The 72,089-nt window shown below is 38.1% G+C and overlaps 3 protein-coding genes across 6 annotated transcripts; 2 read left to right on the top strand and 1 right to left on the bottom strand.

Annotated features, from left to right (window-relative positions):
• Positions 1–45,933: 45,933 nt before the first annotated feature.
• Positions 45,934–48,448, bottom strand: LOC111895263 (zinc finger CCCH domain-containing protein 11). The gene is made up of 8 exons (XM_023891353.3): positions 48,122–48,448; positions 47,941–48,025; positions 47,698–47,838; positions 47,510–47,598; positions 46,868–47,056; positions 46,607–46,737; positions 46,308–46,398; positions 45,934–46,219 (listed from the first exon to the last, which is right to left on the bottom strand). The coding sequence occupies exons 1-8, from the start codon at positions 48,287–48,289 to the stop codon at positions 46,064–46,066; spliced, it is 1,050 nt and encodes a 349-aa protein (XP_023747121.1). The 5' UTR covers positions 48,290–48,448; the 3' UTR covers positions 45,934–46,063.
• Positions 48,449–48,955: 507 nt separating this feature from the next.
• On the top strand, positions 48,956–53,336 carry LOC111895241 (50S ribosomal protein L10, chloroplastic). Of its 4 annotated transcripts, none has more exons than XR_008226328.1 (3): positions 48,956–49,722; positions 52,783–53,065; positions 53,161–53,336. XR_008226328.1 is itself a non-coding variant. In XM_042898048.2 (2 exons), the coding sequence occupies exon 1, from the start codon at positions 48,998–49,000 to the stop codon at positions 49,697–49,699; it is 702 nt and encodes a 233-aa protein (XP_042753982.1). In that variant the 5' UTR covers positions 48,956–48,997; the 3' UTR covers positions 49,700–49,722; positions 53,161–53,336. The 4 variants fall into 4 exon arrangements, 2 of the variants coding, with proteins under 2 accessions (XP_042753982.1, XP_023747100.1); XR_008226327.1 differs by having other exon boundaries at positions 52,783–53,088; XM_042898048.2 differs by lacking the exon at positions 52,783–53,065.
• An 8,317-nt stretch (positions 53,337–61,653) lies between these two features.
• LOC111895276 (probable adenylate kinase 6, chloroplastic) lies at positions 61,654–63,185 on the top strand. The gene is made up of 4 exons (XM_023891368.3): positions 61,654–62,051; positions 62,168–62,311; positions 62,396–62,668; positions 62,781–63,185. The coding sequence occupies exons 1-4, from the start codon at positions 61,758–61,760 to the stop codon at positions 62,922–62,924; spliced, it is 855 nt and encodes a 284-aa protein (XP_023747136.1). The 5' UTR covers positions 61,654–61,757; the 3' UTR covers positions 62,925–63,185.
• The last annotated feature ends 8,904 nt before the right edge of the window (positions 63,186–72,089 follow it).

Here is a 72,089-nt window from a genome sequence, read left to right as displayed (position 1 = left end):
ACAAGAAAATAATAAATTCACGATAAGAGCTAAATTCATGACGTGGCGATGAAGCCCACGACGTGGCACGGGTGTTCCAGAAGATAAACATCGCGACGCGGAGGATTTCCTTGAAGGATACGGATTGCTTGAAGCCCACGACGTGGCGCAACTTGGCCACAACGTGGCGTGGGTTTTTGAGGATTATATAAGTCCTCCTGATTATTACGAAAAGGGAGACTTTTGGCAGAAGAAAAAGAGTTCCAGGAGACGAATAAGAACGAAAGAGAGGTTCTGGAAGAGGGTTTTCAACACCAAAAGAAGTAACGGTTTATTTTTAGAACATGTCTTTTATTAGTTTTAGCTGTGTTAGTTTAATTACTATGATGAGCAGCTGAATCTAGCTACTCTTGTTTAGCTAGATGAAGCTTTAAACTTATAAATAGTTATATGATTATGGATTGAGCTTAGTTGGTAAAAATTTACTTGTGTTTGATTTGTATAACCTAGCATGTTAATATTTGTTTATCTAATTGCTTAATTGCATGTTCTGTGTAGCTTAGTGACCATTAAACTGCATGAACCTGTTTACCTAATAATGTAGTGAACATTGAATTGTTAGAGCTAGGATTGACCAATCTTAGTTAGTAATTAGAATAAATAAAGTTTAGCCGTGCTAGAGAACGTGAATTGTGATCATAATTGCGTTTATACAACAAATCTTACATAACATATTTACATCTATAATTAGTTATGTGTTTAATTATGTGTGAACATACATGGTTTGACATGAATTAGTTAAGTATTGGTAAGATAGAACTAAATTACTAATATAATTAAAAACCAACTTAGTAATCCGTAATCGTTAGCTAGTCATAAGGGAGAAGTGGATTCAAACTAAACAAGAGTGTGTTTTTATTTATTGAATTTGATTTAAGTTCATCTGATCTTGTAAAACCAGATAAACCCCCTTATTAAACTTGTTAAATAAATTAGGTTAATTTAATAGTAAGTAAATTAATTAGAACACCGTTCCCTGTGATCGACACCCAACTTACCTAAGCGATACTGTAATCTGACTAGATACACTGCCTATAAGTGCATAGATAGTTAAGTTTGTTAGGTTATAAATATTAAAATTAGTGGGTACTTTTGTGCACATCACATACTCAAACCCGGCCTGATCCCAGGCCTTCCACAATCAATCACCCTTGGTCTGCATCCCGCCTCGCCTGTCTGACACTGGCTCATACCAGCCTATGCTCAGCTGACAGAACCACTGTTGAATCCCAACAGCTAAACAACCTCTCATGCTTATCGATCTTCCGGAAAATTCTCCAATTCTCCCCCACTTAGAGCAATAACTATCAACCACCGGTCGCCATCACCGACCTCCCACGACAACCCTACACAACACAAACCCTTACACGGGAACTGATTACCACCAGAACGAGCAATCTTCATAAATTTACATAACAACACTGATCATCCCGGGCTCGAAAGAAACCCGATCTTTAGCTAACCACTCCTCAGACTGTAGATGCTACCCAACATTCAGACCAAAAGCCAGATTCCTACTAATAATCCTAATGAATGTTAACCAACGAAATTCCAACACCAAACCCATAACCATACCACAACCCTCAAGGAACAACGAATACAATACCAAAAATCACACAGTGAGATTAGCAAGTAAACAATACTCCATAATAATCACCAAATAACAAGACATCAAGAAAGAAACATACCTGCAGTTGCATCCGGCACTGCTCTGACCTCCTCCGCTGTAAGCTGAAAAGCACGACCCTAAGCCCTTGGGGGATCCGCTCCACCCTGACCTCCACCCGTAATCCTCAAAGTGGTCGGTGCTGGAGCCTGCACCGGTCCTGCAGCAAGATGTGGACAGTTGACCCTCAAGTTTCCAACCTGATGGCGATGATAACAAATCCTCAAATTCCGAACCGGGGCTGTCTGCCGACAATCCCTCGCATAGTGCCCCTCCTTTCCATACTTGCAGCATGCACCACTGGACCTACAAATTCCGGTGTGACCCTTCCCACACTTCCCACAAGTGTGGCTGCTCTGATCTCCCAATCTAGAATCAACGGTCTTGGACCGTTTCGGCGCCGGCTGCGACTGCACCGGAGCCTGCCTTTGCTCTCGTAACTGCAACTCAATCTCCAACTCACGCCACCTGGCGACCTCCTGCAACTCCAACAAGGTCTCGCACCTCTGCGTAGACACAAATTTCCTGATATCCCTCTTGAGCATACTCAGATATCGGGACATCTGAGCCTGCTCCGAAGCGAACTCAGGGCAAAACATCGCCCTCTTAGTGAACATCCTGGTGATCTCCATCACAGACTTCGAATCCTGCTTCAGCTCCAGGAACTCCTGAGCCAACCTCTCTCTCTCTCTCAACCCGCGGAACATAATAAGTGATAAACATCTCCTGAAACTGATCCGAAGAAACCGCAACCCTTTGCGCATCCAAATATGACCCCGTTGTCAATCTCCACCAATCCTTCGCCCCGAGCCTCAATAGGTTCAAAGCACACCTCACCCTCTGATCAGCGGGACATGAACACGTGAAGAAACATCCCTCCACGTCCGACAACCATCTTATAGCAACAATTGGGTCCTGAACTCCATCGAAGGTAAGAGGCTTCGTATTATCGAAGTCCCGATACTGAAAACCTCAACCGGCTCCTCCCCCTGCCGCTGCTACAGCCGCTGTAGCCGCCGCGGCAGCCGCCTATGTGAGAGCCGCATAGCGCTCATCAAAATACTCAACCATGGCGGTCTTGATCGACCCAAACAGCTCCGGCAACTCGGTCCGGAACAACGCAGCAACCTCATCATGCAGGATCTCACGAATCCTAGCATCCAACTCGCCTGTGCTCATCTGACCAATAACCTCGGGCGGTACTGACCCACCCTGACCGCCCTCTCCTGCTCCCGATCCTGACCCGGATCCGCTCCCAGCATGCCTCGTAACCACCATACTGAAAAAACACCGCCAAATCTCATATACTTCCCACAAATCTGGGAACCAACCCCCAACCCAACCCTGAGGGTCATGGTTTCTTTGATACGCGTATGGGTTCTGCGCTTTCAGTAGTACGGGCCCATACTACCTTCCACACCTACCCATATTTGTATCAAGTATTACCACAACACCCTAGTGAAAAACATACATAACAAGCACTCAACCCTCACTCCTAGAGGAACACCGGAAATCTCCCACAGAGGAACCCTAGGCTAGCAGGCATCATAAATCAGGCAACATTATCATGAAATCCTGAAGATCCCTAGCCTAGTACTAGCATGCTGTTCTATTAAAGCTCAAAAACAATATCATGTATGGTATTTTGGGGTTACTTACTGGCTCCGGCTGATCTCTGCGTCCTCCTTTACTCATTCTGAAAACCATTTTAAATTCTCTTTTGAAAACTCTCCTTGGTTTGAGACTGGATTCACACGAATGTTCCTCCAATTCACTCAAACCAAGGCTCTGATACGAACTTGTAACGCTCTAAAAAATTCAACCAATTTAAACTTTTCAAAAACAACCCAGTTTCATTAAGTTATTACAAAAAGCTTTTCAATACAATTATTATCAGAGTCTTCCCAGAACCACATCATAAAACATAATCATGAGGAGCGGTACGATCACACCTTTGCCTTGCCACAGTCTCCTAAAGAACCTGAAAAACATTAAACCACAACTGTAAGCCCGAAAGCTTAGTGAGATACCACCAAAATACCAACCACATATACCATACATGCACAACATGCCATATCAAAACAGAACACAGAACAGCCATGCACTTCAGGTCTACTGTGTTACTGGTCCGCCGCACCGTCCCTCAGTCCACCTGGTCCACCCTCCAAGTCTAGCCACATACATCGAGTCTACAGTGTGATTGGTCCGCCCGCACCGGGCCTTCAATCCACCTGGTCCACTGTTTGAGTCTACAGTATGACTGGTCCGCCCGTACTGGGCCTTCAGTCGGCCGGGTCCACTCTCCGAGCCTCGGCACGTCTAGTCCGCCCTCTTGGGGCCTACAGCCTATCCAGACCGCTCGTCGGGCCTTCGGGATAACCAGTCCGCCCTGGGTATGTTGGCCTACAGCACAAAGCAGGACCCGCCTCAACCCAACCCCAGTCCAACAACCATGTGCACATAAACATTCAATCATATAACAATTCACATCCAATCAAATCGATCAAGCAGATCGCATAGCATAACATCATCCTAACCAGGATACCGACCTAACCGGTCACTAGCATAGCATCATCCTATATACCAGGATACTGACCTTAGCCAGGTTTCTAACATATACCATCCTAACTACCAAGATGCAAACCTAGCAAAGCAATAACATAACAACAATACCCGGATCACAATCCGATAAAGGGTCGGCCTTGAAGTCATAGACCCTGTCGATATAGTGAGGATAACTCACCTTGCAACTGCCGACTGAAAAGATAAGACCAAGATGCTCCGACCACTGACACGATATCCACCACTAGCCGACACCAACACTGAACTCAAAACAAAAGCCAACAGTTACCAAAATGCCCCTGGAAGTCAAGTCGTCAACCCTTGGTCAAAGTCAATCTCCTGATTGACTCTACTCGCCGAGCCAACCCGATGACTCGTCGAGTCCCCATGCTCAGAACTTCCCCAATCTGCGACTCAACTCGCCGAGTCACCCTGAGACTCGCCGAGTCCCACAACTCTGAGTCCCCTCGCACTCAACTCAACGAGTCCTCCCTTGACTCGCCAATTCATGGCTCAACCAGAAGAAGGTTAGGACCTCACGACCAGACTCGTCGAGTCCAAGAACAGACTCGCCGTGTCCAAGGCTATCTTCAACCAACTCGCCGAGTTGTTCTTCCAACTCGCCGAGTTCCTGCCCATCTTCAAGCAACTCGTCGAGTACACCCATGTGACTCGCCGAGTGCCACTAGCTCATAACCCATACAGAGGCTTTCCAAGCCATGCAGGGTCTCAAATCCGTAGATCTACTCTTACACAAGCCATCCATCACGTAAAGTGGTAAACTTTACGTGAATCCAAGTAGATCTAAGCATTTTACACTCTAGGGTTTGGGTTTGGGACAAAAGGGCTTCATCACCATTCTTGAGCAGGACCTTTATAACAAATAGGATCATTACCAGCTTGGATCTGAAGTTTCAACTTCAGATCTAGCTTCTAAACTTGCAATTGAATTCACCCAAGCCATAATCCCCAAAATAGCAACTAAGAACAAATCAAGAAGAAGGAAACTCAAGGTAACAAATTGTTACCTCAGAAATGATCCAAAGGAGGAGTAGATCCCTGATCTACAATAATATCCAGATGCTAGCCTCTTAATCTTCAACCTTCTTATTATCAAGTTCTCTTCCCAAGCTCTAATTCTTCATTAATGGAGGTTATACACGATTCCAGGGTTTCTGGACTTCAAGAGAGGGTGAAGAGGCTGGGGAGAGGGTATAATGTCCTTTAAATAGGGCTCATCCTCCGAAATTAGGGTTTTCTACACTCAGCACCAACTCGCCGAGTCCAGTCGCCGACTCGCCGAGTTGGCCACTTAACACGCGACCAGAGTCGCGATCCTACTCATCGAGTCCGCCCATGGACTCGCTGAGTTTCCCTTTCACATTTACTCTTTGAACCCTGAACTTGCACTCTTGAACTCGGGATGTTACAGAAGCTGAATTGTCTAGACTATGTGCTCAACGTGATGGTAAACACAAAGGACTAAAAGAAAGGATTGGACACTATGACAATTGAAAACACTTAACATACTTAAATGGACTTAGATACATCTAGACTGACCATACGACACTCGGGTAGATTGAGCAATGAGATAAACAAGGGAACCTGCGTGATACGCTTAAGTTACTTTTCTACTAGAAGTGTGGCTCAAAACTTTGTTAGCATATGGACTCATGTCCTTAATTCTGGTACTGATAGGGCGACTGGGGGTTCTGATAAAGTAGTTATGTAGGAAATTATTTTCTTGCTTTCTATATATCAGTCATATGTTGCCTCCTCTGCGCGATTGGAACATATCCGACCTGAAATGCAACATACGCAACTCTATCTCTATGCACCTCCTTATCTACGAAATTCTTTCTATCTGTTAGCCATATGCAGACTCCTCTGCGTGATTGGAAACGATCCGACCTGGAACACAACATATGCAATATTCTACCTCTCAATCCCTCTATCTGTGTTAGTCACATTTTGTCCCTTCTGTGTGATTGGAAGAGATCTGACATGGGGCACAACATATGCATATTTTCTCTTAATGATTGACTACTCATCTAAAGTAACGAGTTCTTTGGAAGTTCTTGATTGTCGGGGTATGTTGGGAAGTGGGGAACACGTTCTAGTACACCTAAAATTGAACTACTTAAATGGTTGTCTGTAGATCTCGCTGTTGAATTTAAGTGGACAACAATATCCTTGGTCATCTTCCGCTAAATGGTCCATTTAGGAATTTAATCTCAAATGTCTTGTCACATATAATATGTCCAAAAAATTGGCAAAAATGTTCTTTGTGTTTAAGTGGATCACAATACCGGTGGTTGACCAGATCTACTCATGCAGGTGTGTCCTGATAAACAAATTTAAGGCTGTTTTAAAACTTATGAGCCCAACATGTTTAAATTTTAGTCTTGAAGTGTGGTTAGTGTTATTTTTAATTTTCATTTTATTTTTATTTTTATTTTCTAAAAATTAAATTTTGATTGCATTTAAAATTTTAGTTTTTATTTTATTTTATTTTATTTTTTAAGTCTTCAAAACGTTCAAATATTTAAAAGAAATTGGATTTTTTTTTAGAAAGGTTTGAGTGTTGGTTGAGGCCCATCGGATTAGTGTTTTGGGCCGAAAACCCTAATTAGGGTATAAAAGGAGGGATTTCGGCCTCCCCCCTCACTTTTCACGCCTCCACCGAAATCGCTCCTTCTCTCCTTCTCGTTCAGTATCGTTTGCTTCTCAATTTCCTCTAATCGATTCATCAATTTTCCTTGTGTTTCATCAAAATTGTTCATTGATTCATCAAGGTAAATGGATTGCGAGTGCAGTGCATCAGATCTAACATGATTTTATTAAGTTTTTTTGCGGGTTTTAGGACTAATCCACGATTCTAGCAAAAGTTCTTCGTCAATGTGGGTTTAGGTTTTCGGTGACGTGTTTTTGGCCGAAAACCCAAATTTAGGGGTTTTAGGTTTTTGGTGTAAAGTTTTCGGCCGAAAACCCAAATTCAAGGGTTTTAGGTTTTCGGTGGGATTTTTTCGGCCGAAAACCCAAATTCAACCTAAAACAGACCAAATAAATTGAACCTTGACCACTTTGACCAAAATCAATTTAATTTTGACCAAATTTCAAGCCTAATTCAAGCCTGTTTGACTTTGGTTGACCGAAATCAACCTTAGTTAATCGAAATCAATGTTTTGAGAAAATTAATTTTATTTGTTTAATTTTTCCTTTCTCACTTGGCTCGTTTGGTGCATATAAATGGTTGGATTGAAATTTTCTGACACTCACAACATTGTTGGATGTCTTTATGATCCACCATAGAGCCATCAGGAGTTTAAGTCCATGGTTCATGGTCTAAACAGCTGCAGGATCACTCACACACTTTGAGCAAATCCTGTCATTTACAAAGATTTAGTGAGTGATTTTTGGGATAAGGCGTCTCTCAATAAAGCAGGAGCAGATGGCGTAGGCACTGTAGAGTCAACAGTCAAAGGGGAGAAGATAATAGTGTCAGAACAAACCTTCGATTTGGAGATCAGCCAGGATCCCCGACTGAAATTTCTGCTACTCAGATTAGGGAGGTTCTCGAAATAATGTGTTATGAAGGAACCTTTCCTCCAACCTTGAAGAAGCTACTCCCTCCCTACTGGTGCTTCCTTGCTCACACTTTTGTGATATGCATTTCAGGCAGGAGACAGGTAGCTAATGAGATCTCCCAGTCATCTACTGGTGCCATTATTGCTCTTATTATGGATTTGGACTTCAACTTTTCTAAGTTTGTGTTCAATGAGATGAAGAGCAACCTGCAATGGAAAAAGAAGGATGCATTCTTGATGTACCCAAGGTTTCTACAAATGATCTTTGATGATCAATATCCTGATTTGGAAAGGACGGGTGAAACTTTAGATATGAAATCTTTGGGTCCAAACTCCTTTGGCTTGATGAAAAAAATCGCAAGGGCTCAAAGATTGTATTCAGGGGGACAGGTCCTTTAGTAAAATTTGGAAATTTTGTTAAGATCGAAGAAGCTCCTGTACTTCAAGATATTCCAGTTGTTGAACCAGAAAATGTTTCAGAAGATGAAAGAATTTTTGTTCCTGAACCTGAGGTTGTTCCTGCTGTCAACCCTCCTGTGGCAATTGTGGCAGAGGAGCATGTGCCCGTTCTTGATGTTGATGATGATGATGAAGGAGAAGATAATGATGAAGAGGGTGATGCATCGGGTTTTAATGATGAGGATTTCATGTTTGATTTTGAGCTCAGTGATGATGACATTCATTAGTTTTTGAGTTTGATGAAGTCAATGACGTTGTGAGTTCTCCAACAGAGACTGAAGGAGATACAAGCATTTTCAAGCTGCCGTTTCAATCGCCCGCTTAGATGGCAGAAGTCATTGCTCAATTGGATTCAACTACGAGGATTTCTCCCCGAGCAGTTGTTACTCCAAACATTATTCCATCTGATAGTTATCTTGAAGAGTCTCAAGCCTCCCAGCCGCCTTTGAAATGAAAACATGTTGATCCTAGGCCGGGAGTGCTCATTAGGGAACAAACTCAACCAGCTCAACAACCAACCGCAACCACTGAACCAGCCCAACAAGCTCGATATGAAGGCCCAATTTTGCATGAGGGGACTATTTTTACTCAAACATCTTTTGAACCAGGAAGCTCTTCAACTCCTGGAAGTTCTTCAGTTCCTCAACGTGCGCATGATGTCGCTTCTGAAAGGCTTGCCAAGTTTCTTGCTCGAGAAAGTGTTGATCCTGCACCTAAAGGCAAAGGTATATATATTGGTGCAGGGAGCTCCGATGATGAAGATCAAATAATTTTTGAGCTAAAGGAAGAAATTGGGATCTTAAATCAAAAGATTATCGAGAAAGATGTCTTGATTGGAACTCTGGATGTTAGAGTTTCCGAGCTTGAAAGAGAAAATGCTCAAAAGTCAAAACAGATTTATGTTCTGCAGCTAAATCTTGGTGCTCTTACTGCCAGATATTTTTATTTGAAGAATAAATTGAACAGTGAATTTGGCAAAAAATTCAAAACATCTGTCAGTGAGCCTTATGAAGCCAATGCCTACCCAAGTGTACCTACCCAAGCACCACAAGATGTTCCTCTTCAGGCCAATGCAAATCGTATTGTTGACCGATTTGATAATGAACCTACTAATGCTGATCCTAGAGTAATCTTGAAGCGAGCTCCGAGGCAAGCCAAAACTCAAGGAAAAGGTCAATTGCTTTTCATGAAAATCTCTAATCAAAATGTTCATGGAGATCAACCTCGATTAAGTGTCACTGAGCTCGGTAAAAGGAGATTCTCAGCTAAGTATGGCGATCGGTCGGGTACAAAGGTGTGGGGATTTCACGACAAGAAGAATATATGGGCGGTCAAAAGAAATAATGGCAACGTGGAGTACTACGAGCATCAAAATGACTTTAGTTATTGGACTGAGGTTGATCTTACATAATTAGCTAGTTCTCCCTTCCACAACCCATCGAATGATCCTCATGGAACTGAATTCAAGCTCTTCTTGGAGAATCAAGTAAAGAGAAAGTTCGATGGGATCTTTCATCAAGAAAGTCAAAGGTGTATTTGATCCCAACACCAACCGAACCGTGAAGAATGTGATGTGGCCTCCCACCAAGCAGATGAAACAAATTCCTATTATTCAGCATTCACTTGACAGTTCTCTATGTAATATGGAATATTAGGTTTTTGATGAATCCACAGCCACTGCCGTCAACAAGCTTCCGACTGGTGTTATTCGCCTTCTTGAAGTGAAGATCTTTTACAGTTCGGTGAGCCTGATATCCGTACTCTTGCAGGTCATCAGATCGTGGTCAAAATGATATTTTGGAGGTTGTTGCCAAAGAGTTCACTAGTATGGTTGCTGAAATCATTAACAAGAAGATGTGGACAGGTGTTATGGGGAGCTCAGATGTGTTGATTGTTGACAAGCCTTGAGATCAAGCTAGCATCAAACCAAGGGGGAGATTCTTAGGTCTTGTTTTGTTGGTTTGCGTTAGGCATATATATTATAGGCTTTTTTATTATTTATTTAGGCCTTAATTTGGGTTTTTGGTTGGTTGGACCGAAATCAGTCTTGATTTCGGTCCTATGGTGTTTTCGGTTTTGGGTGTCCTTGTTCCCTATATAAGGAGACTTAGATGGTTGGTTCTGGGGATAGTAGTTTACGGTCATAGCATTGTGAAGGCTCCATTATACTAGACGATTTCTTAAATATATAATCATGTGCATTGGATTGATTTCGCTTCTTCTTCTTGATTAATTTGATTTGATTCATCATTTGCTTAGTGATTTCGACTGGTCACTAGTTAGTTCATGTTTTGGGACTTACATTTCTCTTTTTTATTTTATGTGAATAATCACTAGAGTGATACTTTTAAACAACCATTTTTTATTATCCTATTTTAATAAAAGAAACATGAGAAATATGATCCTCATAAGTATAATCATTACAATGTAATTTGTTAATTTTTTTTATTATAACAGTGTATGAAAATTTTTACTAAGTAATATAGAAATGTGATATTTTTATTTTTGTTTTCTATTAATCTATTTAAAATGAACGTTTTTCTGACTTTTATATTGTTTATTTTAATTGTCTAGAAAATCATGATGAAAAATATAAATATCAAAACACATCTTTCTAAGAATGTGCTCGTTAAAATTAGCCGAAAGCTCGAAAATGTAGCTTTAATTGTGTATGATTGTTCAGCAAAAAAACAATTGTCTAAATTATAATCTTAAAATTTATAAATATTTTATAATTATTTTAATTTGTTCAGATGTTTGGCTTTCTATTATTTTTATGTATACTGATATAGAAATATTGGTCCCTCAAATTGATTTTATTTTATGCAAAAGACACGATAATGGACACTTCAATGTATGAAATAAAGCTTGTATTATAGAAATCAACTACTTTACAAGGCAGCTTCTCGATGGATTCTAAAAATGAGACCTTCTTCTTATTTATAGGGACTTTACACCTCCTCAAATGGAGGTTTCTAGGTATAGTATATTCCCAACTATTCTAGACTCTTCCAATGATATCTATATAACATTTACAAGACTCTGTAATATACTACACTATTCTACGATGTCCTAGAGATATCTAGGTCATTCCAGAATTATCCAACTTGTTCTTTCATGACCTAGCATCTTCTAGGTCGTTCTAAAGTCACTACAAACTAAATGACATTTGCTAGCATACATTTTTAATGGCATATTTTATTTGTGCCACTATATTATGTATTTAGTGACATATTATATATGCCACTATAAAATTAATAGATTTAATGACACTTCACATTTTATGCCAATAATATTCATATTTATTAGTGACATAATGATTTGAAGTGTCACTAAAATTTATGGATTTTGTGACATATAAATCATTGTATGCCAATAATGTGCCACTAAATGTTTTACAATGAATTAACTAGTCTGTTATGCCACTATAGATTTTAATGTATTGCTTTTCATTTCCCTTATCTCTTCTCGCCCAAAGGTTTATAAAGGGAAAAAATAAAATTAATCCTGATTATTTGGCAGGTAAATCTTAATATACATTTACAGCACTTCAGTGGACCAGCACGTGACCTAAAAAACTCACTCAAAATCATGATTGTAAAAACGCTAACAAACATTTCATGATTTATCAAGAAAACTCGACATCTCTTTGTATAATTCTCAGGTAACTTTACAATGACGAATGCACATTCGAGTACTCTTCCTGGCGACAAGAATCATCGATGCTCACCTTCCCTCTCTTCAAAAAGATGAATTCATCTATCATGGATTCATCATCTCTTTTTCTCGACTAAATGATCGTCAATTTTAGGTACTCAAACCTCCCTAGGGCTCATAAGCTTGTAGATTTATTCGATTGATGTTCGTAATCGACGTTGATTTCAGGTGCTCTTCACGGCGACCCAAGCCCTTTCCAGCATTCTCTTGTCGACGACGACCCCGTATTGTGACCATTTAATGACCAATCAGCACATACATGCATATGAATTCGACTAAATGGCCTCAATCTGTATCTAAACAATATAATGAAAATTTTGAGCCCTAAATTCTTTGTTCTCAATCTCTATCTCAGGTATATAATTTATTTTCTCTCCACAACTTGCATGTTGATGTTTTTATTAGATTATTGATGACCGTTAGGAGAACTTTGATTGAATCGATAGCTTCAGATGAAGATAGTTTTTTAACCATTTTGAAACATTCTTGCCTGAATTGTATCATATCATCAATTGCCTATTAGTCATGGTGAGTCTTAGTCTCTTAGAGGGTTTTCTATGTTAATTTAGGTTCTTTTTACTTATTTCACTAACTATTTTCAGTAGTTTTTTCCACTGGTGACATCAACTGTTAATCAATATTGAATCACTGTTACGTGCATTTCATGCACCCATTTTGTAGCTTTATTTCATAAAAGTGCATTGCATATAGGCTTAAACTCATGCATTTTTCATGTTTTTCGGGATTTTTCATGAGGCAATTTCATTCACGCATTTTTGTGATATTTCAGGGACTTTTGGAGGTAGGATCATGTTTGAGGAGGTAAATAAGAGTTGCGGACAAAATTTTGGGACTTACGGAGCACCGAGGAGGAAGATATCAAAGAATTAAAGATTTTGGCTTTTCAGAGATTTGCACGGCCGTGTAAATGGAAGCCTTGTGTTTACACAGGCCGTATAAACAGAAACTCTTGAGCATTATACATTGAAGACCTGACCAAATTACACAATGTACTTTTGTATTTACACGGGCCGTGTAAATGGTAGTGTTAATTTACACGGGCCGTGTAAACATGGTCGTCAGTTAAAAACAGTTTTTCTTCTTTCTAAAAAGGGGTAACCGATTCCATTAGAAGTTGAGTCGATTTTAGAAGTTCTGAGGATGATTTTCTGGAAATTTTGGAAAGCAATTCATACTTGTAAACACTTGGACTTCGTTTGGATTTCATTTGTAAGACTTTAATTTCAATTTCTAGATTTGTGTTTGGTTCTAGTCATGTGTGGCTAGAAACCTAGACTCTCCAACTTCATGTATTGACTATGGTGTGTGATTTAAATCATGTGACTTGATGTTTGCTTTTAAATGTTATCTAGTGAATTTGATTTTGTTTTATTGAAAGTTTGATTTCAATTCTATTTCTTTTTGGCCATTTGGGTTAGGGTTGAATCACCCAAGTTATCTATTTTGGAAAATTCGTAATTGTTTTGTTAAATAGAACGAGTAACAAGCACTAAATTGAATTTCTTCAAGTGATTCTAGTGTAAATCAAATTCACACATTCTTACACTCGTGAGCTTATTAGGAGTATTGAATGTTGTTGGGAACATTCACATAAAGCTCAATGCAATCCTTTAATCTAATTCTAAGAGCTTGTTTAGATTCGGTTAGTAAGGTTAGGGTTAATCAAAGAGCTTGTTTTGGTTAATTAGTGTGGTGAATGGGAAGTGTTAGAGCTTGTTAACACTGTCAAGTACCAACTTAGATAGAATTGAACAAATATCATTTCATCCTTGGAATCACATTGCTAATTTGTCTTGCATGGAGTTAGAGTACTTACAAATCTTGAATTTATTTTAATTAATCAATCGTTTACTTACTACTTTAGTCTTTTGCTTAAATCAGTGCATATAACCCCCCCCCCCACCACTTTTGTAACCACATTTGTACCTTACGCAAAAAGGTATAAACATGTGTTCCGTGTCTCTATGGATCGACCCTCCTTACCTTGTTTTACATTTTTTCAGTCCAAAGTAGCAGTGCTTTTGGAGTCATTTGTACCCCCTTATTTGTTGGGTTTGATATTCCTAACAGATTGGCGTCGTTATCGGGGACACGGTGTTACTAATTGTTTATGCCTAGATCTTTCCGTACAGGTACACCACTACCAATTGATTCGGAGATAGAGAAGACTGCAAAGAAGTTAAGGTAGCAAGCCAAGCTTCCTAAGAAGCAACCGGGATCCGGGACTTCTTCATCATCTAAACCTCTAGTGATCAACATTTTGGAGTACATACCCCTCTCAAGTGTATCCGCATACGAAACAGAAAGCCTATCACTCTCATCTCAACCAACCTCACCCAAAAGTACCACTCCACCCACTTCACCTACTTACAACATTCCAAACACTACACCTATAGAAACTTCAACCACTACTCATACCATGGGAGAAAACCACGGAGGGAATCCACCTCCAAACCCACCACCCGAACAAACCCTTAACCAATAGGCAAGGTAGGAGGTTACACAACAACCTCGTTGCATCACATATCCGACAGCTACCAATCTTGAACTAAAATTCGGACTCATCCACTTACTCTCTACCTTTAGAGGCCTAGAAAACAAAGATCCTCACAATTTTCTAACTGAATTCCATGTCGTGTATGTGGGAATGAAGCCACACAATGTTACGGAGGATCAAATAAAGCTCCATGCATTCCCCTTTGCGGTGCAAGATGCAGCAAGAGACTAGCTCTATGACCTCCCATTGGGGACTGTTACTACTTGGGTAGATCTTGCACGATTGTTTTTGGATAAATACTTTCCCAAGATGAAAGTTTCATCCCTACGGAGGGAAATCATTGGAATCAAGCAACATAAGAGAGAGGCTTTTCACACATATTAGGAAAGATTCAAGAAACTTTCTGCCCGTTGTCCTAAACATGGAATTACCGAGTATCAGCTCCTCCAATACTTCATTAAAGGCATGAATCCAATGGAGAGAAGGCTTTTTAATGCCTCAAGTGGCGGGTCTTTACCCGACAAGACTCCAACCAAAATCTAATCAAAAACATAGCTGAAGATTCTAAGCATTCAAGCCATTATGAAGAATGGTACACGGATGCACCCTGAGGTGTAAAGGAAGTCCAAACTCCTCAAATTGAGGATCAATTGTCCGAGATTTCAAAAGTGGTAATGATGCTAGCTAAAGATAAAGGTGTGCAGCCCACACCCTGCCCTACTGGTATTTGCACTCAAGTAGGACACCCAACCGATATGTGCCCACAACTTCAAGAAGAAGATTATGAAGAAGCAAAATTCATGGGAGGCTATTTCGGATCAAATCAAAGAGGATACGATCAGCCATGGGGTGACCAAAGATGGAATAGCAGTCAAGGTTGGGGAGGAAGTCACCAGGGAAGCTATCAACCAAATCAACCACATCAATACCAATAAAGACCACCTTTTCCACCACAGAACTTTCAGTCAAGGCAGTCACAACACCCTCCACAAAAAGCGGGTTCATCAAGTATGTCCTTAGAAGACATAGTGAAGAGTTTGGCAACTAGTACACAAGCTTTCCAATAAGATGCAAAAGCAAGCATAAAGAACTTAGATCAATAAGTTTCACATCTTGCTACTTCCGTAAGCAAACTAGAATCTCAAGGAAAGTTGTCTGCCCAAACTGAAACGAACCCAAGGAACAACATGTGTGTCATCACATTGAGAGGCGGAAAGAGTTACAATGGTCCAAAAGAGTCGGTTGATCAAGAGGAAGAAGAAATAGTGTTCAAAGAGGCAACCAAAGAAGAGAAGAAGGAAGATAAAACAACCGAAAAGAATCCCTTCGTCACTGAATCTAAAGCCACACATGCTCCATTTCCCGAAAGATTAAGGAGCACAAAGAAAGAACGGGAGGAGAGTGAGATCATGCAAATGTTCAAAAAAGTTCAAATCAACATTCCACTCCTCGAGGCCATCAAACAAGTACCTAGATGTGCAAGATTCCTTAAGGATCTTTGTGTATCTAAAAAGAAAATAAAAGGAAACCAAACTATAACAGTCAACGAAAATGTATGCACGGTTTTGCAAAAGAGGATGCCCCCGAAGTGCAAGGATCCCGATGACTTTACCGTGCAATGAAAATTAGAGAATCGTTATGTACCTCGAGCCATGCTCGATCTAGGTGCATCCATAAATTCCCTACCATATTCTATTTTTAAATCAATTGGTGTAGGACCATTGAGCAAAACCGGTGTGATCATCCAACTTGCCGACCGGTCAATAGTACACCTAAAAGGTGTACTAGAGGACGTGTTAGTGCAAGTCAACGAACTTGTTTTCTGGGTTGATTTTTATGTTCTAGATATGGGAGATGATGACTCTCCAAGTTCAAGTTCCATACTTTTGGGTAGACCTTTTCTTAAAACTTTTAAAACTAAAATTAACGTCTACAATGGAACTTTAACTATGGAATTTGATGGTTAAGTTATCAACTTCAGTATTCATGAAAAAGGTTCCTTCCAAGGTTCAATCTGTCAATCTTGTGGATATGATCCAACCCTCAACTAAAAAAGGTTTGAACTTGTCTAACAATGAATTTCTAAAGTTAGTTTTATCACGAAAATTAGACAGGAACAAAGCTAAAGAACTTGCAAAGGAATTCATTATAAATGTACATATGATATATATATATATATATATATATATATATATATATATATATATATATATAACTAATATTTAGACGACATTCGGACGAATAACCGATGCCCTAAGGCCACATCCCAACGAGGAAAAGGAAATAAAGCGAGCTAGTTGTCCTAAGTCCTTCAAACATTATTTATATAACTATACATATATAGGCATACATTTGCCAATATAAAAATATAAAAGAAGTTTTGTAAAACCTTTCAAAAGTTTAATAAATAAGAAATGATGACTTGATGTCAGTTTATAAAATAATTTGAAAGCAGTTTGTTTGATAAGAATAGTTTTAAATATAGGAAGACCTTTGTTAGAAACATGATTCTAACAGCGTTTGAAAGGAATCATAAAGTATGTAAGACAGTTTGATAAAGACTTTTTAACATGTAAAAATGTTTGTCGTAAACTAATATAGTTTTTCCAAAAGTTTGTTTCGTTTGTATAGTAAACCCTAGTGAAATGCTCACTCGTTATGTAAAGTGTAACTTTTGTAGTGACATAAATGAACATATATACTCAAAGTATAGATAAAGTGTTTGATTCGTATATGTTTAACAACATATTTAATTTAAAAAGACAAGATGTTATCGTGATATATTTTGTGTACGAAGTTTCCATGTAGTAGTTATGAATCACATGTGGTATACTTGATAAAAAAGAGTATATAATGAAACTTTAGGTTACACACGATAATAACCGTGTGTTTACTTGTACCCCCCCCTTAAAAGTGTATAAAAGCATTAATAACACATTTGAAAATGTAGTTTATAGGGGTATGAACTCACCGAAGAAAGTGTGTGATTTGAAGAAAACGAGATATTCCCGGGCGGCACCTTGACCGGAAAGTGACGAGATTCTCGGGAATCTCGGGGCTTCGGACCTTCGTCGGGGCTTAGATATGAAACCGGGAAGTCGGGATATTGTCGGCACGAAAAACAAGGTGAAATGTGAGTGAAATGAAGAAAATGAGCATGGATGGCCGACACCCTCGCATTCTAGTTATAGGGGTGAGAGAGGCCTCGTACGCTGGGCGTACTTTGGGCTTACGCGGGGCGTACCTCGTACGTTGGGCGTACTCCGAGGTTACGGTGGGCGTTCGCTTGCATCACTTCTGACCGCATCCTCGGGCGAAGTGTTTGGTCGACGTGGACGATCCGGAGCCTAGCATCCGAGTACGATGGGCGTACGAGGGTACGTTGGGCGTAAATCGTTTCGGTGTGTGTGCCACGAACTTGTAAAATCCGTAACTTTCGCACACGGGCTCTGTTTTTGACGTTGTTTATATCCACGCGCAGGTGAGAAAATACTCTACAACTTTCATTTAGACTCCGTCGGCTAATTTTGACTTTATTTTTAATTATATTTTAATTAATAGGCCGGGACACGATAACTTCGTTAAAATCCATAACTTCTTTATCTGACGTCCGTTTTCGTTTGTCTTTTTACCATCGAACACTATTGTCGAGACCTTCAACTCTCGTTTAAGTTGTGTCGGCTAAAAATCGCTTGATCTTTATTTCGAGTTTTTAGCTGTGTACCGCTGTTACGAAACTTAGAAAATTTGTAACTTCTTCATACGAAGTCCGTTTTGGGCGTTCTTTTTATGCATGATCACGGTTTAACGTAATCTACGACTTTCGTTTAGATACCAAAGGCTAAAAATTATTGTATTGAAACTTCGTGTTTTTCGCTTAATCGGTGTTGCCTGGTTTTACCGAGAATCTTCGGTTGGTCATAACTTCTCCGTTATAACACGGATTTTAGGGTTCTTTATATGTACGGAAACCTTGATATGATTTCTACTACTTTATTTAACCCAGATAAGATTTTTAGGAAAGTTATATTTTGGCCTAAATTTGACTGGTGTTTCATTTTATTGTCTCAAAATATCGGGTTGTCACATCATCCCCCTGTTAGAGGGAATTTCGTCCCGAAATTAGAGTTTTAGCAGAATTAATAATCATGCTACGGATAGAAGTTTTATTTGCTACTCGTGTTCTTAAGTGAACTCTGGTCCTCGCTTGGCATTCCAGCGAACCTTTCACTATCGGGATACGACTTTGCTTCTTTCGTTTGACTTCACTGGTATGATAACTCTTCTTTGTCGAATGTGTGTTGAGTGTTTTTGTGGTATGTGAGAGTATTACACCTTGTACCCTACAAGTAGTGTCTCCGGATCTTCAGAGCCATTACCGCTGCTCATGACTCAAGATCACATGTTGAATAGTTAACTTCCTGTGTCTTAGGCTGTCTTGAGGTATAGGCAGTGACTTTTCCACTTGCTTAAGAGCACAACCAAGCCCTTGGTTGGATGTATCGCATTACACCATGAAATATTCTATCCCTTTTGGGAGGGATAATATTGGTGCGATGCATTCGGCTTACTTTAGCGTTTGGAATGCTCTTTCTTGTTTACAGACAAGTCCAGTGCTCCTCCAAGTGAGAAACTTGGCCTAAAGAATCCCCTTCTGAGGAGTTTGTTAAGCTCGCTAGGAGGTTCTTGCATCTCGGTTGGAGCTTGACCATAAGGTGATTTAGCTACTAGGGTAGCCCCTGGAACTAAGTCGATTCTGAATTCGACTTGACGTTGTGGTGGTAGTCTCGGTAGTCCTTCTGGAAAGGTGTCGGGAAAACCACGTACTTCTTGGATGTTCTGAATGTCATTCACTTCTCGGCACGTCTCGGCGATGTGTGCAAGGAATGCATGATATTCCTTTCATAAGCATTTCTGACCTTGCATACACGAAATGATGAAGGGGTTCGTCCTTGGTTCGTCACTGTAAATAACTAGGGACTCGTTTTTTAGGGAGGTTAGGACGAACTGTTTATCAAAGCACCTGATGTCGGCTCGATGTAGACTTAACCAACTCCTACTGATTGTGATGTCAAAACCTTGGGGTGGATTAGCTGTCGTGAAGATATAAAAGAAAGTATGACTACTCATGAATTATGTAACATCCCGAAATAGCAAGAGTAGAGTTGAAGGACTAAAAGTGTTATTTGGGAAGAGTGACTCGGCGAGTCCATGGATGGACTCGGCGAGTAGAGTCGCGACTTGGTCGCGTGTTAAGTAGCCGACTCGGCGAGTCGATGAGATGGACTCGGCGAGTAGGCGCTGGGTGGAGAAAACCCTAATTCTCGAGGTTGAGCCCTATATAAAGAACATAACAGCCCACTCTCAGCCTCTTTATTCATCTCCAAGTCCAGAAACCCCTAGCCTTCGTGTGTGAGTGATCCTATCTCAATTGGGAGCTTGAAGGAGATGATTATTAAAGGAATTTTGGGAGATTGAAGGCTTGGAGCAAGGGGCTTTGCTTGGATTTGAATTTCATTGCAGTTGGGGCGTCCATTGGAGGTATTATCTCGTTCTTGGTCTGTTGATATGTTGTTTCTTCATTTTGGGGTTTGTGGGAACTTGTCTATGGATGTAATTGGAAATCTAGAGATTAGATGTGAGGTTGCTACCTCAGATCTGGAATGAAGAAGAATCAGAAAGCATGAAAGTCCCTGTGTTGGAGTGTTTAGTGAAGCTTGCATGTCCCAAACCCTAAAACCAAAGTGAATAAGGCCTAGATCTCTTTGGATTCACGTAAAGTTTGCCACTTTACGTGATGGATGAGTTGTAGGAGGCTAGATCTATGTTTTGGATCAATTGCATGGTCTGGAATGCTTCTGTATGGATTCAGATCGGTGGTACTTGGCGAGTCACATGGGTGAACTCGACGAATTGTTTGAAGATGAGCTGGGACTCGGCGAGTCGGATGAAGATGGCCTTGGACTCAGAGAGTTGTATGAACAACTCGGCGAGTAGGTTGAAGATAGCCATAGACTCGGCGAGTCTGTTCTTGGACTCGGCGAGTCTTGTCGAAGAGTTCTGATATTCTTTGGTTGAGTCGAGAATCGGTGAGTCAAGGGATCACTCGGTGAGTTGTGTGCGAGAGGACTCATAAGTTGTGGGACTTGGCGAGTCTCGGGGTGACTCGGCGAGTTAGGTCGCGAATTGAGTGAGCTCTGAGTATGGGAACTCGGCGACTCATCAAGTTGACTCGGCGAGTAGGGTCAGTCAGGGGTTGACTTTGACCTTGTCTTTGACCAAAGGTTGACCAGTGGTTTCCAGGGGTATTTTGGTAATTGTTGTTTATGGTTTTGAGTTCAGTGCATTGGTGGATGTCCAGCGGTGGAGATCGTATCAGTGATCGGAGCAGCTTGAGTTATCTGTTCTGTCGGCAGTTTCGAGGTGAGTTATCCTCACTATATCGATAGGGTTTATGGCACCAAGGCCAACTATTTTATCGGATGGAAATCCGGATAGTTGTCTATTGCTATGATATTGCGGAATATGGGCCGGAAGGCGTTATATGTTGTGGGCCGGAAGGCATTACATGTTGTGGGCCGGAAGGCATTGCTATGTGGACCGGAAGGTCATGGCCTGGAAAGGCGTATGTGTGCATTTAGTATGTTGACTGATTCGAAGGGTGATGTTATGCTAGTGACCGGCTAGGCCGGTATCTTGATTAGAGTAATGCTATGTTATGTGATCTATTGATCGATTGCTGACTGTGAACTGTTATATGATTATGTGTTATGTGCATGATTGCTAGGTCTGGGGTGTGACCCGGTATGCAGGGTCGTTCTATGTTCTGTTATGATATGTATGCTTTTTATGCTGTGGGCCGGAAGGCAATATGTTATGGGCCGGAAGGCAATATGTTATGGGCCGGAAGGCAATATGTTAGGGGTCGGAAGGCGATATGTTTTAGATCGGAAGGTCGTGGCCTGGTAGAGCGTATATGTGGTTGGTATATTAGGGGTATCTCACTAAGCTTTCGGGCTTACAGCTGTGGTTTTATGTTTTCAGGTTCTCAGGAGTCTGTGGCAAGGCAAAGGCGTGATCGTACTGTTCCTCGCGTTGGTGTTTTATGATATGAACCTGGGAAAATGCTTTGCTAAATAATGTATTGAAAACCTTTTGTAAAGATTTTATGGAATCGAGATGTTTTTGAAAAATTTAAAATTGGTTGTATTTTTCGGTCGTTACAAGTTGGTATCAGAGCCTTGGTTTGAGTGAATTGGAGGAACACTCGTGTAACTCCAGTCTCAAATCGAGGAAGGTTTTAAAAAGAAAAAAAATTAAAATGGTTTTCAAATTAAGTAAAATGAGGACGCGGAGGTACGATCAGCCGGAGCCAGTAAGTAACCCCAAAATACCATGCATGTTATTTGTTTTGAGCTTTGATAGAGCAGCATGCTAGTGATAGGCTAGGGATCTTCAGGAATCCATGATAATGTGGCCTGATTTGTGATGCCTGTAGCCTAGGGTCCCTTATAGGAGATTCTCAGTGTTCCTTTAGGGGTGAGGGTTGATCGTTGTTATGCATGTTCTCTAGGGTATTGTGGTAGTACTTCATACAAATATGGGTAGGTGTGGAAGGTAGTATGGGCCCGTACTATTGAAAGCACAGGACCCATATGCGTATCAGGGAAACCATGATCTCTAGGGTTGGGTTGAGAGAGTTGGATCCCAGGCTTGTGGGAAGTGTCCGAGATTTGGTATGGTGTTTTTCAGTATGATGATCCTGAGGCATGCTGGGAGTGGATCCGGGTCAGGATCGGGAGTAGGAGAAAGGGGTTCAGGGCGGTTCTGTGCTGCCCGAGGTTATTGGTCAGATGAGCTCGTGCGAGTTGGATGCGAGGATTCGTGAGATCCTGCATGATGAGGTTGCTGCTTTGTTCCGGGCTGAGTTGCCGGAACTGTTTGGGTCGATCAAGACCGCCACGGTTGAGTGTTTGAATGAGCGCTATGCGGCTCTCACGGAGACGACTGTCGCGGCGGCTACAGTGGCTGTAGCAACGGCAGGGGGAGGAGCTGATAGGGATTTTCAGTATCAGGACTTCGATAATGCAGAGCCTCCCACCTTCGATGGAGTTCAGGACCCGATTGTTGCTATGAGATGGTTATCGGACGTGGAGGGGTGTTTCTTCATGTGTTCATGCCCTGCTGATCTGAGGGTGAGGTATGCTCTGAGCCTGTTGAGACTCGGGGCAAAGGATTGGTGGAGATTGACCACGGGGTCATACTCGGATGCGCAGAGGACTGCGGTTTCATGGAATCAGTTCAGAGAGATGTTTAGCACTCGATATGATCCGCAAGTTGCGAGGGAGAGATTGTCTCAGGAGTTCCTTGAGCCGAAGCAGGATTCGGAGTCCGTGACTGAGATCGCCAGGATGTTCTTTGTGAGGGCGATGTTTTGCCCTGAGTTCGCTTCGGAGTAGGCTCAAATGTCCCGATATCTGAGTATGCTCAAGGGGGGAAATCAGACAGTTCGTGTCTGCGCAGAGGTGTGAGACTTTGTTGGAGTTCCAGGAGGCCGCCAGGCGGCGTGAGTTAAAGGTTGAGTTACAGTTGCGTGAGCTGAGGTAGGCTCCGATGCAGTCGCAGCCGGCGCCGAAACGGTCCAGGACCGTTGATGTTAGAGTGGGGAATCTGAGCGGCCACACTTGTGGGAAGTGTGGGAGGGGTCATACCGGAGTTTGTTGGTCCAGTGGTGCATGCCGCAAGTGCGGAAGGGAGGAGCACTATGCGCGGGATTGTCGGCAATCAGTGCCGGTTCGGGATTTGAGGATTTGTTATCATTGTTGTCAGGTTGGACATTTGAGGGTCAACTATCCACAGCTTTCTGCAGGACCGGTGCAGGCTCCAGCACCGGCCACTTTGAGGATTCCAGGAGGAGGTCAGGATGGAGCGGAGCCCCAAGGGCTCAGGGTCGTGTTTATCAGCTTGCGGCAGAGGAGGTCACAGCAGTGCCGGAGGCAGCTGCAGGTATGTTTCTTTCTTGATGTTTTGTTATCTTGCGATTATGGTGGTGTATTGTTTGTGTTGGTATCTTTGTGTGGATTTCGATGCGGTATTCGTCGCTGTGCGGGTTGAGGTTTGGCATGGTTATGGATTTATGTTTCGGGTTTTCATCTTGGTATCCGTTGTTCCTTGAGGGTTTGGCATGGTTTTGGATTTGTGTTTCGGGTTGGTATCCGTTGTTCCCTGAGGGTTTGGTATGATCATAATTTAGTGTTTTGTGCTATCGTTGGTTATCGTTCGTGAGGGTTGTTACTGGAGATGCGGCATTGGGTTGAATGTCGGGAAGCATCCACATTCGTGGAAGGGATAATTGGAGATCGGATTCTTTCGAGCGGATTGATCACTGAGGAGATGTGTTTTGCTGAGGGTTGCTTATGCTTGTAGGAAGCAGTGAGTGTGAAAGTGTTCTCTTTGTGCGGGGTTGTTCTGGGAGGTCGTTAATGGCGACCGGTGGTTGTTAGTCAGTGCTTAAAGTGGGGGAGAATTGGGGAATTCTCCGGGAGATCGATGAGTATTTGAGGGTGCTTAGCTGTTGGGATTCAGCAGTGTTTTGTCAGCCCAGAGTATAGGCTGATAGGAGCAAGTGTCGGGCATGCGGGGCGAGATACAGACCTAGGGCATTTGATTGTGGAGGCCTGGGAACAGGCCGGGATCAAGTTTGAGTAGGTAACTGGGGTTATGTGATCAGAGTATTTGTATGCTTTATGTATGTTATGTGTTGTACTGCATTATTTCTATGTGATTTATGTTGTGCATGTTTACAGAGTTGGAACCGGAAGGTTCCTGGAGTTAGAACCGGAAGGTTCACAGAGTTAGAACCGGAAGGGTCGTAGAGTTAGAACCTGAGGGTTCATGGAGTTTGGGTGTACGGACCCACAGAGTTATAGCCTCGAGTGGCTAATATGTGCTATGTGAGTCGGTCCAGTATGCTGGAGACTCTGTTGGTATTGTCGGATCAGTTTGAGATTGCGGATTGTGTATGTTGCAGTGGGATTGCATTGGAAGGTCTGGCCCCGGGTAGTGATCTTGTTTAGTTGAGGTAGTGCAGGGGCTTGAGAGTCCCTGCGAGGAGAGTCAGAGTAAGTGTGTGGGATGGATAGCGGAGACGCTAAAGGGTGGTGTAGCGTTAGACGTGCACCGTGGCATTTGTCGGAGTGACATTGTGGCCGAGTGGATTTCTTGGTAAAGGAAGAGAGAGAGAGGTAAGAGGTGTGTAACTCCGAGAGGGAGTGCAAGTTCAGGAAGTGAAAGCGGCAAATCAGAGTTATGATTAGAGTAATTCAAGTTTGGTTACTGAGCAACGTGTTTGCGGCAGTGGAGTAGAAGCTCATCCGGTTTGGAATGTCTGCTGAGGTCGCGGAGGGAAATCCGCAAGTGTAGAGCCAAGAGGCTCGGAAGGGATGCAGGGAGAGAGAGTCTTGGACTCTCAGTGTGATTCTGATCAGGGTATGGGGTGTGTATTAGTGGTTCACCCTGGGAGATGTTCGAGGATATTATCAGTGTATCAGGTTTTCCCAACCTGAGGGTGTTAGAGCTGGTTCAGCTTGTGTGTGCGGTTGCAAGGGGAGAATTCGTGAGAGTTGCTCTGAGATTGAGAATGGGTCCCTCAGTCGTCCCGGATTGGATAGAGTGGGATTCGGATCGGGGATCCGATGGTTCATGGTTTTCTAACCCTTATGGGTCGAGGGATTATTGAGATTTGGGGCAGTGATGCATCTTGGGTAATTCTCGGTTATTGAGAGTGATGATTAGGGGTACAGTCGGTGCCCGGTTCGAGACGGTGGCCAGGACATCGTAAAGGAAGGGAAAGTGTGTTCGAGTTTCGATAAGTATGCCTTGAAGGACCTGGCCTGGTTGAGGCCAGGTGGCGCGTTGCGGGAGTATCTTTGGAGTTGAGCTGATGTAGGCTTCGAGGACGAAGCCTAATCTAAGTGGGGGAGAATTGTAACATCCCGAAATAGCAAGAGTAGATTTGAAGGACTAAAAGTGTTATTTGGGAAGAGTGACTCGGCGAGTCCATGGATGGACTCGGCGAGTAGAGTCGCGACTTGGTCGCGTGTTAAGTAGCCGACTCGGCGAGTAGGCGCTGGGTGGAGAAAACCCTAATTCTCGGGGTTTAGCCCTATATAAAGAACATAACAGCCCACTCTCAGCCTCTTTATTCATCTCCAAGTCCAGAAACCCTTAGCCTTCGTGTGTGAGTGATCCTATCTCAATTGGGAGCTTGAAGGAGATGATTATTAAAGGAATTTTGGGAGATTAAAGGCTTGGAGCAAGGGGATTTGCTTGGATTCGAATTTCATTGCAGTTGGGGCGTCCATTGGAGGTATTATCTCGTTCTTGGTCTGTTGATATGTTGTTTCTTCATTTTGGGGTTTGTGGGAACTTGTCTATGGATGTAATTGGAAATCTAGAGGTTAGATCTGAGGTTGCTACCTCAGATCTGGAATGAAGAAGAATCAGAGAGCATGAAAGTCCCTGTGTTGGAGTGTTTAGTGAAGCTTGCATGTCCCAAACCCTAAAACCAAAGTGAATAAGGCCTAGATCTCTTTGGATTCACGTAAAGTTTGCCACTTTACGTGATGGATGAGTTGTAGGAGGCTAGATCTATGTTTTGGATCAATTGCATGGTCTGGAATGCTTCTGTATGGATTCAGATCGGTGGTACTTGGCGAGTCACATGGGTGAACTCGACGAATTGTTTGAAGATGAGCTGGGACTCGGCGAGTTGGAAGAACAACTCAGCGAGTCGGATGAAGATGGCCTTGGACTCGGAGAGTTGTATGAACAACTCGGCGAGTAGGTTGAAGATAGCCATAGACTCGGCGAGTCTGTTCTTGGACTCGGCGAGTCTTGTCGAAGAGTTCCGATATTCTTTGGTTGAGTCGAGAATCGGTGAGTCAAGGGATCACTCGGTGAGTTGTGTGCGAGAGGACTCATAAGTTGTGGGACTCGGCGAGTCTCGGGGTGACTCGGCGAGTTAGGTCGCGAATTGAGTGAGCTCTGAGTATGGGAACTCGGCGAGTCATCGAGTTGAATCAGCGAGTAGGGTCAGTCAGGGGTTGACTTTGACCTTGTCTTTGACCAAAGGTTGACCAGTGGTTTCCAGGGGTATTTTGGTAATTGTTGTTTATGGTTTTGAGTTCAGTGCATTGGTGGCTGTCCAGCGGTGGAGATCGTATCAGTGATCGGAGCAGCTTGAGTTATCTGTTCTGTCGGCAGTTTCGAGGTGAGTTATCCTCACTATATCGATAGGGTTTATGGCACCAAGGCCAACTATTTTATCGGATGGAAATCCGGATAGTTGTCTATTGCTATGATATTGCGGAATATGGGCCGGAAGGCGTTATATGTTGTGGGCCGGAAGGCATTACATGTTGTGGGCCGGAAGGCATTGCTATGTGGACCGGAAGGTCATGGCCTGGAAAGGCGTATGTGTGCATTTAGTATGTTGACTGATTCGAAGGGTGATGTTATGCTAGTGACCGGCTAGGCTGGTATCTTGATTAGAGTAATGCTATGTTATGTGATCTGTTGATCGATTGCTGACTGTGAACTGTTATATGATTATGTGTTATGTGCATGATTGCTAGGTCTGGGGTGTGACCCGGTATGCCGGGTCGTTCTATGTTCTGTTATGATATGTATGCTTTTTATGCTGTGGGCCGGAAGGCAATATGTTATGGGCCGGAAGGCAATATGTTATGGGCCGGAAGGCAATATGTTAGGGGCCGGAAGGCGATATGTTTTAGATCGGAAGGTCGTGGCCTGGTAGAGCGTATATGTGGTTGGTATATTGGGGGTATCTCACTAAGCTTTCGGGCTTACAGTTGTGGTTTTATGTTTTCAGGTTCTCAGGAGTCTGTGGCAAGGCAAAGGCGTGATCGTACCGTTCCTCGCGTTGGTGTTTTATGATATGAACCTGGGAAAATGCTCTGCTAAATAATGTATTGAAAACCTTTTGTAAAGATTTTATGGAATCGAGATGTTTTTGAAAAATTTAAAATTGGTTGTATTTTTCGGTCGTTACAAATTAGGGAAAAGGATAGGTATTTCTAAGTTTATTCTCACGGAAGCACGATCACTCGCAGTCTTGGGCAGTCTCCGTCCTGAAGTTCATAATAGAATTTATACCCAGTTCATCAATCACAGTCTCGGGTATACGAGTCGTATATAATTAAGATTGAAAAGGTGGGACTTTGGATTGAGCTTAACGTATTGCACGAGTGGTACTTCGGGGAAGTTTGCTAAGGTTTTTTTGGAAAGGATAAGAAACATGAGGTACTTTATGCATGAGTTCTTCGGTGTTCTGGAATGACGGCTTCGTAGAAAGACGTTTTTGGAGAAGGAGAAGTACGCACAAAACTGGTATTGCGAGGATCGAATTGAGTCAAGTTGTATGATGATATCGGACTTACTTGGAAATAACGGTATTAGATTTGATCATAAGGGTGTTACAGACAAAACACAACAGTGCAACTTTTAACAGAGTTACAGCACTTTGGTGTTACTACAAGACTATTGTTGCGAACAAGGTATACTACAAAAGGCAAGTATAAGCAGCACGAGGGTCCCCTTTACTGACGGGATCTCTCAAAAGATAAGACTCGAGTTGCACTAGTTTTAAACATGTTTAGCAGCATACTTAATGTTGTCGATTGGAAGTGAGTCCCTATTATAGTTGGGTCCTTTATTGCCTTTTTCCATCCTTAGGTCAAACTCCTCCTGTTCCACTGTTGTTCTTCTCTGTTGGGTAATCCCTCTTGAAGTGTCCCATTAAACCACATAGATGGCATATCCGAGAAATTTCGACATTGGTGGTTGAAGTAATGTGTTGGACCCGAGTCCTGCAGAAGCGGGTAGTGTGTCTGTTGTTGTTGCAGGTCTTGCAGTGTAACAGACGACAACTACCTAGGTGGTGGAAGCTGCACTTATTGCACTTCGGTAGGTTTCCAGCATACTGTCTGGCTGGGTTAGGGATAATTGGGATACCAACAGTGTTGGTGGTAGGAGTTGCAGATGTCGTGGCTGCGAAGGCTGCCACCGCCGATGGTTTCTTGTTTGTCCCTCGAGGTGATTTGCCTTTAACTCTATCCCAGAATTTTCGTTTATTGCTCTTTGGTTTGAGGTTTGGAGTGTCGTGGTAGTTTGTTACTCGTGGGTGTACTTGGTTTTTACTTGGATTGGAATTATTGAAAACCATCCCGCTAACATTTGTGTTGTTAGCATTAAGGTGATTCAGAACAGCTGTCACGGTAGCTGAGGCTGCAGCTTGAAAGGTAGATGTATCAATCTGAAGAGTTGGTGTTTGGCTGATGGGTTGATGACTTTTCTTCGGCGACATGATTCTATAACACGAAAGAAAAAGGATTTTGTGAGCGATTTTGGTTGATCCTAAATGTATTTCGATCGCTTAAGTAAAGAGTAAGAGTATGTTCTCGAAAGTTTGACCTACATCCCTATGATGCAGTCCTAGTACGGATTGGAAGTATGTTCATGATGGTTTGACCAACATCCCTATGATGCAGTCCTAGTACAAAGTAGAAGTATGTTTGTAGAATGGTGTTAAGATGTTTTTCGTTCAAGCCAAGGTATCGTTGGTTGGTGAATAACATGATCCGACCACTAAAAGAGACTTTGAAATGTCTTCGGAGTTAAATTAATATAGTCCAATGACTTGACTAAAGCATGTTTCAGATACACTCCAACGAAGGTATGATGAGGGTTTTTGAACAAAGAGTGACACGGGAGTTAGGCGACTGTCAATATCATCGATGTTTAAGATGTAATAAGTTTAGGAAAATTTTATCTTGAAGGTCATACATCATATCCGGAGTAGAAATGTTTTGGCCGCATAAAGGCCTAACTAATAGTACTTACAGTACAAGATAGTTACATAGAAAAATGCTACATAGGACATACACAGGAAAACAATTCCTTTAAACAAGGAAGGGAAATAAAGCATTTCTTACTGGCGGCGGTCATCCTTCTGGTGAACTCTCAGTTCAGCCAATTGACGTTCCATTATCAAGAAGGTGTCTTTCGTACACTCTCTGGCGTACTCGTAGCTCTATGACTTCGGCTCGTGTTTTAGCTAACGCTTGCAGCAGGGTCTCATGGTCTCTCTCAGATCTCTCACGAGTGTTTTCATAATGATTGGTGTGGATGGTGTGCATTCTTGCATTGGCATTTAACCTCTTCGATATAATGGAGAGTCGTCATGCCCTGAATTTCGTTTCGAGCAATTCTACGGATCAGGATTGGTAGAACTTTGCTAAGCTTCCTTCGCTTAAGTTGTAGCAGCTTCGGTCTCCTTTAGACGGCATAGGTTGATCTTGCTCTTCGCTCCATGTTTCCAAGCATTCTACCCAAGGAAGCGTCGAGCCATGAAGAGTTGGACGAGGGTTAGGATTTGAATTGGGAGTTACCGGGGGTAGGTTCTCATCCTCGGGTTCGGAGTTATCATCATCCGAAAGGTCTTCAACATGGTGATCATTCAAAAGGGATTGGATTATCATTCTCTGGTTCTTCTCTGAACCATCCAGCATTGCCTTTGTTCAGGAAGTACGGGTCGTCGTAGGGATGGGGTCCCGCTATGTTATCTATGCGGTAATTGGGGTATAAGAATCTAACACATAAGTAGTTTATAGTAATACACAAAATACTCCTATAGTATTTTTAGGTTTATGTTCTATTGTTCTCATTGTGGTATTGTGGGTAAGTTTTTAGACTTGTTGCAACTCACAACCACACTTAGGCACATGCTAGTCAACCCTCGGATAACATAGTTGATCAGGCTATATCATCCCAGTTTTCACCATATGTCTTTAAGTCTACTTGTGCTGCCCAACGATCGTAATACTTTTGTTCTGTTCTAGTGACACTGATTTTAGTATTAATGCAGGCATGTATACTTAATTAAATATTTTATTATTTAAAAGTATAGACACTTTATCAGAGTATTTTAATCCCTATTGTATTTATAGTTTGTATATCTTTTATGGGTTGATATACTCAATTCACTGTAAACAATGCTCTGATACCAATCTGTCACACCCCAAAACCGAGAACGGCGGAAACGTTCTGGGGCGGAGGATGTCATGTAATGTATCACAAAATGCAAAGTAGTAAACAAGCAACAACATCATCCATTGGATTAATAGTATAATTTTAATTACATTTGAGTTCTTTCATAGTATAATTCTACAAAATGAATAATCAAAATAAAAGACGAGTCTTGACCGCTCCGTCTTCACAGAACCTGGTAATCGTACCTGTCTATCTGTGTCCTGGAAATACAAGTTATTTTGAAAGAGAGTATCAACAATAATGTTGGTGAATTCATAAGTATTTATGTGAATTTGATTTGTAAAACTGTAAAGAAAGACCTGCAATGTTTGAAAGAAAGTTTGTACCAATGAACATGTTTGTAAGTAATTGTAAACGTTTGAAAACTCTAGAAAATCCCATATTTTCTACTAGTATAAAAAGTAGCCTTCTACCAAGACCCGACCGTTTTGAATGTTTGCTTTTAGAAATCCAATATTTGCCCATAAGTGAGTGGTAGTTTAAAAGTCCCAAAAATGAACTACAATGGTGTTTTCGTGCCTAAAATAGCAGGTTTGTGTACATATAAAATCGCTAAGGTATTTGATAAACCCGTAAATCAACGTGCTTTTAATACTCCATGTGAGTTTTATAACCATGCTAATGACCCAGACTGTCTGTAACAACGTTCTTCAGGCGTTGGAATGTTATGACGTTTGTCGCCCAAGGCCTGCCGGCCTAGCTGTAGCTAACAGCTTAGGTGTAGGATTGTCAATCCCGTATAGATCTATACACAAGTATCACGCTCCCCCTACAAGGGATTATGGTATATAATACAGGACTTAATAATGCATACTCGAAAGTATGTGAAATGTCTCACCAAACCTAGTATAAAACAGATTTACGTATGAAAATGTCTATTTGTTCTTATATATGAAAATATCTCTTTGATATGGTACTTGTAGTATGTAAAATTTCATGAATATCTAGTACACTATCTTATGTAATCGTATCTCTCGTAATTGTATTTTTTGAAATTGTATGCCTTGTAATTGTATGTAATCGTATCTCCTCATATAGTATGTAATGTATTTGTATAGACTCATGAATAAACTGACTCTTGTGTGATCCCTTGTACTTGGAATGGTAAGTAGTATCTCCTAACTATACCTATTATAGTTTCCAGTATTGTATGTGTATAACCGAAATATGCCTTTGCTACTCAAAGGTACTGAACCAACTGACGGAAACTTTTATGTCTATATATGTACATATGATATATATATATATATATATATATATATATATATATATATATATATATATATATATATATATATATATATATATATATATAACTAATATTTAGACGACATTCGTACAAATAACCGATGCCCTAAGGCCACATCCCAACGAGGATAAGGAAATAAAGCGAGCTAGTCGTCCTAAGTTCTTCAAACATTACTTATATAACTATACATATATAGGCATGCATTTGCCAATATAAAAATATAAAAGAAGTTTTGTAAAACCTTTGAAAAGTTTAATAAATAAGAAATGATGACTTGATGTCAGTTTATAAAATGATTTGAAAGCAGTTTGTTTGATAAGAACAGTTTTAAATATAGGAAGACCTTTGTTAGAAACATGATTCTAACAGCGTTTGAAAGGAATCATAAAGTATGTAAGACAGTTTGATAAAGACTTTTTAACATGTAAAAATGTTTGTCGTAAACTAATATAGTTTTTCCAAAAGTTTGTTTCGTTTGTATAGTAAACCCTAGTGAAATGCTCACTCGTTATGTAAAGTGTAACTTTTGTAGTGACATAAATGAACATATATACTCAAAGTTTAGATAAAGTGTTTGATTCGTATATGTTTAACAACATATTTAATTTAAAAAGACAAGATGTTATCGTGATATATTTTGTGTACGAAAGTTTCCATGTAGTAGTTATGAATCACATATGGTATACTTGATAAAAAGAGTATATAATGAAACTTTAGGTTACACACGATAATAACCATGTGTTTACTTGTATCCCCCCCCCCCTTTAAAAGTGTATAAAAGCATTGATAACACATTTGAAAATGTAGTTTATAGGGGTATGAACTCACCGAAGAAAGTGCGTGATTTGAAGAAAACGAGATTTTCCCGAGCGGCACCTTGACCGGAAAGTGACGAGATTCTCGGGGCTTCTGACCTTCGTCGGGGCTTAGATATGAAACCGGGAAGTCGGGATATTGTCGGCACGAAAAACGAGGTGAAAATGTGAGTGAAATGAAGAAAATGAGCATGGATGGCCGACACCCTCGCATTCTATTTATAGGGGTGGGAGAGGCCTCGTACGCTGGGCGTACTTCGGGCTTATGCGGGGCGTACCTCGTACGCTGGGCGTACTCCGAGGTTATGCTGGGCATTCGCTTGCATCACTGATGACCGCATCCTCGGGCGAAGTGTTTGGTCGACGTGGACGATCCGGAGCCTAGCATCCGAGTACGCGGGGCGTAAATCGTTTCGGTGTGTGGGCCACAGTGCCACGAAGTTGTAAAATCCGAAACTTTCGCACACGGGCTCCGTTTTTGACGTTGTTTATATCCACGCGAAGGTGAGAAAATACTCTACAACTTTCATTTAGACTCCATCGGCTAATTTTGACTTTATTTTTAATTATATTTTAATTAATAGGCCGGGACAAGATAACTTCGTTAAAAATCCATAACTTCTTTATCTGACGTCCATTTTCGTTTGTCTTTTCACCATCGAACTACTATTGCCGAGACCTTCAACTCTCGTTTAAGTTGTGTCTGCTAAAAACGCTTGATCTTTATTTCGAGTTTTTAGCTGTCTACCACTATTACGAAACTTAGAAAATTTGTAACTTCTTCATACGAAGTCCGTTTTGGGCGTTCTTTTTATGCATGATCACGGTTTAACGTAATCTACGACTTTCGTTTAGATACCAAAGGCTAAAAATTATTGTATTGAAACTTCGCGTTTTTCGCTTAATCGGTGTTGCCTGGTTTTACCGAGAATCTTCGGTTGGTCATAACTTCTCCGTTATAACTCGGATTTTAGGGTTCTTTATATGTACGAAAACCTTGATATGATTTCTACTACTTTATTTAACCCAGATAAGATTTTTAGGAAAGTTATATTTTGGCCTAAATTTGACTGGTGTTTCATTTTATTGTCTCAAAATATCGGGTTGTCACACAAGCACAAGATTCGGGATCAAAAATTCCACTGGACCCTTTAAAGAATATATATATATATATATATGTCGAGAAGGAGAGCACCCAACTGGTCATCAACTCAAATAAACTATTGAAGAAGGAAGCGAAGGAGTTGATAAGCGTGTTAAATAAATACCAAAAAAGGACCGAGTGGACAATCTCTGACATTAAGGGTTTAAGTCCCTCTTGGTTTGTACGCAAAAAGAAAGCCAAAGAATGTTCCATTGAAGGAGGTGGTGAGAAGGTTAATGTGTTGGAAAGGCCCACATACTTAGAATGAAACATATTCAGAGCCAAGTCGAGCCAACGACATGAAAAAAATGGGCGGCTAATCGGGTGGCAACCCGGGGGTATTTTTTTCATTTCTTTCATTTTATCATTTTCTCATCATATTTTCTTCATTTTAAAGCTTTCAAGTTGTTTTTCATGTTCAAAGAGGTTAAAAAATCATTTTCTAGGCAATAGCGGATTAGCGGGTTGCAATTTGAAAAAATGAAAAATCGAATTTATATTGCCTTCTCAGAGATTTACACGGCCGTGTAAATTTTTGCCTATCATTTACACGGCCCGTGTAATTGTTCAGTCCAGTGCATTTCAGATCTTTCATTTACACGGCCATGTAAACTTTACTCTTCCATTTACACGGCCCGTGTAAACGCAAATACAGGGCTGTGATTTTTAAACAGCAAAGTCTGATTTTTCTTCACTTTCTCTTAACAAAAACATGTGATTCTTCTTCTCCCTACTTCCCCCTTCGAAAAAAAACCTCCAAAGCAATCCATCTTCCTCAATTTTTCTCCATAAATCAAGCTCTAAGGTATGAAATTCTTCTCTTTTCTTCACTTTCTTTGTCTTGCATCTCAATTTCACCCTCTATTGGCAGATTTTGGGGGGTTTGAGCAAACCCTAGAATTTTTGGGTTTCACAATTTCGAGCTAATTCTTGTAATTTATTGTAGGATAAGCTTTGGGAAGCATTGGACATCACCCTAACACCATTTACAAGCACAAATTTTGTATAATTGCTCCAAACTCCATTCTTTGTGCATACTATAGGAACACGTTTTTGGGGTAATTTTTGGTGGAATTGTTAGTTTTTGTTCATGCTTTAGTGTTCACACTTGTTCATTTGTTCTACATTGTGTGCACAAATTTGTTAAATTCATTAGATAATGGCATCCCGTGGCAAAAGGGCTAGAGTTGGGACCTCTAATATGGATGGTCAAGAAACTCATAATGTACAAGACCAAGGTCCCATGGAAAACCCCTATGAATTTGGCCTTATTTTTTAGTCCAATCCACAAGAAATTTTGTACTCAAGCCTTATTCGAAGGGTAAAAAGGGCTCAAAAATTTGTGGATATCCAAGCCCTTAAGGACCTTCACATCTACAAGGGAGTCCACAAACTTTTGAAGAACGTAGGTTGGGAAGGTCTCTTGAATCTCCATGCAGTGAGTTACCAAACACCCATGTTGGAACTCTTGTCCTCCATCCCCTTTTATTACCAAACACACATCCTCACCTTTCTTCTACTCAACCAATCACATCGGATTCATGCTCACATCCTTTGTGACATTATTGGTGCTCCAAAAGCAAAAAGGGATATGTATACGGCAAAGGGTAGAAAAAATGTCATATTTGAGCAAAGTTGCGAAGGATTTTGGACAAGCATCTCTTGTGAAGGCGAATTTCAATCTGGTACGGAAAAGGCTTCTAGTATCATACATCCGGTCCTTAAGGTCACACACCGGATCATTGCTTATCTCTTGTTCCCTCAAGAAGAGATTAGCAAGGCAAACAAGAAGGAATTGGAAGTCCTATGGTGCATGATCCACAAGCCCGAGGAAGTTCCTCATTTCAGGTGTTGGGTAATCCAAAAAATCTCATAAACTCCATGAGCAATGGTGGCCAGCTTCACTGTGGAGGAATAGTTACAATTATAGGTGAACATCTTGGTCTCCACCTACCCAACAACCCCACTGACATAATTCTGCGCCGCACTTGTTTATCTATTGATGTTATGGAGACTGTGCATCTCTTTCACCGCAATCCCAAAGAGGATGTTCATTGGACCATAGATGGTAAAGAGTATCTACGTATTGACAGCCGAAATAAGAAGATACTCGCTTTGGCAAATGACATCTCATATACAAATTGGCACCTCCAGTCCAATTTGGGTGTTACTGCAGCCCGTAGATCCCCAACCACCACTCCTCATCCCCTGCTCCAACTGCAGGTGCCTCCAGCTCGTCTCGCCCCATTCCCTTTCCCGAACACAACATTTACATGGGTGAGTTTGCACGATTAGATCACCATTACATGAGTCTTCAGCAGGAGGTAGGCGAGATTTATACAAGTATTGCTGATCACACCTCCGAGTTTCAGGACTATCGTAATCTTCAGGAGGAGCATTGGTCCGAGTTTGATCAACGATGGGCCGCTCAAGAGCAACACAACCGCAACATGCATTACTTGATGAGTAATCTCCATCGTGTACTTCTCCTTCCGCCGCAGCAACAACCATCATCATCCCAACCCCAGTGTCCCTCATATTATCCTACTGATTATCATCCCTCTTACCCTCCACGGTTCCCACCACATCCTCTACCGTCCGGCTCTCAATAGGCTGGTTATGCCTCTCTCCAAGCATCGAGGACAATGTTATATTTTAAGCTTGGGGAGGGGCATCCATCCATGCAAATAGATCTTGTTGCATGTAGGTTGTAGTTTTGTATTATATTGATTTTTCATTTTATTTTTTTTATTTTTCTCTCGTTTTTTGCATCTTTTTTTTTCAAAACCAAAAAAATTTTCTTTTTATTCTATTTTTAATATTTTTTTGCATTTTGCATCTCAATTTTTGCATTGCATTCATTTATATATATATATATATATATATATATATATATATATATATATATATATATATATATATATATATATATATATATATATATATATATATATATAGTTAATCTGTGACCTTTGGGATTCGAATGAGTAAACTCCGAGGGGTGTTCTACACCTAATCGCCTAAAGCTGAATTGTTTGGGACTAGTTGGGTTGAAAGTTCATTACACAGGTTCCACAGAAAGTCATGAACTTAATAATAACAAAAAAAATATAGATATGTATAAGTATCCAAATAAAGCTAATATGTGGCCTTTGAGGTTCGAGCAAGTAAACCTGAGGGATCTCTTTAAATCTAGCACACTAAGGTCATCTGGTCTGGATGTGTTGGTTGGAAGCCCGTTACATTGATTTTAAAGAAAGCCATGAGCTTTATTTGTAGGAAAATATAATTAGATAGTTTGTATATATTAAGTTTATATATATTTATGTTTATAGTTTAATTGAATAATATGTTTAGGAAAAATGCTTGAATGCCAAAAGATTCCTTTGGACTTGGACTTGAACTTATGACATTGGGACTGACTATTAACTACTTTGACTGGTGTAAGTGGTTTGAAATTTGTAACCAATCTGGGTAAATTTTAGGGAATTTTAAGAAAAGATTTTTTAGAAAAATATTGTTGTTAATCAACAAATAGTTGGAATCGGTCATTGTCATATTTTGTAAAACAAAGATGATTGAGCATATTTTTGTCACATACATTTTCACGAGAGTAAGACCATAATTTGTTCCATGAGATGACTCGATGCTAGTAAGAGGGAACAAATGTTGTGACTTTTGATTTGGTTGAGTTGCATTAGGGAATGGTCAAAACTTTTGCCTTTTAATGTTATATAATATTGTGGGACTAATGCCAAGTTGACTCAAGGCACGACACGTACATTCTCGACTATGCTACAAAATTAGGGTAATTGGGTTGGATCCCTTTCATGTTTGTTTTAGTTATTGCATTAAGTTTCAAAAGTTTGGATTTTGTTTTTTTGTCTCTTTTCTTTAATTTTCTCCGGTCTAAATTTTTCTTGTTCTTTCTTGGGGACAAGAAAGGTTCAAGCTTGGGGAGATTTGTTAGGTGCATTTCATGCACCCATTTTGTAGCTTTATTTCATAAAAGTGCATTGCATATAGGCTTAAACTCATGCATTTTGCATGTTTTTCGGGATTTTTCATAAGGCAATATCATTCACACAATTTTTTGATATTTTAGGAACTTTTGGAGGTAGAATCTTGTTTGAGGAGGTAAATAACAGTTGCGGACAAAATTTCGGGACTTGCGGAGCACCGAGGAGGAAGATATCAAAAAATTAAAGATTTTGGCTTTTCAGAGACTTACACGGCCATGTAAATGGAAGCCTTGTGTTTACACGGGCCGTGTAAACGAAAACTCTTGAGCATTATAATTTGAAGGCCTAACCAAATTACGCAGTGTACTTTTGTATTTACACGGGCCGTGTAAATGGTAGTGTTAATTTACACGAGCCGTGTAAACGTGGTCGTGAGTTAAAAATAGTTTTTCTTCTTTCTAAAAAGGGGTAACTGGTTCCATTAGAAGTTGAGTCGATTTTAGGAGTTCTGAGGGCGATTTTCTAGAAATTTTGGAAGGCAATTCATACTTGGAAACACTTGGACTTCGTTTGGATTTCAATTTGTAAGACTTTAATTTCAATTTCCAGATTTGTGTTTGGTTCTAGTCATGTGTGGCTAGAAACCTACACTCCCCAACTTCATGTATTGACTATTATGTGTGATTTAAATCATGTGACTTGATGTTTGCTTTTAAATGCTATCTAGTTAATTTGATTTTGTTTTAATTGAAAGTTTGATTTCAATTCTAGTTCTTTTTGGCCATCTGAGTTAGGGTTGAATCACCCAAGTTATCTATTATGCAAAATCTGTAATTGTTTTGTTAAACAGAACAAGTATTTCTTCAAGTGATTCTAGTGTAAATCAAATTCACACATTCCTACACTCTCGAGCTTATGAGGAGTATTGAATGTTGTTGGTAACATTCACATAAAGCTTAATGCAATCTTTTAATCTAATTCTAAGAGCTTGTTTAGATTAGTTTAGTAAGGTTAGGGTTAATCAAAGAGCTTGTTTTGGTTAATTAATGTGGTGAATGTGAAGTGTTAGAGCTTGTTAACAATTTCAAGTACCAACTTAGATAGAATTGAACAATTATAATTTCATCCTTGGAACACATTGCTAATTTGTCTTGCATGGAGTTGGAGTACTTACAAATCTTGAATTTATTTTAATTAATCAATTGTTTACTTACTACTTTAGTCTTTTGCTTAAATCAGTGCATATAACCCCCCCCCCTACACACACACACACACTTTTGTAACCACATTTGTACCTCATGCAAAAAGGTATAAACATTTGTTCCGTGTCTCTGTGGATCGACCCTGCTTACCTTGTATTACATTTTCAGTGCAAAGTAGCAGTGTTTTTGGAGTCATTTGTACCCCTTTATTTGTTGGGTTTGACACACCTAACAATCATATCTTAGACTGTTACATAATCTTTAAAGTTGGCTATCACTTGAATCGCTTATAATCTTTAAAGGAATTTAGAACCTGAATCAAACTAGAAAGCTGATAACCAAAAGATAGAATACATTAAAAGGTATTTTGTCTGTGTATATTACAGAATACTGAGTATATTTTCTTATAAAGATGCTTGTGGATGTTAATTCCTTCTTTTTGTAGCACGAACAAGTTGTGTAAGATCCCATGAATGATGACGAATGTGGAAATGTAATGATTATGTGAATCAAACAATATCAAGAACACGATAAGTAAATAAAATTATTTAAGCTCTCATTAGTCTAGAAAGTTATTACAAAGTGGGTCATGCAATATTTCTCTCTCTAGACTAATCTCACATTCTTACATAAATTGGAGCATTTCACTTCCTATTTATAGGAAAAGTTCAACCCATTACGCATTCCGAAGAGGGCAAGCCTACATCACATCCAAGGAGAACTCTGTACCCCAACATTCTCCCCCCTCAAAGTTATGATTGGATGTCCCAACTTCAATATCCAAACGAGCACCAAGGGATCAAGACCAACTTCCCCTCAAAGTAGCACCGATCTTCAAATACGCTTTGAAAAAGCATATCCTTTCAAATACCCATTTCAATTTCTCCATTTTTTTATAATCAAAAAATGATTATAAAATGCCAAAAGGGTATGAGAAATGCTCGAGGAATAATCCATACGAAACTCCCCCTCAATATGTGACAAAAATGAAACGCTTCAAATCCAAGAAAATCTATATATATATATATATATATATATATATATATATATATATATATATATATATATATATATATATATATATATATATATATATATATATATATATATATATATATGCCAAATTCTTCAAATCTTTGCTTCCCAGACTTGAAAATGAACACACATTGTTCATAAACCACGAAAAATCTTGCACTAATAACAAACTCGAAAAGCCGAGAGAAGATCTTCAAAAATTGTGAAGATTTTGACTTATGGCTGAGAGTTGTTAATATTCTGAAACTTCAGAGGCCACAAATAAAAATCTGCCAACTTCTTCCCATTTGAACGTTTCAGTTGCAAGAAGATGAGAAACTTGGTAAAAATTGACAATTCACTGAAAGTGAAGGGACCATTTCGAAAAATGTGCATCTTCTTCCCCAATTCCATATCCAAGAATGAACTATCGAATACAGCCAAACTTTCGAAAAATGTGCACACTCTCGACTCGAACCCATTCACTCCAACTTTCGAATACAACCTTGAAATTTCGTCTCTCATGCTTGACTTTCTTTTCCATATGCTTTCGTCTTCATTCGCGTTCCAATTGTTTCGATCCTTCACAGTCAAACTTTCGACTGTTATATCAAACACTTTGGATTCCAATCCTAGTTTCAACATTTGATCCTTGAACTTTCGATTCCAATCATTCATAGTCAAAGTCCCAGATTTCGACCAACAACAATCGACTCAAACCCATATCACTTTTGATTGACTTCTTCCTAAACCATCACAGTTGCGACCATTCTTGATATCAAGTATTCCAATCTCGATATTCCTACCTTTTTTCGAGTATCTCATTCTCACAATCACTTATTCCATCCTTGTTATGAGTTTTCCCTGCTTATCATCCAAACTCGACATCGATCATGAGTAATGAAAACCAAATACATCTGCTTTCTCTTTCGTTTTCAAACACCAAACACTCGATACTTAAATTCTCGCTATCGGTATCAATTTCGAATCTCCAATAACGAACCATCGAATCAGTTATCGATCCATCAAAATTCTTTTTACAGAACCACACCTGAAAATTCGATTTCCAAATATTAAAATCTAACCAAAATCGATTCCATAGACTTTCGAAAATCATCTTCAAAATGATTTTCGATTCTTAATCCTTCAATCGGTCGATGCGAAAAATCATCCAAAATCATAACCATCTTTTTCCGATTCATCCCCTTCTTGTCGATTTTCTGATCAAATCCATTTGGATTATGACCAGTAACGAAGACAAAAGATTTTGGGCCAAAAATCAAATGAATTAGGTTGGGCTTTCAAATCGGATGAAGTGAATAGTAAATAGATCGAAAGTTTGGATTGAGCAATTAGATTGAAATTTGGGATAATTCAACATTAATTTGCAACATCTTCATTTGTTCTTGGATTGTTCATCATTAGTTCTTCAAAACTAAGATATCTATATCAACTTTTTAGAATCCATTTGAGGTTGATAATTTGAGAAACATCCTTGAAAATCCTTTGTGCATTTGCAATGTACGAATTGATCATGAAAGATCCAACATCATATAGTTGAGAATGATATGAACTTCTAGGTTTTTAGGTTGGAATTAAGAAATTTCAAAATTATACATCGTACCATCCATGAAACTTCTTCTCATTTTTTCAAGATCTAACTTCATCTTCATGTTGAATTTGAGAATCTTCAACAACTTTGGTTTTGAAATTTGATATTGTTGCAACATTTGATGATTTTTGTTTTGGTAACCAAATTTTCTTCTCAGATTTCGACGTCAAAACATATTTTGAAGAATTTTTCTTAATAACCCACATTTTCTTGGTTTTAATTTTCTTCTTCTTCTTCTTTTTCATCTTTTTTGATCTAGAAGTTTTAAATCCAAAAACAACATCATTCTTCGCAACTTCAACTTTGTATCTTTGAATCATATCCTTTGGAGTCTGATACATTTGAACATCTTGGATTGAAGGCTTTCTATAAGGTACCATTCCTTTAAATGAATCACAAGAACACAAACAATCATTGTTTTGAACTCCAATTGAACAAAAACTTTCACAACTTCATGAGAATTGCTTTGAATCTCCTTGTCTTAAACCTCAAGAACATCATGATGATCTTCAATAACATTCGAGTAAAGTGCAAACACATTGAAACCATATTTGCATTCATCAAGACGAATTCCTTTAATGATTGCATCTTCTTTCTTCTTCCTTCTTCTCCCATGATAAGTTGCAACCAAATGATTAAGCAAAACTTTATGATTATCATGATCAAGAGGATAACCAATCATCTTTCCACATTCATCTTTTCACCACAAGAAATGAGTGAATTTTCTCTAAGAAACCTGGTTATAAAACAATTGAGAAGTGCTTCAAAACTATATGGATATAGGTCATCTTCATGTAATAAAGACCATCTTTCACAAAATTCTTTTCCCATTTCATCCAAAAATGAAAAAGATCACAAGAACTTGGATATTTCTAGAGGGAGAAAGTGATTTCGAATGAAATTCTAGAGAGAGAAAGCAAAAAACACATGAATTCTAGAGAGGGAAAATCAATTTTTAATCAAGATTAAAGAATTAATTCGATTCCTAGAACCAAAAACTCTCTCAAAGAAAGAAAACTTACAACATGAAGTTTGATTAATGATTCGCCAAATCAAAAATGTCATCATGGATCAATTTCTTGAAAACTTCAAGAACCCGCTCTAATACCACATGTAAGATCCCATGAATGATGATGAATGCGAAAATGTAATGATTATGTGAATCAAACAATATCAAGAACACGAGAAGTAAATAAAATGGTATAAGCTCTCATTAGTCTAGAAAGTTATTACAAAATGGGTCACGTAATATTTCTCTCTCTAGACTAATCTTGCATTCTTACATAAATAGGAGCATCTCACTTCCTATTTACAGGAAAACCTCAACCCATTACACATCCCCAAGTGGGTAAACCTGCATCACATCCACGGAGAACTTTGCACCCCTAACAAGTTGTTTGATGAGGATATTGGAGATGATGATGAGCTTTGGAACCAAGATCCTTTAAAAGATGTAATTAACTAACCACAAGAAACCCGTAAGTGTCCTTTAGGTTATAGAATTTTTTTACAAGATTTTGTTGCTTTCTTTTCAAGAATAAGATGATACAAACTATGTAGAAGAAAAAGAGGTTGTAGAAGTTTGCGACAGTAACTTTGATGAAGATGTATGTATCATCTGGTTCACCTTGATTTGAATTTCACTGTGAAGGATACTATCTGTCCTAACAAACTAAATAATATAAAATGCCCTAAATTTTCATGCACTAATAAGATTATCTTTATTTGTTGATTTCCCAAACTAACCATGTCTAAACTGACATGACTGAAGAGGGCGACTAACACATCTGGTTCACATTGATAAATGGCTAAAATGCCCCTAATTCTCCTGCACTAATAAGATGCTCTTTATTTTTTTGATTTCCCAAATTACCTGTTATCTAAACTAACATTACTGAAGAGTGTACCTAACACATTCGGTTCACCTTGATTTGAATTTCACTGTGAATATTGGTTGGTTTTATTAACCAAATTACTTGGTTTGACTATAGGAACCAGAGTTAGAAGAGGAAGTAGAAAATAAGCCAGATGAAAGGTTAGATTTTTGTAGTGGACATAAAGTGAAAAATAAAAAATTAAATCTTGAATGTAAATTCTATGTAGGAAAAGGTCAAAGAAAAGATAGACACTTTCCAGGAAAGCAATTGCCAAAGTAGAAAAAGTATAAGGTTATTTCATAACTTGATTGCTGTAATGAGTAAGAAATAAGAAGACCATGAAGTCCCTCGTAATTGAATTTACTAATAATGGGGTGTCATTTCAATCACAGATTCCTACGTCAGCCCCTCCATGTGAGTAGTAGTTAATTATTTAACTGTATTTTGAATTGTTTTTATTTATTTTTTGACAAGAAGTTACAAGTGTTGATTCTAGAAAAAAGTTGACACAAGGTGATTCAAACTAGCATAAAGTTTGGGGAATAGGTTCCACTATAATAAAGTTTCAAGTTTTATTTTTTACTTTTATTAGTTATTTTTATGGTTAGTGTGTACTTTGTTCCACATTTAGACTTATTTGACATTTAAGTAGACATTTAATTCAATGGAGTTTTTCTTATTTTCCATGGACGACAATAGAATTAGTTTTATATTTTATATTTTAGCAAAAAATGTGTCTATATAGTAACTGAATTCTAGAAATGTATGGATATTTATGACATTACCAAAAAAATTCATGTACTGGGCAAATAATAAGTGCCACTAAAAGTGGCATAAACTCTAGAACCACATGAGTAATTATCAACACAAAATATGCCCCACAAAAGACTTTTTGTCTTCTGTAACAAATAAAACAGTATCACTAAAGACCTCTAAACCTACAGCGGCAAAACCGAAAAGTGTCACTAAAGGGTTTTAGTGGGAGCGCTTTTAGTGATACTTTGTAATTGTGTCACTAATTCTCTGAGAGACCTTTAGTGGCACTTTTTACGTATTTAGTGGCACTTCTTGTGTTCCATTAAGTGACATATTATTTGTAGTGAGTCCTCCGAATTATTCTAGCTTCATCTTGGACTTCACTTTTGGATGCTTTACATTTTTAGCAGGTTATTCTTTTGAAGAATTTTATGTGTATTATGATTCGAGAACTAGAGATGTTTCAGACTTCTTGAAGCTGAAGTGTTATTTCTGACTGGATCTTCTACTTGATCATTATGCTTGTGATGAGTTTGAAGATTTGAATCTTATTTTTCTACCTCAAGAGTGATGACCTTGAAGCCAAAGATCTTTATTGATTAGAGATTCATGGTCAGCTTCAGAGGTCACAAACACTTCACAATTTCAAAGACATTTCAGCATTTGGTTCTTATTATGTTTCATTTTTATTACCACACTTGCTAGTCGATTACTATGTATTTTAGTCTTTTATCATAGTATTTGTATCTCCCATCATTTGCGAGCATTTAGGGAGAGGTTGTTGGAGCATGAAAATGCTCTACAAATTATGAGTGATAAGTTAGGTTATTTTATTTCTTTTTATTTTATTGTAAGATTCATCTCTCTATAAATAGAGGGAGTGGTCATTGTATTGGAAGTGCAACAAAAAATATAGTTCTCTAGTGAGAGAGAGTGGTGGGATTTCTCCCACCAAGTGTTCTTGTATTGTTATATTTTATTACTCTTTTCTAGTAAAAATTATCGGATTACTCATCTCTTTCGTCTTTTTCATATTTTTATTATCGTTAAATCTCAAGATGTTTTTATTCTGCACAATCCAATCGTTAAAATGGGCAACCATCTTGTATCTTCCGGATCATTCTTGGTCGCTCCATATTTTTCTACGGACTTCTATAATTTTCTAGCAAATTGCAGGGTCTTGTAGTGTGTTCTCGGTCTCTCCAAAGACTCCTCAAGGATACTTGATCATTCCGGAGTTCTTTAGACGATCCTGGAATTTTCAGAAAACTTTGTCCGTGACAAAAGGCTGCAATACCACATGCATCAAACTAGATGGAAAGACTAGCTACGGGTGCAAAGAAATATGTATTTTTTATACATTTAGTTCCATACCTAAAATAGTTTTTTGTTATTTTATGTTTTAACAGTCCTAATTGGTAGGTTTTAAAAAAATAAATATAAATAAATCAGCAGTTTACAAAATATAAACCTAAAAATATAATGGCATCATGATATTTTCCCTTTTAATAACAAGTATATTTTTTTGCTATTTGTGACACTTATACTACCCATTGCAATTGCAGTTTTTTTGACTTGTACCCTTGACATTTATCTATGCCCTGTGGGCAATACATTACAATGTCAAATAATCATTTGGACTTTTTATTTCAACAATCAAAACATAGATGATCGAAAATCGAGCAACATAATGCACACAACATGAGCAATAAGTTAAGCTTCTGAAATTCGATAAGAAAAATAAAAATTAGATTTATTTTTGGGGCTCTTTAATTTGAATAGATGCTTTTGACAAGCTTGCTTCCAGCTCATTCAATTCATCCATATCCAGATCATCATCATCTTCTTCTTCAATATCAGCCACACTTGTCGATGTGCTTGGTCCAGCTGTAGAAGTACCGTTTTGCCCCTGCATTCAAATGTTAAGGCATGGTCAGGACAAGGGCATTCATGTCTTTTCGCAAGGATACATGTTTAATTGGGACTTGAGAGTATACCTTATCAGGTTCTTCTTCTCGGTGATACTTCTCATACGCCTCAGCATCATCCACAAACACACTAGCATCAGACAGAAACAACTCGCGACCACTGTAAAAGTGAGGGCAAAATGGTCATTTTACACACACTTAACACCCTTCAATATATGGTGTCAGCAACCAAAAGGGTTATATATATAATAATTATACCAAAAGGACAAAAACAAAGAAAAAGGTTAAAAAGATTCCTTTTTGAACCAAACCCACAAAAAAAAGACTATAACATAGGGGCAAAAATGTAATTATATGAGCTAACAAACCTCATTCGGTCATTTTTAGCCCTCTCTGCTCTTTGAGCAGCCAAACCAGCATCTCTTTCTTCCACCTTCTTCCTCTTCCACTCCAAAAATAGTTCAGTAGTCATTGGAGTTGTGGTTTTCACTTTTGCACGCTAAAAAAAAAATCAAATAAACATTTAAGTAACTAAAAATATACACAAATATATAGTTACTATCAATGTTATTGAACTTTTGACAAAAAGATCAATAGTTACACGAAAATATACAACAAAAAATACAAACCTGATCTTCAATTTCATCCTCAATAGCTAGCTTGTTGGATTCTTCTTCCAAAAGAGCTTTCATTTGTGACTTAAGAATGTAACCTGGAGGAAGAGCATGCCTATAATGACACTCTTTGTTACCATTGGGACAAACCCAAAACCATCCATATTGTTTCTTCTCCACTGCTTCTAGAAAATGCTTGCAAACCTACTCATGAATTTCATAAAAAGTTAATTATCATAACTTCATGGCTAATGCCAAGAAATTTAGATACATAGATATGAAAATTCATCAACTTTGGTGACTAAAAAGGTCAAACAATGTGAGGATTATCATTATGGTTGTGAAAAGGGTTCATAATGTTTATAGTTTCTGTTAGTTTGAGAGATAGAATTGATATTTATCACTGTAAGGTAGAAAAAATGGCACCTGACAAAAGGCACCAATGCCTTTGATTCATACAACTCTCCTGAAACATTGGCAAAGATAAAGTAGGATTTGATTTAGATTTTAGAGGTTGGAGCATGAATAATATTAACATTGTTTATGGGTTTGTGTTTATTTTATTTTTATACAGACAGTTGGCAGAGTATGAAGAGATAGAGTCATGAATAATATCAACATGGTTGGAAAAAGTTTAAAGAGATTAAGAGAGCATACAATGTCAGTTGGTTTATTCTGGTTATACTCTTTCCCTTTTGATTCCACAACCTTTTCCAATGTCTCTTGATCCCAATCCTCCATTGTTCCTAAAAGCATATTGCAGATCAAAGGAATAGTTATAATCCATATCAAGTCATGACAAGAATGTAATGGTGATAAATTCAATAACTTGAAGCAAAAAATACCTTCATCACGCTTATCACTGAAGATGTCAATCTTCTCACCCTTCCTCTGTATATTTAGATCATGAGAAAACTTGCATTTGAATCCTTTTGCACACTGACCAGCTTTAAAGAATTCACACAATATAGACTTCGGATCCACCCCTGACCAAAGCGATTCGAATCCAGGATTCATCAATAAAACTATGATCTGACCTGAAAAAAAGATCAAATTGCTATAAATTTTGGAGTAAATCAAAAACCTACCAAGAGGTACTTTCGGTTGAACAACAGCAATCTTAAACAAATCATTTAATTCCTTCTCTCTAGCCTTCTCTTCCTCTTTCTTTTTCTGTAAAATTGAAAAATAAAATTAATCAACACTTAATTGAAATCAGTTAATCCCTCGATATCCACTAAAATCGAAACAGCCAATTGAAATAGATACCTTAGCAGCAAGTTTGGAAGCATCGGGTTTAGGCTGTACGTTCTGTTGAAGTGATTGCACATACTTCTGAACATTCTTGCTCTTGTTCTTGTTCTTAAGTCCAAATGTCTTGTCTTCCACAATTTTCTGCTTCTTCGCTAATTCCGCTTTTGATTGTTTCGGAGGCATCCTCTTAATACAGAACAAATTCGAACTTTGAATATCCTAATATTTTGTTCGTACGAGAATATTGATCGAATTGATTACACAAACTACCGATCAACTTATAATAATCGATCATTCTAGGGTTTTATATTATCTCACAGTAGAACTACAAAGATATATAGAGGGTGTTATTGCTTATTTTCACCACAATAACTAATTTAAGTGTGTAGATAGGATGCTTAAAATAAGCTGATTTTAATAAGCAAGGGGTAATGCTTATCATTGCTTATTGCTTATTAGTCATTTTACTCATATAAGCTGTTTTGTTTGCCAAACACTTCAAATGCTTATTGTTTATTGTTTATTCCCACCGCAATAAACTAATCCAAACACATTTTAAAAAAATGCTTATTCCCACCACAATAAACAATAAGCAATAAGCTAATTAAGCTAAAAATGCATTTATCCAAACACCCTTATAATCGGAGTGTGATTCATGTTGAGTCGAATTAATTAGAAAGTAGTAAATTAGTCCCTGTATTATTTCAAAAAATACATACTTTGCATGCTGTTTAAATAATTTACGATTTTAGGTCTTTCTTGGAAACATTTTAAATTTCAGTCCATACAACGACGTCGTTTCGTCTGGCAAATCCATGATGCAAAAGATAAGGTAAGTTGTTGCCACTACAAAAATCAACACCTCCATCTTCTTCCCCAATCCATAGAAAAATGGAAGCAACCCTTTTCACCCTCCCGTCCTCCAAATTCCCACCACCGGCTTCCACCGCAGTATCCCTGAAAACCCATTTCCACAACCCACTTCTCCTCCATTCCACCACCACTTCCCACCGTAAACCCAACCGCGTACCCCTCACAATCCGCTCCGCAATCAGCCGTACAAAGAAAGAAGAAACGATCGAAACAGTCAAAGAACAGCTCCAAGACTGCTACCTCATCGCCGGCATCAAATACCAAGGCTTCACCGTCCAACAATTCCAGCAGCTCCGTACAACCCTCCCGGTAACCACCAAACTCATAGTTGCAAAGAACACATTGGTCTTGAAAGCAATTGAAGGCACGCCATGGGAAGCATTGAAGCCGTGTATGAAGGGAATGAATGCGTGGATGTTTGTTCACAGCGAGGAGATTCCGGCTGCTATTAAACCCTACCGGACTTTTCAGAAAGAGAAGAAGCTAGAAGAGAATGATTTCAGTGGAGCGGTTTTTGAAGGGAAGTATTATCCACCGGAGGAGTTTAAGGCGTTGGAGACTATGCCGACGAGAGCGGAGGTTTATGCGAACTTGTTGGGTTCTTTGAAGGGCCCTGCGACGTCGGTGGTGGGGACTTTGCAAGCTCCGGCGAGGAATTTAATTATGACATTGAAGGCGTATGTGAAGAAATTGGAAGAAGAGAGTGGTGCAGAGCAATGATAAGGCTCTCATGTTACAAATCTGTAAGTTTTTTGTGCAATTTTTTTGAGTTTAAATCGAATTTCAGGGTTATCATGTAGAATCTTGTATAATCTAATGCTACAGTCATATATCACGACTATGAAAGTTACAATTTCATGATCTCTTTTCTTCAACTGATCTTCTGCTATAAGAACTTGAATGTAACTATGAAAGTTTAAACTCGAATTTCAGGGTAAGCATATTGAATCCAAAGATGATCTTGTGAGCATTTTATGTTGGATTGTAAAGTGTTTTTAAGATTTAGAAGCCCTCTGTTGTTAGTTTAAACTGATGACTTTGGATTAAATTTGGACCTTTTTGGGTGTTTTGTGGTGTTAAGTCATTGATTTTAGATCAGATTTTGACCTTATAGGTGTTGTGTTTTTCGCTTAAACTGGTTTTATAACATAAGGAGTAGAGATTTGAGATAAAAATTAGGCATTTTGGGTGTCATGTTATATAGTTTTTAAATTGGTCTTTTATATGAAAACTGGTATCACTAACAAAAATCCAACTTCTAAAACAAAAAATTGTTAACCAGTAAATAGTAAATAGCAATGTTCTTGTCATTAGATATTGGATTATGGCAATAGAGTTATATATTTGAACAAGAAAGTTCACATCGATTTTGTCTTGCAAGATTTTGGGAATTGACTTCCAAAGTCAACATACAAACAGAATTTCATCATAAGCAAACCCGAATCTGAGAATCTGGATGATTAGAATGGATTTTGAATTGAAATTGAGTTAGAGTTGCATACTATGTCATATAATATTATTGATTGAAAAACAAAAATGAATTTGTTTTTCAAGTTAGCAATAAATTAACAAGAAATATTAAAGGGTTTTTACCATCTTATATGTGATCATGTTGTACACATCATTTTGTTGCAAAATAAACATATTCAAATACCATCTTAAATGTCGTTTGTGAGATCACATATTCAAATACTTCATCCACATTACAAACAATACAAGATTCTCTTTGTTGAAAATATTGGTGTGCCAAAATAGGTTTAAACGATCTTTAGACCAAACAGAACCTACAAAAACCAATTTCTTATATTTAATTATGTACAATAAAGTTATATTTAAATCCAAGATTAGTATTGTTCAGTTAAAAGTTCGGTTATCGGCTTAAATCTTCTTGTGAATTCACTAATGTCCTAAAAATCGAATTCAGGATGACCAAACCAAACTGATTAGAATTTATTTTTCCTTTTAATTTTGTTACTCTTGAATTAGCTTGATCAGTTTTTAGTTTGAGTTGAGATCTATTCAAATAAAGGAATCTGAACTAAAATAGCATAATTTAACCAATAGGCACGCTAGTTGAAAACATTGTCTTGGCAAACTTTCTATTCCTTAATTAACAACAATATAACAGCAATTCCATATTTTTTTTTAAAAAAATACGATAAAACGGTGGTAGGAATAGTATACATCCAACTAGAAAATGAGTGTGCCAAAATAACGGGGCGGTTAAAAAGACATGTTATTTTATCAAATAGACATTCTATATAGTTTTTAAAATATTTTTATTGATTGAAATTGTATTGTTTTCGGAAAAAGTTAGCTATAAGTACTTGACTTTTGATAAAGATGTCAATGAGTGTTTAAAAGGTGTCAATTTAGCAGCATCACAAAATAAAGATGTTAGCGTGGGAACTCATCATCCTACACTATGTGTGTTTCTTATAGGTCTTTAAGATTCTTAAAGACCATACATGGACCCTAGAAAAGCTCAGAGGCTAATGGTAAGTGCAAATGATAAAACTAATATCAACGAATGTTTTATATTTGTGGATCAAATATCAAATTAAATTGAGAAAATTGCAAAGAGAGACAAAATTGTTTTTTCAATCTGTCTAACAAAATTCTTGAAAAAGAGTTGAAACTATTGCTTACTAAAATCCTTTTCAATGAATGGAGTTGGTTACATAGTGAACAGAAAGTTGACCTTTGACTTTTGGAATGACATCCCAATCAAGATTAGTCTCAAAGCATCTTGTTAACCTGTTGTGTTGATCTTTAAAACTATATATATTCTCTTTTTCCATTCTTATCTTGCTTCTTTACCTCTTTATTCATTCTTTTGTTCTTTGGTGACCCTCTGAACACTTGATTTTTCTTCTAATAGACTTAGAAGATGATGAAATAAAAGAATGAGTAAAATACACGAATTGTCCATCGTATATGTATTAAAAGGCACGTTTATTCTTTATTTTTAAAAATTAACTCGAACAATCATTGTATTATGTTTTTTTCACTCAGGTCGTCCATAAAGATATAAAATGATTATTTACCCTTAAGACAACATAGAGTCGACAAAAGAGTTATGCTGACAGACATTGTTATGAGTTAGAGTTCCAGGTTGGGGACATGTTTCTTTTAGGGGTGTTGTTATGAAAGGGCGTCATTTGTTTTCGGAAGAGGGGTTAGTTGGGCCCTAGGTTATTGGACTTTTAGGTTAGTTTTAGTGCTAGAATCAGTTCTAGAAAGGATGGATTTTAGACCTTTCTGGAATAAGTGCTTATTGGCTAAGTTCTTGCCTTATTAAGCCTTTTTGGGACCTGTGGATGGTCCTAATGGAGAAAGTTGAAAACGTTATCCTTTTAGATCACATTTATGTCCAGATCTAAGCTTTGGAGCTCATGGAATCGAAGGAAACAACTCAATGCATTAAGTTGTTGGGATATCGGCAACCACGATGTGGTCCTAGGTAACCACTGTGTGGCGGTTGGGATTTTCCCGCTTGTTGGATCGCATGCGGACCACAGTGTGGCCAAGGAAGACCACGTCGTGGCGGTCGGTTGAAGTCAACATTGACTATTGATTTTGACCATTAACCTTGAGGGTTGACTTTGGACTTTTGATTTCTATTCAATTGTTAATATCTTAGTAGATAGATTAAGGTCTTGCCTTGTGTGATTATCTAGGTGGCATCTAGCACCCGTTGTGGGATTTTGAGAGCGTGTTGACTTTTGAGTTGTTTTATGGTATGGGGTATTTTGGGAGAACTCACTAAACTTTGTGCTTACAGTTTTCAGTTTATGTTTTAGGTACTTCCAGCTCGAAAGGGAAGGGTCCGTCTTGATCGCACCGCATCCGCCCATGTTTTTTGGGATTTTTACTCTGATATTATTTCACTATGATACACTTTGCTTGTTTTGACATGATTAGTGGATGTTTTGAATTGAATTAAAAATGAAATTTATGTCTGAACTTTTGGGATGTTACATTAGGAGGTGGCTCTTGGCACTTGTCTGTAAGACCTAGGGTTTTGGCCCCTGGTCTGACAAGGAAAGAGCATGATACGGCTCATGGCATAACGACAAGACTATGGTTGGCACATAACAATCTCTATTGTATGTATGGTATGTGATATTTTGGGGAACTCATTAAGCTTTGTTCTTACGATATTATGTTTATGGTTTCAGGTACATCCACTACAAAAGGGAAGGGTCCGATGTGACTGCACAACATCCCCCAGAGTTTTCCGCATTGGCAAATTATGATCTTTACTCTGATTTTTAAATAATATACTCACTATAATCGGTTTTGGAACAACTCTTTGTATGGTTTACAGTTTTAAAAATGAAAATTTTACTATGAATTTTGAGATGTTACAAAATGATAATATCTAGTGATTTTCTTATCTATGATCAAGACAATTAATCAAGCGCATAACATGGATAACTAATGCTCTCTAACACAACTAAAGTTACTAATGAATATAACCTAACCCTATGATTTTTTCAATCTCTATATCTAACTATTTAATGATTATAAAAGGTTAAACAACAAGTTAATGCAATTGGAGTGGTCATCTAACTAAAAATAACTTAAAGATAAGCAATAAAAATCAAAATGTTAAGGTAGTCGATATACCAAACACAAGTAAAAATCAACTAAATAAATCCAAATAAAATCAAAATCAACACATAGTTTCAAGGATCTTCTATGCTAAACAAACGTCTAGGGTTTTTAGCCCATAACTAAATCAGAAAAAACAAATAAACATTGAGTAAACTAGATTAAACATGTTGAAATCAAGCAAACCGATTAATTTATCGCTTCTCGTCTTTGGATCTCTTCTAATCTTGTTCTTCAGTCGATCCCTGGTCTCCTTAGGGTTTCTAAGGAGTTTTTGGTCGTCAATAATCGCAGTTAATCACAGCTCTTTGTAGCACCCCTTCAAATTCTGACCTAATTCTGTTTTTATAAGTTTACCTAAAATATGCCACCACGTCGTGGCATCATTTTTTTATACGCGCACCCCAAGATTTACATTCAAATTATTCGAGAACCTCCTATGTCTGACACTTCACCACGTCGTGGCATGCATATGACCATGATGTGACACACTTTTGTGCACGAATTTCCTCTTTAATGAATGCTTCCAATTCCTTAGCCTCGAGCCTTGTAAATTGCTTTTTTTTCCTTGAGAATATTTTTGCCGCTACAAAAATGAAATATAAACAAATTAAGTATCATTTATAAAAAATAATGACTAATTGTAGCTAAAAACACAAATATATCGCCTAAGATATATGACTAAATATGGCGATATCAAAACCCGAGAACTTTTACTCACATTAAAAAAGATGTGAACTGGTTTAAGTTTTCATTTGTCACTTTGGGATGTATGGTAAGATAGTTTTCTAAGTTTGTTTAGGCTATGACCTAGTGCTAATCTAACAACACAAATACAAAATGAAAATGAAATCCACGCACTTAATAGACTAAATGTTCTAGAATTTTTAGTCTTAGTCCATAGTCATTTTTCATATTCTGAACACGCATTTTTCATATCCCAACTTAGAAATGTATTAGATAAAAAAAATCAAACTAACCTAGTTCGTAGAATACATGTGTTTATTCAAAATAAACTTTAAAGTTCAACTAAAAAAATATTGAATTGACCGGGATGTCATTATTGTATGAGGTATGTTCCATTTATATAGGAGGGGTCAACACATATAGATTTGACCCGTTTTCTTCGTGTCTGAAATAACCCATTTTAGAGTATTGGTTAGTTTTCAAGATTGTGAAAAAGTTTATTTTTTTTGTTAAAACTAAATAAAAAAAATTGGTTAGTTTAAGCAATATAATACAACATGATACTTAAGAGTTGTTGACAAATTGTTGAAAAAATAGGGTGTGTGTTCCGCGAAGTACCGTCGACAGCATCATTTCAGCTAGGGTGAAAAGATAAGGGTTGAGTGAACTCCCTCTCTTTTTTCTCTCCTATCAAGTTGTACTATATGCATTAAAACTTGTACCACAATGTATGTGTTTAGAGACATGAATTTTCATGTCTTATGGGTTAGAAGAGATGAAAATAAAAGAAAATATAAAATACTGATATGGTACTAGCCTACTAGGTGGCATGTTGGTTGGTAGAGGTGGATGGTCCATCAATAATGTTGGTGTGAGTGGTGTTGTGGATGTCGAGCTCCACCTCAGTATTCTCCTTTGGCAAGTCTTTGTCGAGGGGAGAGCAAGGCAAAAAAATATCGAGAAGGGCACAAAATTTGACATGTCGAGCATCCAACATGGTGTTTGACAAGCCATATTGGTTTTGTCGAGCTCCCAACCCACTCTGAGTAGCCTAATAGCCTATGGGTAATTGGTAATGGGTAAAAGTGTAATAATGCACCGTGATTATTATTATTATTATTTTTTTTGGAAATGGTAGAATTATATTAAAAACTAGGTGCAAGCCCCCCGCTACGCGGGGGTTAGATGGTGTGCGTATGTTTACCGTTTTGAGTTAAGGGGAATGTTGTTTGTGGTTGGATTATTTCGCTGTATTACCTATGGATTCTATGATAGGATATGGATAAAAACATATTCATTCATTATATGGTGGTTACATAGTGCTTCATTACATAGATGCCTACAAAAGTGGTAGATGTTGTAAGAATCTAAAGTATTAGCAGAATGAAGAATACAGTGATAAAAGTAAATGATAACAAAACATAATGATAAAAAGCCGGGTAAAATTTAGATACTTGAATATTTATCAGAGGGGCAAAACAGAAAATAATAAAAATTTAGTATATAACTTATTTAAAAAGAAGATGTTACCTTTTGGATAACTACCTGGAAAGTCAGTCTATATAATAGGGGTAAAATAGGAAAAAACTAACTAGGAAACTGTAGATATGTGAATAAGCTTAACTCAGCATATCGTTACGTAGATATCGTATATAAAGAATCCAAAGTATTAGCAGAATGAAAAATACAGTAATAAAAGTAAATGTTAGAAAACATAATGATAAAAAGGCGGGTAAGATTTAGAGACTTCAATATCGATCAGAGGGGCAAAACAGGAAATAATAAAAACTTAGTATATAAGTTATTTAAAAAGAGGATGATACCTTTTGGATAACTACCTGGAAAACTAGTCTACATAACAGGGGTAAAATAGGAGATAAGTATGATATTAAGTTTAAATAACTTAGCTGTTATAGTGTATATAGAATAAAACAGCTAACAGTTACAATTTTTATACAAAAGTAAGCAAAATAACAATAGCATATGCAAATGATAAAAGTAAACAGTGGGGAAAATCAGCAAATAATTAAAATTTAGTAAATGAGTAAATAATAGGGAGGATATTAATTTTTCAAATCAGAGTATTGAGTAGCGGAGAGTATATTAAATTTGGTGTCACGAAAATGACAGAAAATAAGTAATATATTTGATTTCATTAGATGAGTTGTTTAAATGCGTATACAATACAACGGTTAAAATAGGGGCAAATCAGGAAATCGTACAAATTTAGTAAATAAGTTAATAATAAGAATGTATAATTAATGAATTTGATATGGGGGCAAATCAGGAAATAACAAATAGGATGTTACTCTTCAGATAATAATCTACAATATGAGTTTACATAGCAGGGGTAAAATAGAAAAATAAATTGCATATCCGATGTGGTTAAATAAGTTCTAACAGTGCATATAAAATAAAACAGATAACATAGGGGCAAACCCGAAAATAATACAAATTTACTAAATGACTTAAGAATAAGGAGGATATTAATTTCCCGAGTCAACATATTGGATAGGAGGACAAATGAGGAACTGACATGAAAAGGACATAAGATTGTATACTTTAGGTGATTTTGAGTTTTGTAGAGTGTGAACAACATTTGATATAAAGGATTATTAGGTTTGTACATATAGCAAAGGAAATGTAAACGTACATGCATCGACATCGCCAAAGGTTTTGTCCTCCTTAAGGAAATCAATAAATTCATGGACTTTGACATGGAAGATTCTGGCTATGATATCTGCTCTGCTGTGTACATCCCTTTGTGAATGTGTATCCATATACCGGGTAATCTCTGGCTACTTGACATTACACGTGAATGTGATAAAATACTGCGGGTTGCCATAAACTCTACATATCGAAAGCGCATCCTGATAATGGCTATACATAAACCGGGGGCCACCAGTGAACGATACAGGCAAGAAAACACGCTTGCCAACAATGCGAGCCTCCCTGTCCCCCTTTGATAGGGCATCATAAAGCCCACTCACATAATCCGAACGTAAGTTTGACTGGTGTTTGGTTATATAATCTAATCGGCCTTCCTCTATACACGTATATGCATCAACCAAATATTGTTGGAAAAGTCGAGTAGCATTTACAATCGGAGACCAAATTTGATGTCGGGCATGTATATAGTACGCGTAATACATATTGACAGTGAGATTTTTTGCATTGACTCCTCTCTGATTACGCATCTTCAAACGGGGTGACCACCCTTCCTCACCGTAAGGAAACAAAAGTGGATATTGTAAAGGCAGATAAGAGGGATGCAATTTACTAATACGTTGAGGCCGACCCGAATGTGAAAAGACAACGATGTCATATGTGATACTGGTAGTGTCATCACCACTTACTATACATCCCAAGGATCCAGGGGAGGGCAGTTCATATCTACGGTCAACAACGTTATTAAACAGTCGGACACTATAATTTTGTAAATTATTTTCCTCAGCCATGACTTTTGCTGTTTTAAAGGTTTTGACGTACTCGTTGTTAGCCCCTAAAAAGGTAACCAGATATTACACGATATTAGGATCCAAATCGGTTCTTCTTGGACCAGCAAAAGCCCTGAATCTATTCTAAACCTCATTCTCTGTGTCAAAAAGATAGAGCTGAAGAAATCTAGGGCCCTTCGTAGGATCCGGAGACAACGATCCTATCCTATGAAAAATCTGACCAGATATCTTGAAAACATAAGGGCCCCGATTGTCATTGACAGACTCATCCACATTCGCCCCAAAGGAAGTCATAGAGAACATGCTATTATATGCCCTAATGTCTTTCAAAAATCTAGGATTTTGATACAAATCAACAAATTCAGGATGAAACCTCGAAGGATACGAAAAAACGACATCACCATCCCAACAACAATGATAGTACTTCGGATGGCCAGGCGTAGAAAGTCTGAGCGCCCTTTCAACATACCAGAAATAGGCGCCACAAAATTCGCAAACACACATACAGTCACTGGAATCAACATACTGAGGAAGACCGGCAAAGAAGACAACATGCCGCGACCTGCGAGTTCTAGGAAGAGAGGAGGAAGTACCAGCTGAAGATGGCCGTTTCGCCGGAAGGGCCATCATAAATCGAACAACAAAAACACGCACAACAACAGTGAAAGACGAACAAAATAACACAATACGCGAAATAGGAAAAAGAAGACAGGGATTTTACCTTTGGAAACAAAGAATGAAGAACAAAAAGGAAACAACGGTCGAGAACGCAGCCCAAAGAAATAGAGAAGCAGAACACGTGGATCATAAAGGAAATGGAAAAAAGACAGGTAGACACAAGTCAGCAGTCTACTTTAAGAAAAGCAGAAAGGGATAAAGTAGACGAATGACAAACGAAGAGAACTACAGGGGTAAAAACAACAATTCCATAAACGAAGAATGAAGGAGACGGAATTCCAAATTAGAAGGGCCATATATGTCCCAAAATAGGACAGAATACTGTAGATAAGAGAAGAAAACTTTAATATATATATATATATATATATATATATATATATATATATATATATATATATATATATATATATATATATATATATATATATATAATCACTGTCTAAAAGGCAAAGGCAAGATAAAAAGAAAACAAAAAAATCAAAAAATATTGAAAGAAAACACACCAATCATACCAAATACAACTTAAATATTTTTTCTTATGTTTTACCTAACTAAAAAGTAAAAACCATGATGATAATATTATACGTCAAAAATAATAATAATAATAATAATAATAATAACAAGGGATAACGACTTAAATGGGTAATGTATTTTTTGATTTGTACACATTTAGTCACTGACTTTTATTTTTGTCCACATTTACCCCTTCAACTTATTAATTTGTACACATTTAGTTATTATGACGGCCTACTCTAGGTTAGCCGGTAAAAATGACTTAATAAGGTAATATATTTCTCACTTTGTACATATTTAGTCCTTGATATTTTTGTACACATTTAGTCCTTAATATTTTTTTTTAGCAAAATAAGTCATTTTTGTTTTTTGTATTAATTTAGTACTTATGAATGATTTCTTTAGGTTTTTCTCATGACATCTTACGTAGGATAGTCACATGGTGGTGGGATAGTTTAAGGTGGTATTGCTATATGTTGTAGGCCAAGATACCTGGTGTAGGCACGTAGGCTCGATAAGAGCGGTTGGGTTAAGCCGACATGCTAACAAACCTTAGGTATTCCAGTCTGATGAATGACTGGATCTATTGCATGTTGGCATTCCTGTCTGATAATTGATTGGTCCAAGGTATTCCACTCTGATGAGTGTGGGCTCGTTATGCATGATAATACGTTTGTTGTATCGAGTATTTTGGGGAAAATTCACTAAACTTTGTGTTTACCCAGTTGTTTATTATTCAGATTCTATCGTTGATCGTGGGAAGGCAAAGCACACTCATCAACAGTATTGAGAATTCTGTGTTTCTTATATTACTTTGATTTTGGATAAATGTATTTTGGAATAAACGTTTTTTCTTAATAATGGATTTAGAATTAGGGACTTTTGCCTTATTTAAAAATGAAAATTTTTTGTTGCGAAGATGAGACGTTACACATAAACATCAACAAGTCCACACACTTCATCAATGATTGTCCCACGTAAGATGTCGTGAGAAAAACTTAAATAAATCATTCATAATTACTGAATGAGTACAAAAACAAAATGATTTATTTTGAAACAAAAAAATATTAAGGACTAAATGTGTACAAAAATATTAATGACTAAATGTGTACAAAATGAGAAATATATTACCCTATTAAACCATTTTTCCCGACTAACCTGGAGTAACCGGTCATAAGGACTGAATGTATACAGTTTAACAAGTTGAAGGGGTAAATGTGGACGAAAAAAAACTCAGTGACAAAATATGTACAAATCGAAAAATATATTACTCTTTTATGTCATTATCCTTGATAACAAAAATGGAAAGTTATATTTGGAGTAAATTACACGAATCGTACCTCGTACATATGTCAAAATGCACTTTTAGTCCCTATTTTCAAAAATTAATTCGGACTGTCCCTTGTTAGTTTAAAACTAACACGCTTCATCCCTCCGCACATAAAAAGACCATTATGCCCTTATTTATTTTATTTTTGATTTATTTTCTCTTTATTTTTTATTTATTGATTTATTTATTATAAAAAATAATTATTATTTCCTTTTAAAAAAGAAAAAGGCCATTACATCTCATAACTCGTCCCCCCCCCCCTCGGTCCCTTCCTCTTCTTTGATACATCTCATATCCAATTATCCACCATCACCAGGCATCTTTGGTTTCAAACAAAGGCAATCGACTCCAACCTCAATCTCTATTTCACTCTCGACTCCTGTTTCTTCTCTTCTAATCTCATACTTGCATCCTCATCATTCTTCTCTCCATCTCTCTATCTCTCTCAATGAAGAACACTACATAAGATCTAGGGTTTTGACCCTAGGCGGCGTACAGGTGACGATGGCGTTGGCGATGACGGCACACAGGAGACGATCTGTGAACGATGGCGATGGTGGAGTTGTGTCTAACCCTAGACGGTTGTTTGAAATGCAGGTGTTGATTCGAATGTAACCACATATTACCAACTGGATCGGATGAATAAAATTGGTGAATAAAACCACCACCACCAGCAACAATTATGTTGTTGTCCTTCCTCCTTTGTCGCCTATCTTCTTTCTGTCCCACTCTCTCTTTCTTGATTTCTAGAACCATTGGGTTACAAGTTTCATATTGGGAACCATAGGTGAAATGTGCAAATTAGGGTGGTTGGATATGATGACAAGAGTATGATTATAGGAAGACAGAAGAGTGCAGATCGGATGGGTGATGTAAGGGTAAAGTTGAGGAGTGGTGGGAGTGTAAAATGCAATTATCCAACTCCGGTGGACGGATTTTAACTTTACAGAGGGTGAGATTTTGAGATGAAGATAGAGAAATGAGAGGGAAGATTTAGGGTATCCAGCTAAAAAAGGGTCGGGGTGTGTAATGGTGAAGGGCCAGTTTATTTTTTATATATTACTATAATTTATAAAAGAAATTCAAAAAGAAAATAAGTAAGGGCAATATAGTCTTTTCAAATCTCACAAGGGATGAAGCATGTAGATTTAAACTAATGAGGGATGAAACGTACAATTTTTAACCAAACAAAGGACTATCCGAATTAATTTTTGAAAATGAGGACCAAACACGTATTTTGGTATATGCACGAGTCTAATGTACTCTTATATTTGATTGGATGCAATGGAGGGGGACATGTAAAAAAAATTAAAAATAATAATAATAATATTGGACCAATGCACCGTGATTTCACTTTCAGAGTATTGAAGCACGTTGTTTTGGGCACCGATGTTCGGTATGTCATGACGTTGGCACCGATTGATTTCCAAAGACAAAGACAGCTGACAACCCCTTAATTAGATTTACACACAGTTTGTGCGTGTTTTATACATCCATGGCGGTTCTTAGCCGTCTGCTGAGAGCTACAACGACCACTTCCTACACAATTCTTCGCTTTTCCTCTCCCTATTCTACATCATCATCCTCGGAAATTGGTGTGTTAGCGCCCACGATAGCTTCTAATAAGAGTAGTGACAGAAGGAATGTGCAGTGGGTGTTTCTCGGCTGCCCTGGCGTCGGAAAGGGCACCTACGCCAGCCGCCTCTCCAAACTCCTCGATGTTCCTCATATCGCCACCGGTGATCTCGTTCGCGACGAGCTCTCTTCCAAAGGCCCCCTTTCTTCTCAGGTAACTAGACAATTCAATTAACCCCAATTTTTGCCATCACTTTAATTTCTTGATCAACCTAGGTTATTGAGGAGATCTGTAGAAAACTAAGTATTCCTTTCAATTTCACTCTACAGCTTACAGAGATTGTTAACCAAGGGAAGCTAGTTCCAGATGAGATCATAATTAATCTATTGTCCCATCGTCTTCAAATTGGGGAAGAAGCCAAAGGCGAATCAGGTTTCATACTTGATGGGTTTCCCCGAACCATAAGACAAGCAGTGAGCATTTTCGTTTTTCATTCTACTTTCTTTTCATCTTCTTTCTCTTCAATTTGTTCTGATTTACATAAAATCTAATTTCAGGAAATTCTCGAGGGAGTAACAAACATTGATTTAGTAATCAATCTAAAGCTCAGGGAAGAAGCATTGCTTGCAAAATGCCTAGGGAGAAGAACTTGCAGCCAATGTGGTGGGAACTATAATGTAGCTTGCATTGACATTAAAGCTGATCATGCAAACCCTGCAATGTACATGCCTCCCCTTCTTCCACCTCCACATTGTGCATCAAAACTTATCACTCGATCTGATGACACTGAACATGTTGTTAAAGAACGCCTTCGCATCTACCATGAGAAGGTATGTTTGTTTCATCTTTACGCAATACACATCAAAGTTGCTATTATGTGTAAAAATTGATGAAATTATGTTACAATTTCTTGCATTGAACCCTTAATTTTTATAATTACAGAGTCAACCAGTGGAAGAGTTTTATAGGATCAGAGGAAAGTTGTTAGAGTTTGATCTTCCGGGAGGAATCCCGGAATCATGGACAAAACTGCTTCAAGCTCTAAATCTGGATGACCATGAAGATACAAGATCTGCAGCAGCATGAATTTGGTAGGGGTAAGTTGGTCATTCTTTACATTGTAAAATGAATAATTAGGAAATTTATTCTTTATACAAGAAGGCTAAGATGATTCAGACTTTGATTTGGATTTGAAGATGATGAATGGAAATTGTTCATCTTACTTGAAAGTAGTAGTAAGGTTGATGTAAAATATTCTAATAATCCCAAAATGATAATGGGATAGATAATCATAAAAGAATTGTGGATTTAAGATAATGATGAACAACATGTATGTTAGGATTTCAATTTTTGTTGTTTTGATGCACTTAACTAGTATTATTATTATATATATAATATATGTGATTGTTAATCCAGTTTGGTATAATGGAATCTTTAACATGAGGCTAAGCCTCGTGCACTAGAGTCACTGCAGGGCCTAAGTAGATGTATGATTTAAAGATTATATGAATGAAAGTAATTTATAATTATCATTTCATTCCATAAGAATAGCGAAAAAATGAAAATAAACGTTCTCTCAAATCAATTGTTCTATGCCAAACAACTAATCCATAAGATAGCATGTTAAAAATAACATGATTTCACATAAATGGAACAAAAATAAAAGTTTGGGTAATTTAACTTCTTTGAAAAACGTTTAAGATACTTAAGAAGTGGAACAATGGTGACTAAATAATGAAACATTTTTGTACCATCAAATTACTTTAGATAAAACATTTTTGTAGGAATGAAAAGGCCCATTAGAACCAAACCGAGTAGGTTCACTTATTTGGTTCTTGGATCTCGACTTTCCCGTTTTTTTGGTTTTCGGTTCCGGTTCCGACACCTATGAGTGAGCAAACTACTCGTTGGAATCAGTTGGGAACCAAAATATTATTATGTTTTGTTCTCTGTTCTTCAAAGTATTTATAAATTCGTTTTTTGGTTTTACGGTCGTGTTCTGAAACTAATCTCACCCTTATTTATTTATTTGAGAGAGAGATGTGATTAATTAAGAAGATAAAAATAACAAGGGATATTTTTAGAATAAATAGAAAAATATAGTATATCTTTTTTTTTTTTTTTTCTAAAGATGAGTTTCAAGAGATATTTTACATTTAGAATATAAACAAAATTGCAAAAAAATGTCCCTGTGGTATGCATTTTTTTGGGGTTTTAGTCCAAACCCCGACTTTTTTGGATTAGTGGTCCTTTTGAGCTAGTTTCGTTGCGGATTTGGTCCCTCTTCAAATTGAAAAGACTAAAATACCCTTAACATATTTATTTTTCATTTTTCTTTCTTTTTTAACATTTTATAATTAATAAATAAATACAAAATCTCTCTCTCTCTCTCTCTCTCTCTCTCTCTCTCGTCTTCTTCACCACCCACCCCTTCTTCTCTATTTTTCTTTCGTCCAGTAGATCACCTACAACCCAAAATCAAAAAGGAAAATCCATTCACTATTTTGTGTATAATCGCTACCAGCAAACGAATCCAGTTAATAACTTACCACCACTACACTTTTCTCCCTTTATATCTACTTTCGTTTTTTATCTAGGTTAAGAAATTATCACATTGAAATTCATCAGCTTGATGCCGAGAATCTAACCTCACACCAAAACCAAGTTTTCTTCATACAAAAGAGACATCTTGTTCAGAATTCAACATTACCACACCAGATTTTGAAACATAAGATAAAAAGGATTACAATTGAAATAAGTACAAAAAGAAACATGTTGATCAGAAGCATTCGTGAAAGGAATGTGGAGGCCGTCGATGGAAGGGTGATATAGGTCATTGGTAGAAGTGAAAGCACCGTTGGGATTGGAAGAAAGAATAAGGGTGGGATGGTGGGGTGGCTTAGCTTTGTGAAGAAAGAAATAAGGGTCGAAGTTTAGATCGCTCACGGTAGTTCTACCTATAAAAATGATACGAGAAGAAGAAATAGGGAAGGAGGTTCGATGGAGTGTAACGGTTTGTGACGGGGAAAAAAGAAAGACGAAGGAGAGCCCCCATTGTTTTCTACAGGCGACATCCCATCATCTAACTGAATCGCACATGATTCCTCAGATGTTGAATCCAGTAGAGTTGGAGATGTTAAAAGCTTGATTTTCATAGATGTCAGTCCGATTACAGAGAGATCTTGATGTAACTGTAGATCTGTGGACATGATGAGGTGGTGGTCACGGTGGTTGTTGGTGATAACTCAGTGGGTGTACGTGAAATTTTAATTAAGAAGGAAGATATGAGGAAGATGAAGTTTTCCTAGTAAAAGATGTGGGGGTATACGAGAGAGAGAGAGAGAGGTGGGCCCATATTAATTATTTATTTTCTTTTTCATTTAAATTAAAAAGAAAAAAATTAAAAAATTATAACAAAAGGGCATTATAGTCATTTCAATTTTACGAGGGACCAAATCTACGTACAAACATGGCCAAAAGGACCACCAATCCAAAAAAGTCGTGGTTTGGACTAAAACCACAAAAAAATGCATACCACAGGGACCATTTTTGCAGTTTTGTTTAGAATATATTTCAAACATTGTTTGTGTTTGAAGATTGGGACTAGAATTGATGTCAAAGAGATAAAAATTGTCTAAGACTATGTTTAACGTCAATGAGACCGGAACTGGAATTGATGTCAATGTGACAAAAAAAACTAGCTGATAGCTAAAAAACTAGTAGTAGTTATATGAAAACTAGTTGTTATATAAAAAGCTAGCGGATAGTTGAAAAACAAGTTGATATAGTGTTTGGTAAATCTAATTGATAAGCTATCTAAAAGATATATAAAATGACATAAAGAAACATTTAGAAAAAAATGAGTTGTTTTTTGTAGTGGAAAAAAATCAATAAGTTGTTTTTTTAAAAGTATTTGTTTTAGTTTATATATGTTTTAAGGAGTACTTGTCTTTTACAACCCAAAAAATTATAACAAATTTTAAAAAGTTAAAAAATCTAATTTATTGAAATCTCGTTTTTAAAAAAGTTTAAGAGAAATTATTTTCATTGTTGGGTCAAAAATATGGTTTATACTTTGTTTTTCTAAGAAAATATATTTTTATGTAGTTTTTGTGTATTTGTGTACAGTCGTACTCCTATGTACGGCTGGAGATCCTATATATATAGTGAGGAGTGTAGAGGAGTGCACGGCTAGAAGAGAGAGAAAATGAAGAGCATGTTGTAGAGAGAAAAAGTTAGAGAAAAGAATAGTGTGTGAGAGAATCTATTGTAAGGAGCATCATCCATATTATTGAATACATCATTAGATTCACCGTAATTCTTCTTCTTTTTCTCTTCTATTTGATCTGACATCATCCAATTGATTGAGATTCCGCACCATCAATTGGATCTGATTGATACACAAGCAGATCAGGGACTTACAATTGGTATCAGAGCCAATTCAGTGTCAAATTTGAAAAATCATAGAGTGTGAGGTTGAAGATAATTATGGTTTTTGAAGTGAATTCATACTTTTGAACGGAATAATAGTGACGTGTATGTGTGTGTTTTCAAGGTGTACTTGACATTTATGAGCAATAGATGTGTGCATGCTTGATGTTATTCTTCTTCTACTCCTTCTACACTCTACACTCTACTTGATTGTTTGCATTTCATTGATCACTGATTTGGATCCATCAGATTTCGGACTTACATTGCCACACACTTTTTTTTGACTTATTGACTGCTCAAAAAGCCAATAAGTTGTTTTTAAATAAAATCTCATACACCGTAACTTATAAGCTACTTATTTGCTTGTCAAACATAACAACTTTAAAAAATGGGATAATTACTTAAAAGGGTAATATATTATTTGATTTGTACACATTTAGTCACTGACTTTTTTTCGTTCACATTTACCCATTCAACTTGTTAAACTGTACATATTTAGTCCTTATGACCGGCTACTCCAGGTTAGCTGGTAAAATGACTTAACAGGGTTAATATATTTCTCACTTTGTACATATTTAGTCATTAATATTTTTGTACACATTTAGTCTTTAATATTTTTTTTGTTGCAAAATAAGTCATTTTTGTTTTTGTACTTATTCAGTACTTATGAATGATTTCTTTAGGTTTTTCTCGCGACATCTTACATAGGATAGCCATATGGTGGTGGGATAGGTTGAGGTGATCCTGCTATATGTTGTAGGCCAAAATACCTAGTGTGGGTCGGCTGTAAGCCGTAGGCACAGAGGCTCGAGAAAAGTGGTTGGGTTAAGGCAGCATGCTGACGAACCCTGGGTATTCCAGTCTGATAACTGATTGGACCTGTTGCATGTTGGCATTCCAGTTCGATAACTGAGTAGGCTAAGGTATTCCAATCTGATGAGTGTGGCCCGTTATGCATGATAATACGTTTGTTGTATCAAGTATTTTGGGGGAAACTCACTGATATGTGTATTTATATATATATATATATATATATATATATATATATATATATTTATGCACTTTATCATAATATTTTGGCCTTATTTATTCTCTTTTAGAACTAAAAAGCACTCATAATGCGTTGAATTATGTTTTGCAGCTCTTCGTTGTCGATAAAGCACAAAAGAAAATACTGAAGCGGAAACCGGGCTTAGAAGCTAAAAGTAATTAAAAATGCTGGAGCAACAATTATGCCCCGCGTAAATAGCAATTACGCTAAGCGTAGCGACCAAATTGAATTACGCCCAGCGTAACTTAAGGGTACGCCCCGCGTAATGGCTGGCCTCGGATAAGTTCAATCGCGTAGAAATCTTCAGTACGCCCAGCGTAATCCGACTTACGCCCAACGTACGTAAGTCGGCTACAAAGGTTATAAAAGTCGATTTTCAGCTAACCAGAAAGGGGGATTCGACTTCCAACTTAATTTAGTCGATATTAAACTTCTGTTAAGCCGTTTTGAGGGTCTAGAAGGCGGCCGGAAGGCCGTTAAGCTAACGGGAGCGGAGATCGGAAGGGTTGGAGAGCGGATACGTATCGGTAATCCTATGGGTTGCTAACGTGACCATGTTTAGCATTCCATTGTGTTACTATTATGTATTTAGTTTCTGATTTAGGTGTAAAAACCTTTTACTTTGTGTTTATGGCTGAATGAAGCTTTGATTATTAGACTAATTGCTATATTGAATTGTTTATTTATGTTTAATTTATCTTGCCAAGCTTGTTAAAAGATCCTTACGTATTAATGATGATTATTTGTTGTTAATTGTTAAGTGAATTGAGTTGTATAAACATCTGCTTGATTGCTTGTCTCTTATGATTTTGATGACCATCGAGATTATAAGTCTAGGAATAACGAATGTGAAACTAGGATTAACTTGAGAATAAGTAAATTAATGTGTGAGCCTTGTTTGATGACCATCAACAAGAGGTTAAATTGAATTAGTAATTCGATTAACTATATTTACAAGTCTTGCTTGATACGAACTGAACACTAGGAAGCATGTTAGTTTAATCAACTGATCACTGTTTAAATTGACTTGTTTGCTAAAGGATTAGTTATAGTGAACGCGAATCTAATCATTTTAGGAATCGGTGAATAAATGAATTTGTGTATGCAATTGTCTATGTTTTTAAGGTGTAATTTATCTAAACCAAAGTACCTGAAGAGATGTGATTTCATGTTAGTTTATCGAGAGTTGTTAATTGTTAGTTTGAAATTTATTAAACCATTTTCTTTATTATTTTCGTGTGACCTGTAACCTATAATCAAATATATTAAATTAATCCACCGTTTCCTGTGATCGACACCCGGCTTACCTAAGCTATACTGTAATCTGACTAGGTACACTGCCTATAAGTGCATAGATAGTCTAAGTTTGTTAGGTTATAAATATTAAAATTAGTGGGTACTTTTGTGCACATCAAGTTTTTGGCGCCGTTGCCGGGGAACGACTTTCAATTAATTTAGTTTATTTGATTATTCGTTATTTGTTTTTAGTTAGTTTTTTTATTTTATTAGTTTTATTTTCGTTGATATCATTTCACTTGTCGGGAAGGTTTTTGTTGCTATGTGCAGGAATTCGTGATCATACACATTGTTTGGTTTTACTTTTTGCATGGGTTTCTAGATTGCAAGCGATTAGGGAATTCTTGACTTGTTTAGTCTACTACTTTGGGCGATTTGTCCAACTCAATCCACGAGGCGTAGTATAGCAAGGCGTATCGAGGTGGTTAAGTGGAAGACCGAGCTCTTGCTGTTCTTGACTAGTTAGGTCACTTCTTGTTCCGCTTTTAGTTAAAGGTGCAAAGAAAACAAAGGAAATATTCTAACGGGTCCCGAAAGTGGGTGTTTTCACAAACCAATTCTTGCATGCAAAGGTTTTTGATCAACCGTTGTTGTTTGATCTTGACAAAGATAAGTGATTATGACGTCTCATTTTTTATGTCACTCATCGGAAAGTCGTCAACTATTGAAGCAATTAAAAAGAAAAATAATTAATTATAAGTCCGTTAATTAATTAATTAAAAGAAAAGAATTTCGATTAAAGAAAAGGGAATATTTCAGTTTCAGTTACGCCCAGCGTAATTTTAATTACGCCAAGCGTAATGAGCCCCGGATCGCGGATGGATGTTTCACGTAGTTGGGGTTACGCCCAGCGTAAATCAGCGACCAGGTATATCTTTTGACCCTTTGACTTCTTTGTTATTCTTTCAAACACTTCTATTTCGCCGCATAAGCTGTGACGGGCGAATTCTCTCAAAGAATCTCGATTGTGCTTCTTTTCTTGTCAAATTCGACACACAAGTAAATTTTTCGGATACTCAATGGCTTGGATTTATGTTTCAATCGATGCAATTAGCTGCAAAATACCTTTGTTCGAAATCTAGGGTTTATATGTTTCTCGAATTAAGGGCCGATTTCACAAATTTGTGGTTGATTATGGCTTAATTAGACTGATTCGGACCAATGAACTGAACCCTAGGACCTAATTTGGTCTCAATCCCGTCCCACACCGCCGGTTTGAGCTCGGGGACGGACGCCTAGCATACCCCTTTTGACTTCGATTTTTAACTGCCCTATGCAGTTTCCCTGTTTAGTGTTTGCTAAATCGTGATTAAATAAGGCACGGACATGGGAATGATTCGTATTTTTTTAGAGTGGTCCCGTTTTTTTTTTCTGCTATGGACCACGAAGCTGTATATGCCCCCATGTGTTTGCCCTGCTGTGTTTATTGCTTGCAAATTTTGATATGGGTTATGACTTTAGCACAAGCAAAGGAACCAGAACACAGATTCGTGGAACCTGGACGTACGCCCAGCGTACGCTGGATGTACGCCCAGCGTACAGACCATGTCCAGCCCCAATTTTTTTTGGTTTAAAAATTTGTTAATTCTGTGAAATTGTGTTTGGTTTTGTGTTTGTGTTTATTTGTGCTGATTATGGCCCGAAGAACCCAACGGACTAACCCACCCGAGGATGTGACCGATCATCGTTTCTTACAATTTCCGCAAACGCTGAACGATGCAACCCGGGCACGATATGTCAACAGTTTGAGTTTGCTGCTCACCAAAGAGATCGACATAGCACCCTCATTTGATTGGGACTTGGCGACCCGGACTGGACTAGCTGCACTGATCCAGGAATTTTTGCAATACACGCACTCGGACGCGAGTGGTGTGGATTTGTCCGTGTGTCAGGGATGGGCACGATTGTTCAGGATCCAGGAGCATGTTTATCGGGAATTTTTGCTGGAGTTTTACGCTACAGTTTCCTATGATCCTAGGAAGGCACCCAATGACATGACAACTTTTGCGTTCAGACTGGGGGGAGTGAGCCGGGAATGCAGTGTCATAGAGCTTGCAACTCGAGTGGGTATTTACATAGCAGATGAGACGAGGAGTGTCCACTTCCCGGCATTCCTTGCTGATTGTCTTACGGAGCGGCCAGACGACTATAACGAGAACACTTTTGGGGCCGAGATTACGGGAGGAGTTTATACGCCATCTACTGCACGAAGTAGGATGATACGGCCTACTACCTACAGATTGATGCACCGGTTGATTTCCATGACTCTCACGCATCACAAGAATAGTGAGAGAGGGCCTTCGACAGACTTGTATTTCCTATGGGCACTTGTTACTCCTGGGAGGCACCTGAACCTTCCCGTTGCTTTAGCTGCATATTTGGGACGGAGGGCCAGGGGACTTCAGGAGGATAGCCCGATATGCGGAGGGCATTTTATCACGCGGTTAACCCGATCATATCAGTTGCTGATGCGTGAGATCACGAGATCGATGGTGTTCCACGATATGAGGCCGGTGAGCATTCAGCTGTTGGAGTCGATGCGTGTATTGGAGCGGGGTGGAGATGGTGTTTTGAGGGTTCGAGCAGATGATGTGGCGAATGAGGGGGGAGCCGTCGAGCCACAGCCGAGACGGGTCCAGCGGCGTAGACCTGCTCCTCGGGGAGCGCAGCAGGGACCTGAGCCAGAGATTGATATGCGCTACCTAGCTCAGGGCATTGACCGTCTTAGTGAATATGTTGCACATGTGGACAGGCAACAGCAGTGGTTTGGGGATGCGTTGACCGCATTCTTTGCCCACCAGGGGTTTCAGTATTCGGTTCCCTACCCACCACCATTCCAGCCACGACATGATGGGGCCGGTACTTCGGGGACACAGCAGCATGATGATGGAGATGATGAGTGATCCTTTTTATTTTTATTTTGTGTTTTTTTTTTTATTTTTAGTTCAGTTTAGTATTTTTATTTGGTATGTAATTAAACTTTAATTTAGGATGTTTTACTTTTGTTTTCCATGTTGATGCTCTTTGGTTGTTTAGAATTCTGCAGAATTTTTGCCCTTAGAAAGCTGGCAGTAAGTTCAGCAGCTAGGTCCGACTGTTGCTAGAGAGAGTCGTGTGAGAGTTCGAAGATTATAGTCAAGACCCACAATTTGTCACAAGTGTGGGGTGCATATGGATTTCGTGAGCGATTGTTTAGAAGATTGGCATTTTTACGACATTTTGACTCTTATGATATGGATGAGCTGTTCCCACACCATAGAGTTCTATTTCGACGCGAGGAAGACGTATCATCCCGGCTGCCATGACATGGTTGACACTTTCCTATGTTGTGGGGGATTTTTCATCGCGAGAAGAGGATGTCATTCTTGACGAGACGACGTGGTCGACACTTTTCCACGTCATGGTTACTATACATTACATTTGTTTGCAATCTGTTGCACCACGTTTTTGGAGTCGACAATCTTGATTTTATT

The sequence above is a fragment of the Lactuca sativa genome, chromosome 9 (assembly GCF_002870075.4).
Source record: "Lactuca sativa cultivar Salinas chromosome 9, Lsat_Salinas_v11, whole genome shotgun sequence".
Lineage (NCBI taxonomy): Eukaryota > Viridiplantae > Streptophyta > Magnoliopsida > Asterales > Asteraceae > Lactuca > Lactuca sativa.
Note: the sequence above shows the minus strand (reverse complement) of the source record. Positions and strands in the feature narration are given on the sequence as shown.

Bases quoted from the DNA above. Each gene is read 5' to 3' on its own strand.
- LOC111895263 (XM_023891353.3), bottom strand. From the start codon at position 48,289: ATGCCTCCGAAACAATCAAAAGCGGAATTAGCGAAGAAGCAGAAAATT. The intron at 47,839-47,940 runs GTAGGTTTTTGA...CGCTTTGGTCAG, and splicing joins TCAACCGAAAGTACCTCTTG to GGGTGGATCCGAAGTCTATA. The intron at 47,599-47,697 runs GTATTTTTTGCT...ATATGCTTTTAG, and splicing joins CAGTGATAAGCGTGATGAAG to GAACAATGGAGGATTGGGAT.
- LOC111895241 (XM_042898048.2), top strand. From the start codon at position 48,998: ATGGAAGCAACCCTTTTCACCCTCCCGTCCTCCAAATTCCCACCACCG.
- LOC111895276 (XM_023891368.3), top strand. From the start codon at position 61,758: ATGGCGGTTCTTAGCCGTCTGCTGAGAGCTACAACGACCACTTCCTAC. The intron at 62,312-62,395 runs GTGAGCATTTTC...ATCTAATTTCAG, and splicing joins CCCGAACCATAAGACAAGCA to GAAATTCTCGAGGGAGTAAC. The intron at 62,669-62,780 runs GTATGTTTGTTT...TTATAATTACAG, and splicing joins TTCGCATCTACCATGAGAAG to AGTCAACCAGTGGAAGAGTT.